The sequence below is a fragment of the Lycium ferocissimum genome, chromosome 4 (assembly GCF_029784015.1).
Source record: "Lycium ferocissimum isolate CSIRO_LF1 chromosome 4, AGI_CSIRO_Lferr_CH_V1, whole genome shotgun sequence".
Taxonomy (NCBI): domain Eukaryota; kingdom Viridiplantae; phylum Streptophyta; class Magnoliopsida; order Solanales; family Solanaceae; genus Lycium; species Lycium ferocissimum.
Window position 1 is genome coordinate 30,207,535 of NC_081345.1, and position 72,089 is coordinate 30,279,623.

General features: G+C 32.7%; 7 protein-coding genes and 1 non-coding gene across 8 annotated transcripts; 6 read left to right on the forward strand and 2 right to left on the reverse strand.

The window, feature by feature from the left end:
• Positions 1-5,668: 5,668 nt before the first annotated feature.
• LOC132054564 (F-box/LRR-repeat protein At3g26922-like) lies at positions 5,669-8,347 on the reverse strand. Its single transcript, XM_059446546.1, has 4 exons — positions 8,232-8,347; positions 6,915-8,085; positions 6,642-6,833; positions 5,669-6,084 (listed from the first exon to the last, which is right to left on the reverse strand). The coding sequence occupies exons 2-4, from the start codon at positions 8,064-8,066 to the stop codon at positions 5,875-5,877; spliced, it is 1,554 nt and encodes a 517-aa protein (XP_059302529.1). The 5' UTR covers positions 8,067-8,085; positions 8,232-8,347; the 3' UTR covers positions 5,669-5,874.
• Positions 8,348-16,513: 8,166 nt separating this feature from the next.
• On the forward strand, positions 16,514-16,586 carry TRNAK-CUU (transfer RNA lysine (anticodon CUU)). The gene has a single exon. It is a non-coding gene; the product is annotated as a tRNA-Lys (tRNA).
• Positions 16,587-19,345: 2,759 nt separating this feature from the next.
• On the forward strand, positions 19,346-20,271 carry LOC132054565 (uncharacterized). Its single transcript, XM_059446547.1, has one exon. It carries the CDS (start codon positions 19,481-19,483, stop codon positions 20,033-20,035), a length of 555 nt encoding a protein of 184 aa, XP_059302530.1. The 5' UTR covers positions 19,346-19,480; the 3' UTR covers positions 20,036-20,271.
• An 8,728-nt stretch (positions 20,272-28,999) lies between these two features.
• LOC132054566 (uncharacterized) lies at positions 29,000-29,970 on the forward strand. The gene has a single exon (XM_059446548.1). The coding sequence runs from the start codon at positions 29,147-29,149 to the stop codon at positions 29,696-29,698; it is 552 nt and encodes a 183-aa protein (XP_059302531.1). The 5' UTR covers positions 29,000-29,146; the 3' UTR covers positions 29,699-29,970.
• Positions 29,971-36,561: 6,591 nt separating this feature from the next.
• On the forward strand, positions 36,562-37,522 carry LOC132054567 (uncharacterized). Its single transcript, XM_059446550.1, has one exon. It carries the CDS (start codon positions 36,695-36,697, stop codon positions 37,259-37,261), a length of 567 nt encoding a protein of 188 aa, XP_059302533.1. The 5' UTR covers positions 36,562-36,694; the 3' UTR covers positions 37,262-37,522.
• A 6,062-nt stretch (positions 37,523-43,584) lies between these two features.
• Positions 43,585-44,527, forward strand: LOC132054568 (uncharacterized). The gene has a single exon (XM_059446551.1). It carries the CDS (start codon positions 43,662-43,664, stop codon positions 44,238-44,240), a length of 579 nt encoding a protein of 192 aa, XP_059302534.1. The 5' UTR covers positions 43,585-43,661; the 3' UTR covers positions 44,241-44,527.
• Positions 44,528-57,034: 12,507 nt separating this feature from the next.
• Positions 57,035-57,857, forward strand: LOC132054569 (uncharacterized). The gene has a single exon (XM_059446552.1). The coding sequence runs from the start codon at positions 57,134-57,136 to the stop codon at positions 57,683-57,685; it is 552 nt and encodes a 183-aa protein (XP_059302535.1). The 5' UTR covers positions 57,035-57,133; the 3' UTR covers positions 57,686-57,857.
• An 8,720-nt stretch (positions 57,858-66,577) lies between these two features.
• Positions 66,578-67,413, reverse strand: LOC132054570 (uncharacterized). Its single transcript, XM_059446553.1, has one exon. It carries the CDS (start codon positions 67,271-67,273, stop codon positions 66,722-66,724), a length of 552 nt encoding a protein of 183 aa, XP_059302536.1. The 5' UTR covers positions 67,274-67,413; the 3' UTR covers positions 66,578-66,721.
• Between the last annotated feature and the right edge of the window lie 4,676 nt (positions 67,414-72,089).

Genomic DNA, 72,089 nt, shown 5'->3' on the forward strand with positions numbered 1-72,089 from the left:
CTTAAGAAATTCAAATTGTATGTCCAAACAAAACTTTAATTTCAAATCATCATGATTTCAAATCACTGATTTCATATCATGATTTCAAATCATGTCCAAACAGCTCCTTAAAATCGTCATGTGGCTTATTATGATTTGTCCATATATTACTTAATATAAAAAATAAAGCCACCCACTTTTAATATCCAAACCCGCTAACCCATTTTTTTTTTTTAAGATTTGAACATCACTATGGATCGAAAAAATGTATAAGTTATAGTATTTATTTGTTTTTGTTTTTTTATTATTGTGGCCGTATTAGTTTGTGTACAACTCAGGCAACTTTATAGTGTATCTGCTATCTCCCAACAGCATAAATACCAAATAGTTTTGACCATCAAGGCTCATACATATTTAGAAAAAATAACCTAAAACTTTTACGTCCGCAAATTTTAGTGATGAATCATGAGGTATTATGAATATCTTAACATTTTTAGACTCGCGGTATTAATTTCAGTCTTCTGTCTAATAAAATAATTCTTTTGTTAAGTTAATGTTTCAATAATTACCAAGAAACACATTTCATACACAATATTGAAACTTGACAAATAAAAATGATTACAAACTTAAAACTTAGAATTTAGTATTGTATGAACTTTAGGTCATAGTCCAGAATTTTGTATGAACTTTAAACACTGTACATAAATTTAACATCTTTATGATGAATTAGCGAAATTTGAATATACATGTGAAGAAAACAATTTCCTCTAAAATTTAGAGGTTAAATTACCACATAATAAATCCCACTCCAAATGGGATTAATGTGTGCGAATGACAATTTGAGTAAATAAGAGATGTATTAACGGCAATGTATTGTGGACCCATAAAAAATTGTTCACACAAGCAAGTTTAACTCATGACATTTAAAATTATCATTCTTATCAACAATGAAGATCTATATATCTATATACTACATCAACTATGTTCTATATCTATATCTATATCTATATTATAATAGACTTTCCTAGATGGCGTGGAAAGATGGAATTCTTTTTAAGAAGTTGACGTAATTCTTGAACAACCTTGTCCCACTTGGCAACAAGGCTACTTTATTAAAGTATCAAATTTTAAAAAGAAATTAATAATTGCAATTCTAACAAATTTTATGATCAATATATACCATATGAAGAATCATGTAATATAATTTTAAAAATATTCATATAATATTATTCTTATATGAAGTTCAAAATATTTATAATTTAACAAAAAATTCCATATAAGAAATAAAATTGCTTATAAAGAAATTAGAACATTTTCAATTCATGTTATCATATAAGGAATACTAGGATATTATCAGCACAACAACAACAACAACAACAACAACAACATAATAATAATAATAATAATAATAATAATAATAATAATAATAATAATTTATAAGGAAGGTAATTGTGGTTGAAGGTTAAACCAAGAAGGTAATATATTAATAAGACCCAAAAAATTATAAGACTATTAATAGATATACCTAGACTATTACAATTAATTAACAAGTTAGAGAAAGCCGTGAAAATAAAATTTTTAAAACCACATAGAAGAAAGAAAACTTATGACTATATATACTTTGGGATAAGTTTAAATATAAATAAAATAAATGAATGGAATGGTGGAAGATATTAATTAGGACTAATTTATAAAATTCGAAATGCTAAATAAGATCTTAAATAAAATAACTATAATATATATATAAGAAAATAACTCTTCATGCTCAACAAAAAAAGGAATCTAGGTTTGGGATATTAAAGAAAAATTGATGGACCATATGATTTCCCTCACTAAATGCTACATTTCATAATGGTTTTATTAGATGTAAAAAGGATGTGTAGTATGATTTACAAATTTTCAAATTTAATATTGATAATGACTTGATTGTTCAGTGGAGTCTTCTAGATTTATGGTAATGATTTTTCTAAATTTAACATACAAAGTAAAAATGGAAATAATGGAAAAGTTCTTTCCTAAGTGTCTTACTTTGAATTAAATACTAAATGAAAAAAAAATATCGTAGTTGGGAAAATAATATAGAAAGATGAGAGGATTGAGATAATGCATGGTAAGGAAAATTTATTTGCTTATTGCATGTAATCAAGAATACATAGTATTTCCATTAAGAACAAAAGATGAGGTATTTGAGATTTTTAACAAAAAACATGTAGTTGAATATCATAAGGTAAGAAAAAGAATAATGTTTGGAGAAAGATTTTATTTTTGATTTTAATGGAAAAGAAGGCATTGAAAAACACATATGATTTTCTAATTAAATGCTACATTAAATAATTAGAAATGGTTATTAGATGTAAGGAAAAAAAAAGATGTAGTTATGATTTACTTTAATAGTTTATATATATACCTTAAAATATGTATATTATATATAGGCGAAAGAAATAAAATTATGTTGGGATTTTTTTTTTTTGTTAGATAAAGAAAATTGCCGACACATATTATTTCTCACTATAGATGTTACATCCTCAATAATTAGGTCATTAGATATATTTGAAAAAAAAAAGGATGTGGTTATGATTAACTTTTCAAATTTAAAATGAGATTTGGTGGTTTTAGGCTTAACCTCCTACGTAAGATTCCAAGAATACCCAAAGAAATTATGATTTTCAAGCTCTTAGAGTTGAAAAAGATCCCGAAAGCCGTCACCGCTTCTTTCATGATTATTTTTTCTTCGTCTTCCCTTTGACGATGAAAAGGATCTACCATTATATATGGATTTTTGATTCAATCGGGGTGTAAATTATTTAAATTATTTTTAGGAAGAAATTTTCACTATGTTTTATAGTGCCACAAATGTTGGTAGCCAAAGGGAAAGGATGAAAGATATGATTATTTTGTGTAGTCGGATGATTAATCTTTTTTAGTTTTGTTTTTGAATGAATGATAATGTGGCATTATATTGTGAAGACCGCGTTTGAACGGATGATCTAATTTGAATTATTTCTCTACCATTTTGTTGAACATAAAGTTTGTATGTTCTTAATCTTTTTATCAATATCTCTAGCATGAGAATTTATATCATGATTTCTAATGGCTTATTTGTAAATCTTTTATGTAAATGCGGAGTCACATTGCTTACTTGGATGACATGTTATCATATTAGAAAAAAAAGAAACATAGAAACTTTATTATAAGTATTTAGTTTTCTTAGTTTCTTTTTGGGAATTTTAGAACATCTCATAATACTCAAGCAAGTTATAGAAGGCATTAATTTGTTTTTGTAGTGTTTGAAACTTTGATGGAGGAGTAGGAATTGGCGATGGCAATGCTTAATTTTTGTCGTAATTTCAAGCTATTATTTGATATTTTGGTCGATTTCATGTGTTTTTTAATGTTATTGTTTAATGATGGTGGTAATTTATCTATTAATCCAATTTTGAGAGAAATAAGGCTGGATTAAGTAATGTATAATACAATAACAATAGACAAAAATAGTAGAAAATAACTTTTTTTTTTCTAAAATTATCTTCTTATAGTGTAAATATATTTGGATAAGAATTTATTTGAATATGAGATGAAAATCATTTGAATTATCATTAGAAAATTTATATTATGGATAAAGTCAACGAATCGAAATCATAACAGATAAAGTTAAAAATAAGAAATATTGAACAACAAAATAATTTCAAGCTTTGGCAATGTAATGATACCAAGTAATAAATATAATACCTATAACGATAAACAAGGAATACAAACGTAAAAGACTTTAATGTAGAAATATAGAAGAATATGACTTAACAATATATAAAAAGATTAAGCATAAAATTAAATAGTTAATACTCACGGCGCATCACGCGGGTGCGTATACTAATATATATATATAAAAGGAGGGTAATCTAGCTTAATATTAAGCCAAGTGGCGTAATATGAACAAGCCACTTGGCAACAAATTCTACTTGCATTAAATTTTAAAAGAGATTATTAATTACACTCCAAATATTACCATATGAAGAATCAAGTCATATAATTTAAAAAATATTCATATAATATTATTCCTTATATGGACTTTAGAATATTTACAATTAAAAAATTACCATATAAGAAATAATATTATATGACAAAGAATATGCAGACAATACTTTTCCGTTTGAGGTAACTAGAACATTTTCAACTCATGTTATCATATAAGGAATACTAGGATATTATCGGCACATAATAATAATAATAATAATAATAATAATAATAATAATAATAATTTAGATGAAATATTAACAAGGGGTTAGATCCCGCCTCGAACAAAGGCATAGATATGCTAATCTTAACAATTGATCTTGGAGACGATGAAAGTAGTCAATGATTTAGGACCATTGATTAGCTAATGAGCAAACATGCATACATCTTTTCTCAATATTGTTAGCACTAATGAGGTCTCCAAAATATTTTCAAAAGTTTGAAATAGTGAAGTATCATTTTTAGGTAATAATTTCATCACGGTTCTTTTCTATATAGGCCCAAATCACAATATAGATCTCCCTTATGTATAGATGAGTTATATTATTGTTCTGTTTCTTCGGGATTTAATGCAAGAGTTTGATCACAAGGCTTGAAGGTTGTTGTTATAGTGTCAACTTGATTAGCTACTTACAAAATGGACTAGAGGTTTTTTTTTATCTAGACTATCATTGAGTAATGCACAAATGTTTTTATAGTTCTCATAGATTAATATTATACATGTTTTTCGTACTGTCTATAGTTTGGTGTAAAACAATTTTCTATTTCTATTTTATAGATATAAGTGCTTGAAACTGAACCATTTGAAATCTCGAATATTGAATTTACTTATTATTTTAAATTGTGTGGATTCAAAATCTCATGATGATGTTGGCATTAGGCAAATTAGAAAATTAAACTGTGGGCATCACTAAGATTTTAAGATGAATTCAAACTTTTTGAACTTTCAACTTCTTTCATGTTACGTTATTACGATGTTGTGTTAGTATAATTTCTTAATATGTTAACACTATTCAAGACGATCAGAATTTAAAGTCTAGATTGTTACAATTATCTCTCTAAATAAGAGATTTTTTGCTTTTGATATGATCTCGCGCACGGTACGTATACTAATTGAAAATAAAATACAGGTCTAGACTCTAGAGAGGGTCGGAACTCGTATACTTGCTGCATATAATATGTAAATACTAACTAATTTATAACAAATTTAAAACAACTTCTCCATTTTATACTTTGATACGCATGTTACAATATAACAGTCTCTCTACCTCTCAAGACAGGGTAAGGTCAGCGTACACTCTACACTCCCCAAACCCCACTTTGTGGGATTTCACTGGGTCTGTTGTTGTTGTGGCAGTAGTATCGCTTTTCTGGAGCTGCTCCCTGTCATGGGACACTTGCTAAGGCTTAAGGGTAGTTCGACTTAAGCAGATGATTCAGTACAGCTATTCATCTCGATTTTCAATTAGCTGAAATTTTTGCACTTCTTTTCCGTCATTTAATATGTAGTCTACCACACTTAGTGTCAGTCTGCAGATGAAGATGTATTCTCCTTGCACTTTGTCTGTCCAACTTTGATATGCAAGTTTTTAACTTGCAGTTGATGTATATATGCGAAGTTATACTAGGAAAAATGAGGTATGCATGATCTGACACCCAATCCAGAATGTCATGTAAACAAAATGAGAGTGTTCTAGGATAATTTGCTTTAAGGTTTGAAACTTCAAAACCAGAAAAAGAAAAACAGTCATTGCAAACGAATGTCCCACAAGAGATCGCAGCTCCTAGTACACCATCGAAACAAGTCATCAATAAATTTATTCAAAACATTAAATTAGCTAGACGCCATGGAAGAAACCATGGAACTTATTCAAAAGGTCATTTCTAGAAGTGAAGAGCAGAGCTGCATTCTGGTGGATCTTCGATTATGTCCAAAGTATCTGTATTAGTGAGAAAATAGTTTCTCAACTTCTCTAGCTCCGTACGTGTAAAGTTTTGCAATTTAACTTTTTTTAACTCATGCCTCCAACATTTCCAAGGTAGAGATGCACAACAAGGTTTTTCGTCTTCGTTAGCTACATCTCTGTATGTAAACTACAAAACCAGGAAAACCACAACAGTAACACATGTAATAAATATCTTCATAAGCAATCAATCATAAGAACAATATAGAAATGGTTAAACCTCTTTGGTATCAGCTTATAAATAGTGTAACCTCTTTGGTATCCGCTTATAAATAGTGTCAATATGTCATGTATCAGCATGTAGAAGCTTTGTCCCTGCTTCCCATGTATTATGAATTAATACCTTGTGCTAATACAGTTTCTTGAGTTACAGAGCACATAGAAGTTTGTATAAAAATTGTATAGATAAAAACTTTTAATAGCTCACAAGAATCTTGTCACCTCACCAATCCTTATAAAAGGCTCAAAATGACTAGTCTCTAGTTATTTCACATAACTAACTTCTAGGTTTTGGGAGTCTAATCTTCTCATTATAGGACTGTTAGGTAAACAAAAGATTTTAAACCAATCATGAAGGCCTTGTCACTAAAATAATGAGTCAAAAGGAAACTAATTGCAACAAAACCTTAGATATAGAATAAGGGTGCAAGAAATCTTAGCCACTGCTTTGAAAGATAGACATATTACCTTGATCAGGCTATTTAACCTTCGACCCTGGTCAACAGATAGGGTGTCCAATTGAGGAGAAATCCAAAGCAAACTATCAACTACGTCCTTAACTGAATAATTCATCCGGTCCATAATTTTTATGTGCACACACTTAGTGCCATAAAGTGGAGGAAGCAAGTTTTCTCTCATGTCTTTTGGTATAACTATCATCTGCACAAACAAAAATAAGAACAATGAGAAATCCAGAAGTGCTTCTTCAGGCAGGACAAGTAGACAATTTGCTGCACGTACCTCGTCATAGTCGCAGCTTAGTGTAATAGCCCTGGAATTATTAAAGTTACCAAGAGACTCTGTGAGCTTAGAGTACCAATGAGTGTCAAGGGCTTCAGGATCTGGGATCAATTTGATCTTAGCTTCCAGCAATTGCGAAGCTTTCAGTTTGAATATAGGCAAGGTATCAAAATAGCCCAAGAGTCTCTTTTTCCCATGATGAACATCAAAGGAGAATCTCAATAAGCTAGGAGCATCATCCAAATCAACCGCAACCAAATTATAGCATGCATATACTTTCAGAAGCTTAAGCCGGTAGCTTGAAATCTTCACAATCTTCAAGGACAAACAATGATCTAAGTAAAGGACTTCAAGGCTCAGTAGATTTGGGAGAAGTTCCTCTAACCATTGGTCACTGACAGCCACAGCGGTGAGCTTCAAATGCTTTATGGATTTGCAAGCAGTTATCTCAATTACATGTAGGTCCAGACCAAAGGAGCTAATGTAAAGATCTTTAACATTAGGTGCTACAATATCAACGTTCTTGAATTTAGGAGGACAAAATTGCAACTTTACCTTCCTCAGTTTAGATAAAGTTCCTGCAACTTGTAAACTGATTAGTCCATGAAATCTTTTGAAAGACAAAACTTCTAAATCCCTACAAATCGCGCATAGAGCTTGAAGTAATTGTTCGTCCAAAAATGAGTCATCAAGGTGTAACTCTCGCAGAGAATAAAACTTTACACCATTAGAGGGTAGTTCGAGCTTAAATCCGCGTAAACTAAGCACATTTAGAGATTTGGCAGCAAAGATTGCTTCAGGAAACTTGTTGTAAGTGTATACGCCAACATCTAAAAACAACTCTTTGATATTACAGGTTACCAGTACTTTAATCCAATCGTCCACAGCCTTGGACCGATAATTTGGTAAATTTACCCTGAACCTTTTGATAAAGATCTTTTGGTTTAGCCGATTTGCAAGAATTTGATCCACAATGTTTTTTGACTTATGTAAATAATTATCACCAAAATCTAAGCAGGAGAGGGAAGTCCAAGCACTATTCCAAACCTTAGACAATGTACTAGTTTTAGCAGCCTCTTTAATATAAAGGAAAGACAGAATGTGATCCAAAATTGGCTCTGGCAGCTTGGAAATTTGATCTGTCCCTTCCATCACAAGGAAATGAAGGTGCCTGCCACAGATGATTCACAAGTTGTTAATGGATTTCGGAATTGAAAAGGCCAAACTCCATAAGAAAAACAAATATAAACAGAGACCAAAGTGGGGATTGATTTATAGTAGTATTCTCTTATTGTATGTGAAAATTAAAGCAATTACCTGGTTTGTGGATAGCGCGCCGATGTGCCTACATCGTATAGAAAAATGTAGTAGTATAAGTTGAGTGGGTGGTTTATGGGATTTTCAGTTTGCCAATTCAGTTACACTGATGCACTTCTTAGGGTTAATTATAGTACAATCACCCAACTATATCCACTATAATAGTGAAGTGATAGAATTAATTTTTTTCATCACAAAACGCTACCTATTAATTAATATTACTTATTAAAATAATTAAGTTTTTCCTGCTATAACAGTTGAGTCACTGAACTATTTTTTGTTTTAAAGTAACTGAGTTATGATTTTATCTGTCCTTATAACGGCAAGATAGTACTAGTAAAATTATTTAACTTTACCAATTATAGTGATAAAACTTACACATTAAAATGACTTGACTGTAATAGCAGATTAAACTTTACGTTGTCATGCCTCTCCAGTCTAAGTGCTTTGCAATCTCATTGGAGTATTTGATTGCAAACGTTGCCCTTGGAGTTTAGTACGTGCCCTACTTGTGCACACCCAAAGTTGGAGGCTGTTCGCTTGTGAGGCCATGAAGTTTAAGCGTGTTTATGTATTATGTCATTCTTTAATTCATGCCAATTTTCCTTCCATAAAAACAAATAATTCTAGTGGATGATATTGCTCACATTCTTCAAAAAGTATTATCAGATGTGTGTCGGATAAAATTACTCATTTTTTAAGGATTCGACATGAATGCAACGACATTTTTGAAGGATCCGAAAAACATATCTAAGGAGGTTGAGACAGTCCCTGGTCTGGTTCGCATTCTTTAACAATGACTACACAATGAATTGTCATCGACAGACATGAGCGCAATTTGCAGAAGTGGCAGCATTACACATATAAGGAACATCTACCTTTGGCTCATATCAATTGATGCTGCAGATATAGTAACTACTTATATGCACAAATGAGAAAGTATCTCTAGACTTCAAATCCAGTAGACTGGAGCCTATGGATTAAAACATTTGAATTACTTAACATAAAGAAAAAGAATGTAAAAGCTGTCTTTAAGAAGAGCTTTAAGGTGGCATTTTTTGTTGAAGTGAGATTTTGAAAAAAAAGTGTTTGTTTGAACAGATTTTACAAAAAATCGTAGTGTGCAAACACAGTTTATGAATGGAGACCCTCAACTCACATTTTTCAATCTTCATACTGAAATCCTTCACGCGTATGGTTTTACCACACATGTATTCTCATTAATCAGGTCAGGATGTTTCTTTTTTTTTAAATGGTGGGTCCAAGCCAACTTGCTCGCAACTTGAATACTACCTTCCCGGGAGCGGATGTAGAATTCCAGAACTGGGTTCCAGTACTTCCGTCGTGAAGCATCAATTCATTAAAATTGAACCACATGGTCAGATTGAACTCATAATTCTAAAAATACAACGACTTCAACGCAAAAAACCTTAAATGTTGAACCCATAGAGTTTAAATGCGGGATGCATTTCTATATCTTACCACTAGTACATGTACTGAGTGATCTGCTCCTAGAACATCATCAAAACCAGTCATCCAGGAAATGTCCAAGACATAGAATTAGGTGATCAGCGATCTTCAATTATCTCCTCCTCCAATATATCTGTATTTGTGAGAAAGTAGTCTCTTAACTCCTTCAGCTCCATACATGTAAAGTTTTGCAATTTGACTTTCTTTAATTGATGCCTCCAACATTTCCAAGGTAGTGATGCTCTTCATCATCAGCTGCATCTCTGAATGTAAACTACAAAACCAGAGAAAAACAAGTCGGAATCAATTTCGTACAACAGGGCCAGAGGTAATAAATGTCTTCATGAACAATCAATCATGCAACCAATACATAATTGGTTAATTTTGCATATGTTGGTTGGCTAACCTTTAGGTTTTGGATAATCTTCTCATAATTGGACTGTTAGGTGAGCAAAAGATTTTAAACCAGTTATGAAGATTCTGTCACTAAAATAAAGAATCAAAAGGCATGTAAAGGGAAACTAATTGCAAGAAAGCCTAGTTACCAGCAATCATTTCATACATACTACAAAGACAATGGCTTTGAAAGATAAAAATATTACCTTGATCAGGATAACTTTTAAATCTCTAGTCTGGCCAATAGATAGAGTGCCCAGTTGAGGAGACATCCATAGCAAACTATGAACAACATCCACAGCTGAAAAAATGTACCGATTATCCACTTTTACATTCAAACACTTAGTACCATAAAGTGGCTGAAACAAGTTTTCTCTAATGTCTTCTGGTATAACTATCACCTGCATAAACAAAAAGAAGAATTGACAAATCCAGAACTGCTTCTCAGGCAGGGGAAGTAGATAAACTGTTGCAGCGTACCTCGTAACGGGTGAAGCTTAGTGCAATAACACTGGAATAATTAAAGTAACCAAGAAATTTTGCGAGCTTAGAGTACCAACAAGTGGCATCTATATGCTTATCGGTACACACAGTGCACCATGAGTACAGACTAACATTTGGGGTCAATTTGAACTTAGCTTCCGACAGAAGTGAAGCTTTCAGTTTAAATGTGGACATAACATCACAGGCTAATCCCCTTCCTCCTCCTCCTTCATATAAATGAATATCAGATGAGAATGTTAATAAGTTAGGAGTATCCAGATCAACAGCAATCAGATTACGGCATGCGAGTACTCCCAGAAGCTTAAGCCGGTAGCTTGAAATCTTCATGAACCTCAACGATGAACAAGAAACTAAGTAACAGATTTCAAGGTTGGGTAGATTGGAAAAAATGTTCTCTAACCATTGGTCATTGACAGCCTCAGCAGTGAGCTTCAAATGCTTTTTGGATTTGCAAGCAGTTATGTTAAATTGTTAATTACATGTAGGTCATGACAAGAGGAGCTAATGTAAAGGTCTTCAAGATTAGGTGCTACAATATCAACCATCTCCAATTTAGGAAGGCAATATTTCAACTTTACCGCCCTTAGTTTCGGTAAAGTTCCAGCAACTTGGAATGTGACTAGCCCATGAGAATACTCCAAATACAAAACCTCTAAGTCAATGCAGCTTGCGCACAGAGCTTCAATACACTTATCGTCCAAAAATGAATCCTCAAGGTATAACTCTCGCAAAGATGAAAACTTTATGCCATCAGCAGAGGGTAGTTCGAGCTTGAATCTGCGTAAACTAAGCCCCTTTAAAGATTTGGCAGCAAAGATTGCTTCAGGAAACTTTTCGTCAGTGTCTACATCAAGACCTAAAAACAACTCTTCGATATTCCAGGCTACCAGTTATCCACACACTCTAACCAATGTTGTGGTGATGTTAACATGAACCGTCGAATAGGGATCTTCTGCTTTAGCCGAGTTGCTAGAATTTCATCCACAATGTTTTTTGACTTATGTAAATAATTATTACCAAAATCTAAGCAGGAGAGGGAAATCCAAGCACTGTTCCAAACCTTCGACAATGTACTAGTTTTCCCAGCTTCTTTAACAACAAGGAATGACAGAATGTGATCCAAAATTGGCCCTGGCAGATTGGATATTGGATCTGTCCCTTCCATCGCTGACAAAATATTTTCTATAACCTTTAACAAAGGGAGATGCCTACCACAGAATATGATTTAACTTAGAATATTCTGTCGTTCATTAGAATATGTTACTGAATGAAAGCATTATGTCAATACTAATACCAAATGATAATTTCAGAAAAGAATATAACAATTTATAATTCATTTTTCTACACTACCCTGACACTCTCCTTCTGTCGCGTTTATTATCTGCACTTATACCAGAATTCCAAATTTGTTTAAATTTTTAGTAACAAAATTAGGGCCGGTTAACCAAGTATAAATTGCTTCTGACTGCATAATATCATCACCCCATATATTTGCGGACCTTAACTTCACAACTAGCAAGATTATTAAATGTTCTGTTGCAGATATTCGCACTTGTCTAACGAAAGATTTTGCTAATTTCCTCTACCCGAAGTCTTTTTTTGGGCCTTGCAATATATGACGTAGTATATGATTTAACTACACACTGATCATTAAGACACAATATGCATATATAAAAGTAGAGATATTGAGTAGGGTTTATAAGTACATACCGTAGCTATGAGAACTATGATAGTATGATGCAATCAGCACGTACAAGAATGTATGCTAGGGTTGTGACAAACAAGGAAGGTGTTGGCCTCTATTAAATAGAGTGTGTCTAAGGTATATATCTATTGGATCTTGTTAAATTTTTTATTTAATTTGAGTGTAAAAATATAAATTACTTTTTTGGTGAAGATCATTTACATCCCCATTTTTGCTTTAAAAATCAAACTCACCCTCAAATTTCAACAATAAACATTCTCCCTCTCCTATGTCAATTGACTTATTTAAATGCCCATATCAACCATACATTATTTAGCCTTTTTTTACTTCTTTAAAATAATAATTTTTTTTTGTAATTTTTGTAATAGACTCTCACCTATAACAAATAAATATTATTTGCGGGACAAGAAAAAAGGAATAGTGAGAAATACTAAATATGTAATAAGTTAATGTCATTTTATAATAAAATAAATGAGCAGAATAAGAAAATAAATTTCATTAATAGTTAATACTCTAATATTCTTGTAGACAAGTGAAAATAAAATAAAATAAGCTGACAACTTTACAAACATCTTTCAATGCAAGTAATATAATAGAGGTAGATTTTATAAAAAATCCTAAAAAGTTATCTATTTATATTGTACATGAATCTTAAATTACATTTAGAAAGTATTCTATTAATAACAATTGTAACTCGTTGATCTATTATGGTCGATAGAGAGAATAAAAGAGAAGTAGAACTTGAATATAAATAGATGTGCATTTTTATATACATACATACACACTAAATGCACATAATATTAAAATGACAATCACAAAAAATAGCATTAGATTTTGTAACAAATTCATAAATGAATTATTTTACTTATAATACTAATGAACTTAAATAAAACTTTATAATAAGATATAAAATTATTTAAATTATATGTAGATGTTAGGAAAATATTACTGGGTATAAAGGATCTTGTTTATGCCACAATTCATTACAAACAAAATATAGGAGTGATTTACCCAAAAAAAATAAAAATATATACGAGTGATTTACAAGAATGATCTTGAAGGCCGCCGGTCTTGAACTTCTAACCTCGCTGGCTCCATGGGCAAAATTTCAAGTTTAATATATTTTGACTTTTTATCTTGAAGGTTTATCCATGGGGCAAGCCGGGGATCAAGTTCAAGACCACCGATTTCTAAGATTATTTGTTGTAATTTCCTGAAATGTATATTTTCTGTATATGCGGAATGTGCGTTATGGCCTGGGCGTCTGATAATGGGCCTGTGTAGTTTGAATGTGCTTCGTTGTTATACTTATTAAGACATTAGACATGTCTAATTTGCTAGCAAACTACATAACTGAAAGAAAAAAAGAAAAGAAAAAAAAAAAAAGAACAAAGAAAGTAGGAAAGGGAGCGATTTGATTTGTGGAATGTAAGAGTTCAATAATTGATCACTATTCTGTAAACTCACCTAGGGCTATTCACGGTTTTGATTAAAACCAAAATCAAACCGAATAAAAAAATCGACATTTGGTTTGGTTTGGTTTGGTTTTAAATTTTAAAAATTGATAATATTTAGTTTGGTTATGGTTTTATTAAAAAATAACCGAATAAATAACCGAACCAAACCGATAAATTATATTCATAAATTTTATAATTATTTATATGTATAATAGTAGTTTTTCATAAATATTTTATACCTTTTAATCATTGATTTGATTTTGGTCTACTTATTTCACATGATTGTTTAAGACCCATGATTTCTAGATGAAAGAATGTTACTTAATGTAATGGAGGAGTTGTTGCTTTAACCATTTACGCAATCGTAACTTGAAAGATGACACTATCACTAATAGTGAAAATGTTTGTATGATATAGGTTTTACCTTAAAGTATAAATAAAAGTTATCGTTTGAACCAAAAAAAAAAAAAAAAAAAAACATGTCTTTTTCAACTTTTTACGTGTTTTATTGATAGTCTCGTAAAATTTCTTAGTATAAATCGAAAAATCGAATCAAATCGAACCAAAACCGACAATAACCAAACGGGTAGTTATTATTTTATTTGGTTTGGTTATGGTTTTAGGCGTTTTAAACGGTAAATTGGTTTGGTTATGATTTTAATCAATAACCGACTCAAACCGAACCATGAACACCCTAATTACTCACCCCCCACACTCTAGCCCACCCCCCAAAAAAACCCAGGTTTCTTTCCTTGTTGTCGCTTTCGCTTTTGGAGTTACTCTGTCTTTTAGATTTTCAAAAGTTTTACAATTTGTTACTGAAAACCTAGTTATCTTTACACCTTTATTTACGTGCAGAAATAATCATAAATAAGACTGCCATTATGTATAAGCGCACTTCTTTCTCTACTCTCATCTTCCCTTCCAAGTAGAAGTCTATTGAGCGATATTGCGATAAAATGCTCAGATAATTTAATTCGGATACAAATATAGATATATTGTGCTCGGTACAATAAAACATATTCGCGCTACAAATAACAAGGTTAACATTGAGGTTTATGTATATTTATGCCTTAAGCAAATCAATTTGTGTTTACCCTTAATATTAACAGAGCTTTAACGTGAAATGAGTGAAATCTGCATATTCAAAATTCTTTGAAAAAAAAAAGTCTAAATTTATCTATCAACTTTTGACTATAGTTTAAAATTACCTTCATATAGGAGCTTCATTAGGGGTCAAGGGAAAAAAACTTTTACAAAGAAGTTGAAATGAAAAATGACTACAATGTGTTTTTTGACAAAAAATGTTGTACAGTCAAACGTTTCTATAAGGATGTAGTTTGTTCGAATTTTTCTAGCTACTATAGTGAAATGCTGTTATAAAGAATACATAATATAACATAACATGAAAGCCGATTAAACAAGCAAAGCTATATCATAAGATCACCATTGTGCGCTACTAACTATTTTCACTAAGCTTTGTAGTCTAATGCAATCTCCATTAGGACTATGAGCCCATTTAAATTAGTTGATTAAAGATAGTTGATAAAACTTATACAATTTTATTTAGGTAAAAGTGCTGAATTTGATATAATTTACATAATTTTGTACACTATTGAAATACAATTCACTGCAAAAATGGGTGATAATATGAATTTTAATTAGAAAATATATCATGCGATAAAAACTGGGGCGTCTATATGTACAATTATTATAGTATTAAAGCTATTTGATTGGCAAGATCACTAGGAGAAGTTCCCGACATTAAAAGAGTATTTGATAGGCAAGATAACTACAAGGAGTTCTCTCAAATTGATCAAAACATAAAAACTTTGGAAATAAAGAGAAGATGTGTATCAATATGATGCGCAACACCAACAATGAATCCCAACTTGAAGTGTTAAAATTGTATTCCCATTCCTTTTGGTAATTAGACCTACCAAAGTCTAGATTATTACATCCGCATACAAGAAACACAATTTGACTGGGTAAGAAGAAAGAAGCCTATGTTGATCATTTGTGGAGAAAGAACAACTTTATACTATAATAAAATACTGGCAAACAGCTTGGCATGAAATAAATAGATGAACGACACTAAGTTTTGACAAATTAAAAAGGCAGTGGACTTTCCCCACCTCAAGGCAGCCTTCAAAAGGATCACCGTTCTAAAAGAGCCATTGTGGAAGACAAAGTCAATAATGCACATGCTTTGGCCTGGAATAGACTTCCCATTTTCTGATGAAAAACCATGCTAATTGGGTTGAAGTTATGTTCATTGGCGGTGTAAAATCTTTTACACAATTAGATTACTTACAATTCGAGTTACAAGGTACTCCTCTTTTAATTTTGTGTGACATAGTTTGGCTGAACATAAATTTAAGAAAGAAGTAAAGACTTTTGAAATTTATGATCTTAAACATGTCATAACGTTTATAAGTCTATAAAGCTTTTAAAAGAAAGGTGACATTCTTTTCGAAAGAGTAATTATAATGGGAAGTTTAAAGTTACGTTAAATTATTTCCAAATAAAGAAATGTAACATTTTTCTCGAAACAAACTAATAAGAAAAGAGGAAATAGTTCTTGCTAGTAAATCTCTATAACAAGCGTTAATTGATAGTAAAAATTATAAGGTTGAATGACTAAGAACGAATGAGCAAACACTAAAGCACAAAGCATTAGCTAAATTTGTGCATCAACTTTTACTGCATTCCCAGACAACATATGGTAAGATAGGAAAACCTTGTGACAAGCCCGTCTAGCTCAGTTGGTAGAGCGCAAGGCTCTTAACCTTGTGGTCGTGGGTTCGAGCCCCACGGTGGGCGTTTTATTTTAAGCTTTTTTTGTCATATTTTCCTTTTTTTTTTTCTTTTCTCTTGTAATAGATTGTTCTTTGCATTTTAAAAATATGATTTTTATAGTTCTTTCATTTCATCCAACTCACTGGAATTCGGATTTTAGTGTTGTTCTTTTGCTCATGCTCGTGCAAGTTTGCATGAACTCTTTTATGGTCTGCCAGGAAAAAGAAGAGGAAAATAGTGGGTGGCTAAAGGTACAGATCTACAAAAGTAGGGCTCAATCATAGAGGAAGGAGTCTATATTTTATAGTAGTATGTAATAAGTTATGCAAAATACAGAAAAAGAAACAAACATTTCTTTTAAAACAAAAACTGCATGTTCAGTATGATTAGAGGATATTATGTGTTCCCTAATCCATTATGGTTATTAAAAATAGTGTAAGAAGATTATACAGGATGAGGGTCAGCTGTTTAATTTATGTTCAGATGTGTTCAAAATAAAAGGCCTGATCATGAAGCTTTTAGATTAATTAACATCTAGACATACTGAATTGCACAGCACTGTTGGATAAGTGAACTCCCTTTAAGTAAAAGGGCCCCCATAAGCGATATTAAAAAAATTCAGCTCTACTTATTTTATTAGATCAATCTTTGCCTAACAGATGTTATGTGTCCCTGCTAGCTAAGAAACTTTGAGATTCAAATATCTTATATGAGAGTTGAACAATAACTTTAATTTCAAACAAATAATAAAAAATCTTACACTTGTTTTTTCCCCATATTTTGCCAAGCTTAATTAATAGCATGGTACATGGTCATGTTTTGAGTTGTTTTTAATGGCTTTATATATATTTTTTTCTCTTCCTTTATTTGCAGGTATATATAGAAAGAGGACTGTATGAGTGCCTGAATATTCAAAACTTTGCTGAACTTTTGGGAGCCAAGTGAATCAAAGAGAGTCCGATAGTCTAGTATATATGTCTCTTTCGTTAGTAAATTAATTCAGAAAAGAAGAAGAAGATATTAAAGAGAAATCTGATTTGTGGATTTTAGAGTAAAGTAATTGGCCACTTCTCTGTAACCCCCTTTCCCCAGGCCAAAAAAAAAGCTCAATTTTTTTTTTCTTTTTTTTTTTTTTGTGTTGGAGTATCACTTTTGCTTTTGGTGTTACTTAGTAGACGTTTGGCCATAGAAATCAAAAACTTTTTCACTTTTTTTTGGAGTTTTGGAGTTGGAGTTGGAGTTGGAGTTGTGTTTGGCCATAGTTTTTGCAAATAGTATTTTGTTGTTGAAATGCATTTTTTCAACAAGGTTTTGGTTATGAAAAAAGTAAAAAACAAGGTTTTGGTTGAATTTTCATGGCCAGACACTAATTTTTGAAAAAAGTGAAAAAAAATCCGGAAAAAAGTGAATCGTTCTTATGGCCAAACAGGTCCTAATTTCTCTTTTAGGTTTATTTATAAGTCTTAAAATTCATTTTGCAATTTCTCAAGAGGCGAATTCAAGATCTAAATTAGATAACTTCAACCATTATATTCACACCAATAAACCCAATGCACTTTTGACACTATGAGGTATAAATTTTAAGTCTATAGAAATGTTAGCGATTATTTACACATATGTTTATGTTCCGTGCCAAAATGATGAATTTGGTTAAACTTGGTGAATATACATAAGATCCTGCTCAACTCATCCTCCCCTCTAAGCAAAAGTGTCTATGCCTATATTTAATTAAATGAATTACACCAAGCTAATGCATAACAATATGTAGACTAATCAATCGATGTAAATGATTTTAAATCAATGTAAGTGTAGACTAATCAATCGATGCGAGCAGATGTTTTCGGTATACTAAAACATATTACTAGGGCTTGCTGTGAAAAGGACCACTTTATTTTTAAGGTGGTTAGTAAGCTGGGGCAGGTCCTGCCATGAAGGAGATGTTCAATTGGTCAGTAACTTCAACAGAGAGCTAGCCACCCTTTTATTTGCACCTTTCCTCTACCTTCAGCAGCCTTTTAAAGTAATTGTACCTTTTAAAAAAAAAACTTTTATGGAGTATAAAATTAATGCAATTATAGCTTTAATCATTGTTCTAAAAGAAGTTTGAGGAAGGCAAAGTCAATAATGCACGTATTACTATTCCGTGGCAAGAAATAGACCACGCACAAAAACGTACTACTCCTATTTTTTTTTTTTTTCCTTCCAAACAGTTCGTTCCTTGGCTACTGCAGGTTCTAAGGAAAACAACTAGATCGATCGAGTCCTACTTCATCGTCAGAAGTACGTAGTATTTTAAGTTGGCTTTATATTCCTCTGTGTTTAAGGATGGATTCATATCTGCAAATGTACGGTATAATTTCTGCGGGAATTCCCTTCGTAAATAATTTATGCTTAATATTATCGTTGATCAGGCAATATTTCCTTTGCCGGATAATTTAGCGTTGGAAAAGGTAATGTGAATGTTGGAAAAACACTGCTTCCCAGTTTAGCTTAATGTGAGTTCCAAATACCAATAGGCCTCAAATATCCGATCCACGTGAAAGGAGAGGAAAAACTATGTCAAATTTTATAATGAGTGACAATGACTTAAGGGACTCTACTAAAGATGGTTGTACAGAACCACCACTTCCTCTTTTAATAATTGGACCATTACAATATTGAATCAATTAGAAATATACGTGGTCCGCGCCAAGCGTGTCAACTTTAAAACTTAAGCATATAGAATACTTCACTGCATCCTCTTCCTCTATATGAAAGGCCCCTATATATAGCACTCAGTTCATTGCTTCCACATAAACTCACATCCCTACCAACTCTACTCAAAAGAGCTCTCTCTCTCCTTCATAAGAGAGTCAACAAAAACTCACAATCCAAAAGAAAAAACTGCACGTGATTATAGAGAGACAGTATTTAGAAAAATGGATCAAAATTTGCCAACTATTACAAAAAAGTTCTGGAAGACAGTCCGCGTGGCTTACTTCATGTTGAGAAAAGGGCTATCAAAGAGAAAACTAATGTTTGATCTCAACTTATTTCTGAAACGTGGCAAAATTGCAAGCAAAGCCGCCATTCAAAATCTCATGTTCCACGGCCATTATACCCAAGGCCACCAATCATCTTCCAAAGAGTACTATGAGTTCAGCTGCAGTAACAGCCCTGCTTTCCACCTTCCCTTCAACCTCAACAAACGCAATAAGCATACTCACCATGCATCTGTCATTGAAGACGACGACGTTATAATGATGAACAGTGCCGTTTTGAAAGCATTGGAAATGCTTCAGAGTGAAACAGCATCACCTGCTTTGCCTGGAATTGGGAGAACTCCAACAGTGAGGCAATTAAGGGTAACTGACTCGCCTTTTCCTCTAAGAGATGCTGACGGTGACATTAGCCACGTAGACGAGAAAGCTGATGAATTCATTTCAAGATTCTACAGAGATTTGAGAAGATCAGAGGCTTCTGCTATTGCTTGATACTTATGTTTTAAGCTTTAGTTGGCTATTTTTCTTTTCCGAATATATTCATGCATGTTGTAGTGCAATAATATAGAAAGAGCTTATATATGCATAATTGGGAGCTGTGAATCCTGCAAATTAGTTTGTGGTTTCCATTCTGTCTTCGGGAGTTTTTTCCCCCATAATTTTCTTTGTATTCGGGAAATTTTTGCAAGAAATAGAAAGAGAAAAGTTTTGCATCCACAAATTCCTACGAGTTGGTCATCTCTCTTAATTTGATTGTCGACTATTTGTTACTTTCTCAATTTTTCTCGAGAATAAGAAAAGCAAAAAGTTGAAGTTTACAAGTTCAAACTAAACATGGACTAGATGGGCTCAAAGGAAGGAATGATTTTTAACTTTCTAAAATGAAGGACTCATGTAACAACTTGCTAACGTGAAGGCACTTAAAAGTTAAACTATTTGTTGAAGTTTACAAGTTGATGCCCTGATTAACTAATCAAGGCACTTATGGAACAGAACGGACCTCTGTGAATCCACCAATTTTCCTAAATCAAAAACGGTCTTATGTTCATAAGTGGAAACATGTAATACTCTGTGGTATTTAATCTGTAGCTCTCTTTTATACTTTGTTTGCAATTACTCTCTCCGTCCCATAATACGTGTCACGCCCAAAAATTTTTGTCTCATAATAAGTGTTACCTTAGGAAATTAAGGCATAAATTGACTAATTCTTTCCAATTCTCTTTCTTAGACAATAAAGTAACATCTAAATGATGATTGGAAAAGCCACATAGTAACTTGGTATTGTTGGATTCCCAATGTCAAAAGGTTTACTTCTTGTGCATGCTCTAATAAAAAAGTATAATTAATTTATTTTATTATATAGGGGTAATTTGGTAACTTCACATTGCATTATTGGTTTCTTAATATGTGTGTTTTTGACTAAGATGACACTTATTATGGTACGGAGGAAGTATTTACTATAGTGGGTAGTGAAGCAACTACTCTGCTTTTTTGGTTGGCCATCTACCTTGAGCCCCACCTTTGGAAGAAACATCCTATTTTATTGATGCACTTGATTGCTTTTTAATTTGAGAGAAATTGCGGTGCTTACTAAAGTAAAGCATACCTTAGAGTGATACCTGATTTTGAAATCAAAACTACATGGTGACAAGAGCTTTTAAAGAAAATGCACCATCGGCCTACTTAAATTTCTAAGTTGGGTCATCTGAAATGAGGATAGTTAAAAATTATACAAGGAGATAATAATCTTAGTTCAAATGTCAGCATATTCCGTATTTGTTGTAGTGTGACAAATGTCGAACACAACTTGAGCAATATAACATGAGATTCTAAATTGAAAAAATCAAGAATTTGACTAAATATATAGACTCTCATATGATAATGGAATTGACCTGTGACCTAACTGAATCGCAAATTAAAGCTAGATTATAAGATAGTGATTGTCCAAAGCCATATAAGAGATAACATCTCATTTCGCCACCAATATGGTACACTAAACACTAACTTGGACAAAACCAAAATAAGAAATCTGGTATGAACGTAGCTTGAAATAATTTTTACAACATTTGGTTAAAATGCATAAATTAATGTTATCGAAACATCGATTACGGATATAGTGAGAAGTGATCATCAATTTAAGAAAAATTGTGTTTTCTGGCAGACAAGGTCTTTTGACAGCTCTAAGAATAGATGATGACTCTTTCTTTTCTATCATACGAGCAAAGCACTGATAAACCATACGACATTAATTAGTGAACAGGTCTTTTTTTGATTTGCTAATTCGATTTTTTCACTAAGTTCGTAATTTCATTTCTCTGTTACTCCAAGTTCCAGGCAACAACTGAAAATTTCAAGTTGAAAGGCTTATTGTTGAAAGAAAATCAGCGAGTCCACCTCACCAGTCACCCCCACCCCGAGCCCATCAAATCCCCACCTCTATAGTGTTATATTTTCAAGATGCATTTAAATGCTTTTGAAATAATTTTTTTTTTTGCTTACTTATCAAACATTAGAAAATAAGCATGAAAACAACTTATTTTTTCAAGAAAAATTTCCTTCGTACCCAAAAAAAAAAAAAAAAAAAAAAAAAAAAAAACACCTTAGTAGGCATCTGGATATGCGGTTTGAAACCATGAGATAAAACCAGCGTTTGGACATGCATTTCTCATGGTTTCAAACCCCAAATCATCCAAAAAGGCACGATTTGGGGTTTCAAACCATGGTTTCAAAAAATTTAATTATAAAATTTGACCCATAAGTTTATATTTTGTAAAAAGAGACTCATAAGTTTATATTTTGTAAAAAGAGAGCCATAAGTTGGTAGATATTTTTAACAATTACTCCCACCAACCATCTACCAACCTCATTAACTTCCATCAACCTTTATTTATGTCTACCAACCTTTATTTATGTCTACCAACCTCTTTAATATTCATGTTAAATTTTCATTTTTATTGAACTAATATTTGATGAATTGATGTTGTATTTTTTGGAAAGGCTTTCTAGTAGTGTATTAATTTTGTTATGAACTATGACTTGCTCATTTGGTAAGATTGTATAAGAATTGAGAATGTTTTGATACTTTTCACAACTTGTAAGGTTTTTATGTCTATAAGAGAAGATACATCTTAAGATATCCAAATTGCATGTCAAACATGGTTTGAAACCATGATTTCAAACCATGTCCAAACGGCTCCTTAGTGTTGGTTTTTTTTCCTCATGTATGTGCAAGTTTTACGTACTCTTTAATTATGATCTGCAAGGAAAAAGAAGAGAGAGATTAAAGAACGCAAAGGAAAAAAAGAGGGTGGAGGGGCTAGAGCCTAAAGGGTCCATCTCTCTAAAAGTGGTTCTCAATCATAGAGCTAGGAAGGAGTTTTTAGGCCAAACAGAGAAAAAGCAACAAACAATTCAAAAAAAGTGATGCATATTCAGTATGAGTAGTGGATAGAATTATGTGTCTCCTAGTCCATTCTATGGTTCTAACAATATTTGCGTAAGAAGATGAGGATGAACATGCCAGATGAGTTCAAATTAATTGAAAGGACTCAAGCTTTTAGATTAATTAACATACTCACATTAGCAGATTGTGTACAGCACTGTACTGTTGGATAAGTGAAGTCCCCTCATGTCTTTAACTAAAAGAGTACTACTATAAATGATACTCCTATTATTGCATCTTCATTTTATTGGATAAAGCTTTGCTTAACAACTTTTGTATAGCTCTGCGATACTAAGAAATTGTGAAATTCAAATATCTATTATCTCAAAGTTGAAGAATAATTTTAATTTCAATAAAGTAAAAAAGAAGTAGAACAAACGTGTACTTCTTGTTTTCTTTCAGATTGTGCCAAATTTAATTCAGAAATAGTTGCATATATGGTACATGGTCAGGTTTCGAGTGGGTTTTAATGGCTTTATATTGATTTTCTGTTCCTTTATTTGCAGGAATAGAAAGCGGACCGAACGTGCCTGAATATTCAAAACTTTAGGGGACTTTTGGAACCAAGTGAATCAAATAGACTCCTATAGTCTAGTAGTAATTTTTTTCCTTTCTATAGTTTAGGTACTATATATTTTTCTTTCCATAACAAATTGCAGTGCAAAAAAATAAAAAAAGGAAAAAGATATTTGATTTGTGGAATCTAAGAGTGTAAATATATAAATGGTCACCTCTCTGTTGCAAATATAAAGAAAAACAAAAAATCATTTTTCTTTCTTGTTGAAGAGCAGCTTTCGCTTTTGGCGTTACGTTTTCTTTTAGCTTTCGATGGAGCAATTGCTATTCCAAACCTAATTCTCAAAAAAGGTTTTTTCGCACGCCACTTTTTTTATTCAGCCGGGGTGGGGGGGTGGGGGGGGGTGTCAGTAGTAAGTATGGGCAACTCTTGGCCAGAAGGGGATGAACAATGTGTAACGGCCAGCCTAGTAGTAATATATTTCACTTCTTATTAGGTCCACTTGGCTTTAGAACGCATGTCTAAGAGGTAAAGCTTATGTTATCAACGTGTCATTTGCTTAGATGTTACAAGTAACTCCAGCAGAAAGCTAGTGTCCATTTCCTTACACCCTCTACTTACCTTGAGCATTCTTCTAAAGTTATTATAGCTTAGACATGGTTTTAAATGAACTTTTGAAGACAAAGTCAATAATGCACGTATTGTGGTAATCAATAGACCACGCATAAAAGCTAAGGTCACTGGTCTTAGGAAATTAACAAATCGAAGCATACTTCTTCATTACGAGGCAGTTTAAAATGCTAGCTTTCCTTTTGCGCTTAGGGATGGACAAATAAAATAGGGAAAAGGGTCAAATTTGCCCTCTAAGTATGGTTTATAGTTTAAACTTGCCCACTGTCAAAGTTTAGGATCAAATTTGCCCTCACCGTTAAAATACTTGAAAATTTGCCCTTATCACTAACGGAATGGACACGTGGAGCAATGACATGGCAAGTGACCAGTTAAATGAAAACACATGGCATATAACTCATTCATGCATGTTGGAGTGCAATAATATAGAAAGAGCTTATATATGCAGAATTGGGAGCTGTGAATACTGCAAATTAGTTTGTGGTTTCCATTCTGTCTTTGGTAGTTTTTTTTTCCATAATTTTCTTTGTATTCGGGAAATTTTTGCAAGAAATAGAAGGAAAAAAGTTTTATACTACTAATTCAAGGCTGGAGTCCTGTAATTTTGGATCCACAAATTCCTGGGAGTTGGTCTTCTCTCTTAATTTGATTGTCGACTATTTGTTACCTTCTCTATTTTTCTCGAGAATAAGAAAAGCAAAAAGTTGAGGTTTACAAGTTAAAACTAAACATGGACTAGATGGGCTCAAAGGAAGGAATGATTTTTAACTTGCTAAAATGAAGGACTTATGTAACAACTTGCTAAAATGAAGGCACTTAAAAGTTAAACTATTTGTTGAAGTTTACAAGTTGATGCCCTGATTAACTAATCAAGGCACTTATGGAACAGAACGGACCTCTGTGATTCCACCAATTTTCCTAAATCAAAAACTGTCTTATGTTCATAAGTGGAAACACGTAATACTCCGTGGTATTTAGTAGGTGTTTGGAAATGCGATTTCATCTCATGAGATGAAATCCCAAATCATCCAAAAAGGCATGATTTGGGATTTGAAATCATGATTTCAAAAAATATAAATGTAAAATTTGACCCATATATTTATATTTTGTAAAAAAAGACCATAAGTTGGTAGATATATTTACTAATCATGTACCAACCATAAATTGGTAGATATATTGTTCGTACCATGTGGGATGATTATATTAAAGAGTAGTTACATTACTATTCATGTTAAATTTTCCTTTTTATTGAATTAAAGTTTGATCAATTGATGTTGTATTTTTTAGAAAGGCCTTCTAGTAGCGTATTAATTTTATTATGAATTCTGATTTACTCATTTGGTAAGATTGTATAAGAATTGGGAATATTTTGATGGTTTTCACAACTTGTGGGGTTTTTATGTATATAAAAAAAATTGCAACTCAAGAAATCCAAATTGCTTGTCCAAACATGATTTCATCTCATGAGATGAAATCATGTCCAAACCGCTCCTTAATATGTAGCTTTCTCTTTTATACTTTGTTTGCAATTATTTACTATAGTGGGTTTTAAAGCAACTACTCTGCCTTTTAGGTTGGCCATCTACCTTGAACCCCACCCCCCTCCCCCCAAAAAAAAACATCCTATTTTATTGATGCACTTGATTGCTTTTTAATTTGAGAGAAAAGCATACCTTAGAGTGATACCTGATTTTGAAATCAAAACTACATGGTGACAAGAACCCCTAAAGAAAATGCACCATCGGCCTAATTAAATTTCTAAGTTGGCTCATCTGAAACGAGGTTAGTTCAAAATTATATAAGGCGATAATAATATTAGTTCAAATGTAGGCGTATTCCATATTTGTTGTAGTGTGACAAATGTCGGACACAACGTGGGCAATATAACATGAGATTTTAAATTGAACAAATCAAGAATTTGACGGAGTATATAAACTCTCATATATTAATGGAATTGACCTATGACCTAACTCAATCCCAATTTAAAGCTAGATTATAAGATAATAATTGTCCAAAGCTATATAAGGAGATAACATCTCATTTCTCCACCAATATGGTACACTAAACACTAACTTGGACAAAACCAAAATAATCAATCTGATATGAACTTAGCTTGAAACAATTTTTACAACATTTAGTTAAAATGCATAAATTAATGTTAACGAAACATCGATTACGGATATAGAGAGAAATGATCATCAATTTAAGAAAGATTGTGGTAAGAATAGATGTTGACTCTTTCTTTTCTCATACAAGCAAAGCACAGATAAACCATACTATTAATTAGTGAACAGGTCTTTTTTTTGATTTGCTAATTCGATTTTTTCACTAAGTTCGTAATTTCATTTCTCTGTTACTCCAAGTTCCAGGCAACAACTGAAAATTTCAAGTTGAAAGGCTTATTGTTGAAAGAAGATCAGAGAGTCCACCTCACCCCCACCCCGATCCCGTCAAATCCCTACCTCCATAGTGTTATATTTTCAAGATGCATTTAAATGCTTTTGAAATAATATTCTTTTTGCTTACTTACCAAACATTAGAAAATAAGCATGAAAACAACTTAATTTTTCAAGAAAAATTTCATTCGTACCAAAAAAAAAAAAAAAAACTTAGTGTTAGTTTTCTTTCCTCATGTATGTGCAAGTTTTACGTACTCTTTAGTTATGATCTGCAAGGAAAAAGAAGAGGGTGGAGGGGCTAGAGGGTACATCTCTCTACAAATGGCTCTCAATCATAGAGCTAGGAAGGAGTTTTTAAACCAAACAGAGAAAAAGCAACAAACAATTCAAAAAGAATAATGCATATTCAGTATCAGTAGTGGATATAATTTTGTGTCTCCTAATCCATTCTATGGTTCAACAATAGTTGTGTAAGAAGATGAGGATGAACATGCCAGATGAGTTCAAATTAATTGAAAGGACTCAAGCTTTTAGATTAATTAACATACTCACTTTAGCAGATTGTGTACAGCACTGTACTGTTGGATAAGTGAAGTCCCCTCAAGTCTTTAACTAAAAGGGTACTACTATAAATGATACTCCTATTATCGCATCTTCATTTTATTGGATAAAGCTTTGCTTAACAACTTTTGTGTATCTCTGCGATACAAAGAAATTGTGAAATTCAAATATCTATTATCTCAAAGTCGAAGAATAATTTTAATTTCAAAAAAAGTGAAAAAGAAGTAGAATAAACGTGTACTTCTTGTTTTCTTTCAGATTGTGCCAAGTTTAATTCAGAAATAGTTGCATGGTACATGGTCAGGTTTCGAGTGGGTTTTAATGGCTTAACATTGATTTTCTGTTCCTTTGTTTGCTGGAATAGAAAGCGGACCGGACGTGCCTGAATATTCAAAACTTTAGGGGACTTTTGGAACCAAGTGAATCAAATAGACTCCTATAGTCTAGTAGTAATTTTTTTCCTTTCTATAGTTTAGGTGCTATATATGTTTCTTTCCATAACAGATTGCAGTGCAAAAAATAAAAAAAGGAAAGAGATATTTGATTTGTGGAATCTAGGAGTGTAATATATAAATGGTCACCTCTCTGTTGCAATTAAAGAAAAAAAAAGATCATTTCTCTTTCTTGTTGAAGAGTAGCTTTCGCTTTTGGCGTTACCTTTTCTTTTCTTTTAGCTTTCGATGGAGTAATTGTTATTGCAAACCTAATTCTCAAAAAAGGTTTTTTGGCAGGCCACTTTTTTTTTCAAGGGGGGTCAGTAGTAAGTATGGGCAACTCTTTGAGTCTTGACCAGAAGGGGATGAACAATGTGTAACAGCCAGCCCAGTAGTAATATATTTCACTTCTTATTAGGTCCACATAGCTTTAGAACGCATGTCTAAGAGGTAAAGCTTATGTTATCAACGTGTCATTTGGTTAGATGTTACAAGTAACTCCAACAGAAAGCTAGTGTCCATTTCCTTACACCCTCTACTTACCTTCTGCAGCTTTCTAAAGTTATTATAGCTTAGACATGGTTTTAAAAGAACTTTTGAAGACAGAGTCAATAATGCACGTATTGTGGTAATCAATGGACCGCGCATAAAAGCTAAGGTCAGTCAGTGGTTTTAGGAAATTAACAAATCGAAACTTACTTCTTCGTTACGAGGCAGTTTAAAATGCTGGCTTTCCTCTTGCGCTTAGAGATGATCAAATAAAATATGTACTGCGCCAGCTGGGAAGATTTTTTTCCTTTTAGTTTATTTCTTTTTAATACTTCCTCTTTTCTTTTGTACTTGTCCAGCATATTAAAAGTAAAATTTTCTTTCACAAAGTACTACGTATATTTTTGCAAATCAAGAGCAATTTTTTTCTTCCAATTTTACCCTTCTCATTAAGTAACAATTTCTCTAACTAATTGGAGTAAAAGAAGTCGAAGCTCCACTTTCAAACCAAACTAGTTAATAAGCGCAAATTAGTAAAATTTCTTAATTAATATTTTCACAAAAAGCGTGCAAAATGTAATCTGGACAAATAAATTAAAAAAAGAATGGAAGGAGTATGCTTTTGGTTGCTAAATGTGTCGTTTAGAAGATATTTAGGCATTGGAAACGTACTAAAGGAGTTAAGAAAATGTTGGAAAAGCACTGCTTCATAGTTTAGCTTAATGTGAGTTCCAAACACCAAATTATCAATAGGCCTCATCAAATTTGCAATCCACGTGAAGGGAGAGGAAAAAATTTCAATTATTTGATGAGTGACAATGACTTAAAAGACTCTCCTAAAGCTGGAATTAGAAAATCAACACCTCCTTCTTTAATGATTAAACCAATAGAATATTGAATCAACTCGTACTATACGTGGTCTGTGCCCAAACGTGTCAATTTTAAAACTTAAAACATAGAGAATCCTTCGCTGCATCCTCTTCCTCTATATGAAGGCCCCCTATATATACCACTCGTTGCATCTCATAAAAACACAATTCTCTACCAACTCTCCTCCAAAGCTCTCTTTTATCAATTCTCAACTACAAAAACTCACAATCAAAAAATATCTGCACGTGAATATACAAAGAAATGGATCAAAATTTGCCAATCATAGCAAAAAAGTTCTGGAAAATAGTCCGAGTGGCTTACTTCATGTTGAGAAAAGGGCTATCAAAAAGAAAACTAATGTTTGATCTCAACATATTTATGAAACGTGGCAAAATTGCTAGCAAAGCCGCCATTCAAAATCTCATGTTCCAGGGCCATTATACCCAAGGCCACCAATCATCTTCCAAAGAGTACTATGAGTTCAGCTGCAGTAACAGCCCTGCTTTCCACCTCCCTTTCAACTTCAACAAACGCAATAAGCATACTCACCATGCACCTGCCATTGAACACGACGACGTTGTAATGATGAACTCTGCCGTATTGAAGGCATTGGAAATGCTTCAGAGCGAAACAGCGTCACCTGCTTTGCCTGGATTCGGGAGAACTCCAACAGTGAGGCAATTAAGGGTAATTGACTCGCCTTTTCCTCTAAGAGATGCTGACTGTGACATTAGCCACGTAGATGAGAAAGCTGATGAATTCATTTCTCGCTTCTACAGAGATTTAAGAAGAGAAGCCTCTGCTTTTGCTTAATGTTTTTTTAAGCTTCAGTTGGCAATTTTCCTTTAAGAATCCATGCATGTTCTAGCGCATTAGTAATATAGAAAGAGCTTATTGCAGATTGGGAACTGTGAATACTGCAAATTAATATGTGGTTTCCACTCTGTCTTCGGGAGTTTTTTTTCTTTGTATTCGGGAAATTTTTGCAAGAAATAGATGGAAAAAAGTTTTATACTACTTGTTCAAGGCTGGAGTCCTTTAATTTTGCATCCACAAATTCCGTGGAGTTTGGTCTTCTCTCTTAATTTGATTGTCGACTATTTGTTACCTTCTCTATTTTTCTCGAAAATAAGAAAAGCAAAAAAGTTGAAGTTTACAAGTTAAAAGTAAACATGGACTATATGGGCTCAAACCTCAAAGGAAGGAATGATTTTTAACTTGTTAAAATGAACGCACTTATGGAACAACTAGCTAAAATGAAGGTAAACTATTTGTCAAAGTTTACATGTTGATGCCCTGATTAACTAATGAAGGTACTTATGGAACAGAACGGACCTCTGTGATTCCACATTTCCACCAATTTTCCTAAAGCAAAATTGTCTTATTTTCATTAGTGGAAACATGTTATGCTCCGTAGTATTAGAGCCCGTTTGAATTAGCCGGAAAAAAGTGGCTTTTAAACATAAGTGCTTAAAATACTTTTTAAGTGCTTAAAGTACTTTTGAAGTCTTTGAAAGTTATTTTATAAATAAGCAGTTACATGTTTGGATAAAAGTGCTTAAAGGGTTTTTAGAAGTAAGGGCAATATTGAAATTAATAGAAAATATAAGAGATAAAAGGGTAAAGTTGTTGGTCAAACCAAAATGGCTTTTACGCAAAAAAAAAAAAAAAAAAAAAATTGGAGTTGAGCAACTTCTTGGTTTTGACTTATTTTGATTTTTTAACTTAATTTAAGTTATTTTTTATTTTTACCAAACACTCAAATAAGTTAAAAATGGCTTATAAGCCAATCTAGATGGCTCTTAATTTGTAGCTCTCTTTTTACATGTTATGCTCCGTAGCATTAATCTGTAGCTCTTTTTTTTTTTTTTTTTTTTTTTTTTTGTACTTTACAAATATTTGCTTACAAGTATTTAGTATAGTGGGTTGTAAAGCAACTCCACTACCTTGAACACCCCCCCCCCCCCCCCCTCCTCTTTTGGCAGAAACATCCTATTTTATGGGTAAATATCTCAAAAGGCCATTGAATTTTGAGAAATTGTGTAGTAAAGTTATTAAATTTTGCTACATATCAATAAAATCACTCAACTTTAGCCTATTATCTCATAAAATCACTCAATTACATATGTCATAAAAAAAAAATCTGCCATGGCAATATCAATTAATTATTTTATACCATGTAGATGTGGGCCCCTCAATAAAATAAAATAAATCTATATCTTTATCCACACCCACTGTTTCGAAGTTAAAATTAGAGTTTTCGTCAGAAATCTTTTTTTGTTCTTTTTCGTCGACATCATTAGAGTTTTAATGATTAAGCATTTAGTAGTACTAAAGCATATATTTAATATACTAAGTATTCTTTCGATCTTTCTCATTTCAGAATTTGGGTGTATCTTTTTCTCGAAAATTCAAAGGCTTTAGAGTCGCGTTTTGAGAACTATTTGAAAGTTGTTAACGAGATCGGCATTGAGGATATATTAGTTGTTAGGGCTCTGACTCTACAATTTTGCGTGGTTAATGTTATATGTGTATTTGTTAACTGATTTGTAGTGGTAACAATTAACTGTGGTTTAGGGCGTATCTTGGTAATATTTATGATTGCAAGGGGACTAGTAGTACTATGTGTATCTCCGTGTGGCTTTTTTGCATGTTTTGAGATGGTTTTGTGTAAAGAATTAAGGAACTTGTTCATTTTTGAGGTACCAAGATATGTGTAAATTACCATAATTATTTTGATTTACTATCTAAGTTATATTGGCTAAGTAATTATTTTGATCCAACCAAATTTTAAGGAAACAGTGAGAAGAAGGTATAGATAAGGGAAAAAGGTATAGATTAGGGAAAAATGGGTTTTGGATGAAGGGTTGGTGAATGGGTGTGGGTTTAAAGATATGGATTTATTTTATTTTATTGTGTGACCCACGTCTACATGGTATAAAATAATTAATTAATATTGTTATGTCGATTTTTTGCATATTTTAGTAACTTTGTAATGACATATGTAGTTGAGAACCTTACCTCCTTCTGATTTTATAAGATAATAGGCCAAAGTTCACTTTGGTGGATTTTATTGATATGTAGTAAAGTTCAATGACTTTCCTACATAATTTCTCAAAGTTCAATGACCTTTTGAGATATTTACCCCCTATTTTATCGATGCACTTGATTGCTTTTAATTTGAGATAAAATGCATTGCTTACTAAAGTATTTGAAATCAAAACAACATCATGACAAGTTGAGTGATTTTATTGAATGCCATCTAACTCTTAAGGCTTACCCCTATTTTATCGATGCACTTGATTGCTTTTAATTTGAGAGAAAATTGTATTTGAAATCAAAACAACATCATGACAACTGACGAATGCCATCTAACTCATAAGGCTCGTTTGGTACGAGGGATAAGAGATAAATAAAGTCGAGATTAAATTTGAGATGAGTTTATTCCACATTTGGTTGGGATAAAATTACGGTATAACAAATTCCGGGATTGTAGTATTATTTTATCTCTATGGGAGGGTGGGATAACTAATCCCGGAATAAATAATCCTAGGATAACTTATTTCCCAACCAAACGACCCCTTAAACAAAATGCACCCTCGGCCTTATTCAATTTCCAAGTTAGCTCATCTAACTGAGGATGGTTCAAAATTATATAAGGAGATGACAACGTAACTCATTTCCTTTATGACCAATGTCAGACACGACGTGGACACTATAACATGAGCTCCCAGCATTGAATAAATCAAGAATATGAATGAGTAAGTCTCGTACTGTGGCAATGAAATTGACATGTGACCTAACTCAGTCTCAAATTAAAGGAGTCTAAGATCATAAGATGAGGATTGTCCAAAGCCACATGATGAGACGTCTCATTTCTCTACCAATGTGGGACACTAAACACTAACTTGGACAAAACCAAAATCAGAATTTTGACATGAACTTAGCTTGAAATAATTTATACAACATTTAGTTAAAATGCATCAATTAACAGATGAGGGGGGTGGAGGGGCTAGAGCCTAAAGGATACCACAGCCCTCCAAAAGTGGCGCTCAATCATAGAGCTAGGAAGGAGGTTATAATAATGTAAGCAATTAAACAAAAGAGAGAAAAAGCAGCAAATTATAATTAAAAAAGTACTGCATATTCAGTTTGAGTAGTGGATATAATTATGTGTCTCCTAATCCATTCTGTGGTTCAACAATAATTGTTTAAGAAGATGAGCATGAATATGCCAGATGTTATATATATATATATATATTCAGACGATCAGTTCAAATTGAAAGGTCTCAAGCTTTTAAATTTCTTAATTTACTCACATTAGGAGATTGTATACGGCAGTGTATTGTTGGATAAGTGAAGTCCCTTTTAGTCTTTAACTAAGAGGGTACTACTATAAATGATACTATTTCATCTTCATTTTATTGGATAAAGCTTTGCTTAACAATTTTTGGGTACCTCTCCCAGACAATGAAATTGTGAAATTCAAATATATGTTATCTGAAGAAGAATAATTTTAATTTCAAAAAGTATAAAAGTAGAAAAACAAACGTGTACTTCTTGTTTTCTTTCAGATTGTGCCAAGTTTAATTCAAAAATAGTTGCATGGTACGTGGGTGGGTTAATTTGGAGAGGTTTTTAATGGCTTTCTATTTATTTTTTGTTTCCTTTTTTTGGTGGAATAGAAAGCGGATCGGTCGTGCCTGAATGTTCAAAACTTTAGGGGAATCTTGGGAGCCAAGTGAATCAAATAGACTGCTATAGTCTAGTATTTTTTTTTTCTTTCTATAGTTTATTATATATGTCTCTTTCCATGGCAAATTGTAGTGCAAAATAAAAAAGAAAAAGGAAAGAGATTTGATTTATGGAGTCTAAGAGTATATTATATAGTTGGCCACCTCTCTGTTACAAAAATAAAAAATCATTTTCTTTCTTGTTGAAGAGAAGCTTTCGCTTTTGGCGTTACTTTTTCTTTTAGCTTTCGATGGAGTAATTATTATTGCAAACCTAACTTTCAAAACAAAAATTATTTTTTGCAGGCCACTTTTTTTTTTTTTTGGTAATCGCAAGTCTAGGCGAGAAAGGGGATGAACAGTGTGTTACCGCCCTAGTATTTCACTTCTAATTAGGTCGGCATAACTTTAAAACGCATGCCTTGGTGGTAAAGCTTATTACTTCTTTAATATGTTTATTTTTAGTCATATTTTATCAACGTGTTAGTTGCTTAGATGTTACACGTAAACTCCAACAGAAAGCTAGTCTCCATTTCCTTACACCCTCTACTTACCTTCAGCAGCATTCTAAAGCTATTATAACTAATTAGAAATGGTTTTAAAAGAACTTTCGAAAACAAAGTCAGTAATGCACGTATGGTGGTAATAAATGGACCACGCATCAAAGCTAAGAGGTTGTACTATTGTTTTCTTTTCTTCGAAACAGCTCTGACTGAGGTCACTGGTTTTAGGATACGGAAAAGGGTCAAATATACCCCTCGTTATAGTTTGAGTCCAAATATACCTTTTTCGTTAAACTTTGGGTCCAAATATACCCCTCTGTTATACTTTGGGTTCAAATATACCTTCTTCCGTTAAAATTATCTAAAGTGGACATGAGATCTGACATAACGCTGACAATTGGTGAAGTGGACACCACATGACATTCCACCTCACCACTCTAACCCATTTCCCCCTCTCTTTCCCTTCTACTTCCATCACTAGCATCTCTTCCCCCTTCACAACCTTTGCCACCATTAACACCACTACACTACCATCTCCACCTTTCCTAAATTTTCTCATTAATCTCTCTAATTCATGTATCTAATTAAATTAATTAATTATTAAACCCTTATTCATTTCCCCAACTTTCCAAACTCAGGCGTTTCAATCAGAAAATTAGAAATATTTTCCTGGATAGCGCACATACCATAAGTGCAAAGGTCACTATACAATAGCTAATTAATGATCAAATGAATACAGAACATTTTGTCCTCGAAAAAATAGTTAAATATGTAAAGGGCACATTTCATCGGACACTGGCTTTCTCTTTTTGTTATCAATAAAGTAATTCTGGCTCTATTTTCTACTTTTTTAAGTTCTTAATCCCATGCGGTTCTATATTAATAGTATTAAACATAAAGTATAAGTAAGACATATCCTCGCTTATATAGAATTAAAAAAACTACATATGTATATTTAGACTGGATAAAAAATTGTTTTCATGAGTACAGATTAAAATTTTCAAAGGAACAAACCACTTTGATTAGCTGTAGCACTTCAAATTGAACTGTACCATCAATATTCTATTTGCTTTCATTATTTTGCTTCAATCACTGAGTTTAAAATAATCAATTAATCTAAACAACATTATAGTGGTGCTAATGGTGGCAAAAGTTGTGAAGGGGGAGGAGATGGTAGTGATGGAAGAAAAAAGGGAAGAGAGGGGTAAATGGGTTAGAGTGGTGAGGTGCATGCATGTGCAGATCTACCTCACCGAGTTATCAACGCCATGTCAAATCTCATCTCCACCTTGAATAATTTTAACGGAAGAGGGTATATTTGAACCCAAAGTATAACATGACCGGTATATTTGGATCAAAAGTATAACGAGGGGTATATTTAACCCTATTCTAATAGTATTGGGGTATATTTGACCCTTTTTCCGTTTAGGATATTAAAAAATCAAAACATACTTCATCGTTATAACAAGCGCAGTTTAAATGTTGGTTTTCCTCGTGTTTAGGGATGGACAAATTAAATATCTACTGCACCGTCAGAGAACATACTTTTCCTTTTCGTATATTAAAAATTAATTATTCTTTCGCTCCCTATTTTTGCAAATCAAAAAATAATTTCTTTTTTCAGTTTTACCCTTATCATCAAGTAACAATTTTCTCTAACTTATTGGATTATTGGCAGTCAAATTTTTATTTCCAAGAAATAGTGAATAAATGAAAATTAGTAAAATAATCTCTTAATTAATATTTTTTCTTAAGAAGGGTGCAAAATGTAATATGGACAAGTAAATTAAAAAGGAACAGAAGGAGTATGTGTTTGGTTGCTAAATAAAAAACATTTCTAGAATATGGGTGCACCACTAAAAAAAAAGGAGGAAAAACAATGTATGAAGTAGGCATTGATCCCTATTTCTCTACGTAAATAACTCAACATTCAAGCGTTTCCTAATTCAACCTTCTTGGAGCATCCGTGCCATTAGATAATATTACATCAATTTCAAAAAAATACATGCATATATGTAATTTTGCAGAAAAATCATGAATTCACATGAAACATAATTTGGCCTATAGATCCGCCCTGTGAAAAGGGCAGTAAAGGAGTAAAGTAAATGTTGGGAAAACGTTGTTTCATAGTTTAGCTTAATGAGAGTTCCAACTTTCAAATACCAAATCATCAATAGGCCTCGTTAAATTTGCAATCCACGTGAAAAGAGGGGAAGAAATTGGAAAAGTTCTTTGTTGGGTGACAGTGACTTAGAGGACTCTCCTAAAGCTGGATCAAGAAAATCACCACTTTCTCCTTCAATAATTGAAACAATAGAATATTGAATCAACTCGTAATATACGTGGTCCGTGCCCAAACGTGTTACGTGTCAAGATTAAATTAAAACTTAAACATATACTCTAGAATACTTCACTGCATCGTCTTCCTCTCTATGAAGTCCCCTATATATAGCACTCAATTCATTGCTTCCACATAAAACCACAATTCTCTACCAACTCTCCTCAAAAGCTCTCACCTTCTTAAGTGAACCAACAAACACGTTAATATATATAGAGAGTACTTAGACAGAAAAATGGATCAAAATTTGCCAACTATAGCCAAAAAGTTCTGGAAAATAGTCCGAGTGGCTTTCTTCATGCTGAGAAAAGGGTTATCAAAGAGAAAACTAATGTTTGATCTCAACTTATTTATGAAACGTGGCAAAATTGCTGGCAAAGCCGCCTTTCAAAATCTCATGTTCCACGGCCATTATACTCAAGGCCATAATAATACACTGGGCCACCAATATTGTCCTTCATCTTCCAAAGAGTACTATGAGTTTAGCTGTAGTAACAGCCCAGCTTTCCACCTCAACAAACGTAATAAGCATACTCAACATGCTCGTGTCATTGAGGACGACGACATTTTAATGATGAACTCTGCTGTTTTGAAGGCATTGGAAATGCTTCAGAGTGAAACATCTTCACCTGCATTGCCTGGATTTGGGAGAACTCCAACAGTGAGGCAATTAAGGGTCACTGACTCTCCTTTTCCTCTAAGAGATGTTGAGGGTGACATTAGTCACGTAGATGAGAAAGCTGATGAATTCATTTCAAGGTTCTACAGAGATTTGAGAAGAGAGGCCTATGCTTTTGCTTAATGTTTTTTAAGCTTTAGTTGGCAATTTTCCTTTTCAGAATATATTCATGCATGGTCTAGTTTGCCTGTGCAATAATATTGAAGGAGCTTATATATTGCAGATTGAGAGCTGTGAATACTGCAAATTAATTTGTGGCTCCATTCTGTCTCCGGGATTTTTTTTCCTCATAATTTTCTTGTTATGATCTTATGACAATTATGAATGTAATGATACCCCCCGTTTATTTCTTGCTACGGTATAATAGTTTCAAGGTTGATGTCCTGAAAATTTGCATCCAAAAGTTCCTTCTCTCTTAATTTTATTGTCGAGTACTTGTTACTTTTCTTTTTCTCTCGAAAATAAGAAGAGCAAGTTTACAAGCTAAAAGCTAACATGGAATAGGGAAGCAAGTTAAAAATCACTCATTTGTCCCTAAGAGACTGTTGTATTTTAATTATGAGTAGATTTGCCTAGTATATTATTAAGCATAAACAGAGTATGGTTCTCTTTTACTTGTCGAGTGAAATCATTTATTAAGTATATAATTTATTAAGTTGCTTATATTTATTATGCTTCAAAAATTTAAAATTGACTACTAGTACTTTGGTAAGTTTGAGAAAAAGTTATTTAATGATAAGGATATAATTGGAATAAATAAATAAATATGTATCTTTTAATTTGCTAACTAAAAGAGGAAATTTATTTCTAGTATATTTGGACTAGGAAAAAAATAAATCAAAGGGAATACATACTTACTTTCATTTTCAAGTAAAACGAAAAAAAGTAATTAACCTGGAAATTCGTTTACATAGTATCATACGCGTCTACCAATATTGAAGACTCAAGCTACACTCCAAACTCTACTTGTCGCCAGGACTATTGTACTATGTCAAAGAGAAATTAATATCCCAATGAACTAATAGAAGCGGACGAATATGATTTCACCAGTTTTCCTAAAAAGTAAAACTGTCTTATTTTCATAAGTGGAAACATGTTATGGTATTTAATCTGTGCCTTTTTCAAAATTTACTGGGCACATATTTATTTACGATTATTTATTATAGTGGGTTGTAAAGCAACTCCTCTGCTTTTTAGGTTGGCCATTTACCTGGAACCCCCCTTTGGCGAAAACATCCTATTTAATTGATGCACTTGATTGCTTTTAACTTGAGAGAAACTGCGGTGCTTAAAGCAAAGCATACCTTAAGAGTGCTACCTGATTTTAAAGAACGTAAAGGGAAAAAAGGGGCGGAGGGGCTAGAGCCTAATGGATCGTTTGGTAGGAAGACAAGTAATGTAGATATTAGTAATACAGGTATTAATAATGCAGGGATTGTAATACTGAGATTATTTTTTATTAAGTGTTTGGTTCATTGTATTTAAAATTAGATATACAATGTATAATCTAAGCTTGTGTTTGGTTTAAAACTCTACAAAATCTTCTTTAAAATTATAACCTTGAGCATTTGTGAGATTTTCTATTTCATGTAATTGGGAAAAGGGTTTGAGGGGTAATTTAGTCATTTTATGGGTCTTGTCCAGGTATAGTTAAACCTGGTATAAGTAATCCCTTGATTTCCTCGGATTAGATAGCAAAGCATACCTTAAGAGTGCTACCTGATTTTAAAGAACGTAAAGGGAAAAAGGGGGTGGAGGGGCTAGAGCCTAATGGATCGTTTGGTAGGAAGACAAGTAATGTAGATATTAGTAATACAGGTATTAGTAATGCGGGATTGTAATACTGAGATTATTTTTTATTAAGTGTTTGGTTCATTGTATTTAAAATTAGATATACAATGTATAATCTAAGCTTGTGTTTGGTTTAAAACTGTACAAAATCTTCTTTAAAATTATAACCTTGAACATTTGTGAGATTTTCTATTTCAAGTAATTGGGAAAAGGGTTTGAGGGGTAGTTTAGTCATTTTATGGGTCTTGTCTAGGTATAGTTAAACCTGGTATAAGTAATCCCTTGATTTCCTCGGATTAGATAAGCCCCCCTATGATGTATAAGTAATCCATATATTAGGTATGATTAAATTGAATTGAGTAACCAAACATTATATTGGATGGACTAAATTTTAATACATGAACTTTTTTAATTAGTACAACCTACCAAACCATCCCTAAAAGGTAAAACTCTCAAAAAGTGGCACTCAATCATAGAGCTAGCTAGGAGTTTATAATGTAAATTAATTAAACATAATCGAATTTCTTTAACAAATTACTAAACAGGCATCTTTTTTTACACTCTTTGACACATATGTATTTATTTGTTTTCTTTTTTTTTTTTTAAAACGTGTCAATTATTTTTAAAATAAAAATAAAAAACTGAATTTTCATTAAAAAAAAATGAGTTTTAAAACTGGTCTTTTTTTTTAATTTGAAAATTTGATTTTTTTAAACCCATTAAAAAAAAAAAACCTAAAAATCCATTTTCTTTTAAAAAAGGATTTTAAAACCCTTTTAAAAAAAAAATTGAAAATTTGTTTTTTTTTTAAAACGTTTTTGAAAAAGAAAAAAAAAGAAAAATGATTTTTTTTTTAAATTGAAAAAATGGATTTGTTAAAAATATGAAAACTTGATTATTTTTTTAAAATGTCTTTAAAAATCTTGATTTTCATGATTTCATTTTCTTACTTTTATTTTTCAAATAAAATCGGAAAAGTGTTTTTCTTGCCAAAATGTGAAAAAACTGAATTTTTATAAAATTTTGAAAAAAATTAATTATTTTCTTAACATGTGGAAAAAGTTTTTTAAAACTAAATGTGGAAGACTAGATTTATTTTCAAATTTTTAAGAAAATGCAGATTTTTAAGAAAAAAAATTAAGTTTTAAAGTTTTTACATAAACACTCTTCACCATTGGGGTAATTATTGTTTTAAATAAGTTTAGGGGGGTAATAGGGGCGGGGGAAAGGTAAGGTGTGTGTTGGATAACGGGGGGGTAAGGCCTTATCCCTTAATTAAACATAATCGAGAAAAAAACAACAGGCATCTTTTTTTCTTTAAAAAAAAAAAACTGCATATTCAGTATGAGTACTGGATATTATTATGTCTCCTAATCCATTCTGCGGTTCAACAATAACTGTGTAAGATTATTGGGATGCGTGCCAGATGTTATTTATATTCAGATGAGTTCAAATTGAAAGGTCTAAAGCTTTAAGATTACTTAAGCTTTAAGATTACTTAACATACTCCCATTGGGAGATTGTATACGGCAGTGTATTGTTGGATAAAGATTTAATTTTTTTGACTTTAAATTAGAATCACATAACATGTATTAAAATTAATAGCTAAGATTTAATTGACTAATAAAACCCTAATTATGATTTACATATAATAACTTATTCATAAATATGTTAAAATATTTTCTCTCTCTTCCTATTTTAATTTTTCTACACAGTAAAATATTTTTGCTCTTTCACCCCGATTATTACTCCCACTTATTTTTGTTTTCCTACGCAGAAATAGACCCCATTGTTCAATTGATAATCGTATATTTCTGAAAGAGGGTATACAAATTCCTTAAGTTTTTTTTTTTTTATCCACATAGCAGGTTGAAAATCCCTCTTTCAAAATCTGAAAGATATCTGCAACCACGATTTTCGGGTGTTGCACAAAAAAAAATAAAAAAAAAATTACATCAAAAATTGTTTTGGCGCAAAGAGGAAGAAAAGAATGAGTAAACTAATAAGGAGCAAAAATATTTTACTGTGTAGGAAAATTAAAATAGGAAGAGAGAATTTTAATATATTTATGGACAAGTTATTAATTATGTAAATCATGGTTAGGACCTTATTTTAGTCAATTAAATCTTAGCCACTAATTCTAATCCGTGCCATGTGTCCCTAATCTAAGGTAGAACTTAGGGAAAATGGAGAGGAGCCCAATCCAAGGTGGGATATCCGCAGGGGCGGAGCTACACTTGTCCGAGGGGTGTCGCTTCGCCGAAAAATTACATTGTATAGATAGGTGAAATTTTGGTTTTATAGGTATGTATACTAGTATTGACACCTCTTAACACAAGTTGAAGGCTTAGCGCTACGGTTAAGGGGTTGCAAAAAGTCCCTAAGGTCACCTGTTCAAACTTGCGTTGCAACATATCTATATTTTTTGACACCCCTTAATATGATTCTTGGCTCCGCCACTAGATATCCCGGTACTTACTTTGGGATTAATTTTATGGGATAGATTTATATCTTCTACCAAACAAATTATAAAATGAAGCCTATACTTAAATATGGGATATCCCAACAAATCCACTTAACCTTGGGATTATTTTATAGCACATTTTAGATGGGATAAATTTATCCTAGAATTATAATCCTGGAATTATAATACCGAAATAATTTTGTCCGCATACCAAACGACCACTAAGTCTTTAACTAAAAGGCTACTATAAATGATAGTACTATTTCTTCTTAACAACTTTTGTGTATCTCTGCTATACAAAGAAATTGTGAAATTCAAATATATAATCAAAGTTGGAGAATAATTTTAGTTTCAGAAAGTGTAAAAGAAGTAGAACAAACGTGTATTTACTTGTTTTCTTTCAGATTGTGCCAAGTTTAATTTAGAAATTGTTGCATGGTACATGGTCAGGTTTTGAGTGGATTTTATTGGCTTTATATTGATTTTCTGTTCCTTTATTTGCAGGAATAGAAAGCGGACCGGACTTGCCTGAATATTCGAAACTTTAGGGGACTTTTGGGAGCCAAGTGATACAAATAGACTCCTACACTCTAGTAATTTTTTTCCTTTCTATGTTTAGTACTATATATGTCTCTTTCCATAGCAAATTGCAATGCAAAAAAATTTAAAAAAAGGAAAAAGAGATTTGATTTGTGCAATCTAAGAGTTTAATATAGAATTGGCCACTTCTCTGTAACAAAAATAAAGAAAAACAGAAACTCTTTTTCTTTCTCGGTGAAGTGTAGCTTTCGCTTTTGGCGTTACTTTTTCTTTTAGGTTTATATAAGTGTCTTACAATAATTGTTATTGCAAGCTTAATTCTCAAAACAAAAAGTACTTTGCAGCCCACTTTATTTTTCAAAGGGTATCATCAGGCAAGTCTTGGCCGGAAAGAGATGAACAGTGTGTTAACAGCCAGTCCACTAGTAATATATTTCACTTCTAATTAGGTCCACATAGCTTTAAAACCCATCGCTAGGAGGTAAAGTTTATTGGTACTTCTTTAATATATTTATTTTTTCTCATACTTTATCAACGTGTCATTTACTTAGATGTTACAAGTAATTCCAACAGAACGCTAGTGCCCATTTCCTTACACCCTGTACGTACCTTCAGCAGCCTTCTAAAGTTATTATAGCTTCGACATTGTTTTGAAAGAACCTTTGAAGATAAAGTTAATAATGCACCGGAAGGGTGGCTCAGTTGGTTGAGCAGGGGCTTTCATAGTGGAGGTCTCAGGTTCAAAACCCCTGCTACGACGGGGGATTTGCTTACGGGTCGGGCTCGTCGCATGCACCGGGCTTGCTTAGTGCGGGTTCCTCTCCTATGTGATTTGCGAGCTATTGCACGGGGAGTGGGTTCTGTCTTGCGCGCACCGGAAGGGTAGCGGCTGCGGGTTCCCATGTCATCAAAAAAAAAAAAAAAAAAAGTTAATAATGCACGTATTGTGGTAATAAAAGGACCAGGCATAAAAGCTAACATCGGAGGTACTATTGTTTTCTTCGAAACAGCTCTGAGGTCTCTGGTTTTAGGAAATTAACAAATCGAAACTCGAAACATACTTCGCTGTTAAAACTTACAAGCAGTTTAAAAGGTGGCTTTCCTCTGCTGCACCATTTGGGAACCTGTTTTTTCCTATTCGTGTATTTCTTTTTAATACTTCCTCTTTTCTTTTGTACTTGGACAACTAAATTATAGAGGAATGGAAGGATTGGTGTATGTTTTTGGTTGCTAAACATTTCGTTTAGCAGGTATTTCGGCATTGGAAACGTGCTAAAGGAGTAAAGTGAATGTTGGGAATACATTGCTTCATAGTAGTTTTGCTTAATGTGAGTTCCAATTGAGTACCAAATTATCAGTAGGCCTCATCAAATTTGCAATTAATCCACGTGAAAGGAGAGGAAAAAATGTCAAATTCATTTGATGAGTGACAATGACTTAAAAGATTCTCCTAAAGCTGGATCTAAAAAATCAACACACCTCCTCAAATAATTGAAACAATAGAATATTCAATCAACTCGTAATGTACGTGGTCTGTGCCAAACTTGTCAATGTTAAAACTTAAACATAGAGAATACTTCACTGCTTCCTGAAGCCCCCCTATATATACCACTCAATTAATTACTTCCACATAAACCACAATTCTCTACCAACTATCCTCAAAAGCTCTCACCTTCTTAAGTGAACAAAAAAACACGTGAATATATACGATAGTACTTAGACAGAAAAATGGATCAAAATTTGCCAGTCATAGCAAAAAGTTTCTGGAAAATAGTCCGAGTGGCTTTCTTCATGCTGAGAAAAGGGTTATCAAAGAGAAAACTAATGTTTGATCTCAACTTATTTCTGAAACGTGGCAAAATTGCTAGCAAAGCCGCCTTTCAAAATCTCATGTTCCACGGCCATAATACCCAAGGCCATAATAATACACTGGGCCACCAATATTGTCCTTCATCTTCCAAAGAGTACTATAAGTTTAGCTGTAGTAACAGTCCTACTTTCCACCTTCCCTTCAATCTCAACAAACGCAATAAGCATAATCACCATGCACCTGACATTGAACGCGACGATGTTTTAATGATGAACTCTGCCTTTTTGAAGGCATTGGAAATACTTCAGAGTGAAACGGCGTCACCTGCATTGCCTGGATTCAGTAGGACTCCAACAGTGAGGCAATTAAGGGTCACTGACTCTCCTTTTCCTCTAAGAGATGTTGAGGGTGACATTAGTCACGTAGATGAGAAAGCTGATGAATTCATTTCTCGCTTCTACAGAGATTTGAGAAGAGAGGCCTCTGCTTTTTCTTAATTTTTTTTAAGCTTTAGTTGCCAATTTTCCTTTTCAGAATATATTCATGCATGGTCTAGTTGGCCTGTGCAATAACATTGAAATAGTCAAAGAGCTTATTGCAGACTGAGAGCTGTGAATACTGCAAATTAATTTGTCGCTCCATTCTGTCTCCGGGATTTTTTTTTCCTCATAATTTTCTTGTCATGAAATTATGAAAATTATTATGTGATCTGATGATACCCTTCGTTTGTTTCTTGTTACAGTATAATAATTTCAAGGCTGATGTCCTGAAATTTTGCACCCAATAGTTCCTTCTCTCTTAATTTGATTGGCGGTACTTGTTACATTTTTCTTCTCTCGAAAATAAGAAGAGCAAGTTTACAACCTAAAAGCTAACATGGAATAGGTAAGCAAGTTAAAAATCAGTCCTTTGACCCGAAGAGACTGTTGTTTTAATTAGGAGTAGATTCGTAAAGTATATTATTAAGCATAAACAGAGTATGGTTCTCCTTTACTTGTCGAGTAAAATCATTTATTAGTGTTTAATTTATTTAGTTGCTTATATTAACTATGCTTCGAAAATCTAAATTTAACTATTACTAGTACTCTAATAAGTTTGAGAAATAGATATTTAATGATAAGAATATAACTGCAATAAATATATAAATATCTTTTAATTTGCTAACATGGACATGTAAAAGAGGAAATATTTTTCTAGTATATTGGACTAGGAAAAAAATCAAAGGGAGTACATACTTGGAGTTGGTAAAGAAAAATTGCTAATTAAAGTTATACTATTAATTTTTCTAGTAAAACGAAAAAAATTAACTTGGAAATTCATTTACACTGTATCATACACGTCTAGCAATATTGGGAAAAAGATTCAGTCAAGTACAATTGAGTCAAGTAATGTTCAATGGTCTTGTAGATCTATGTCATGTGTACCATAAAACAATTAATGGTTGAGATTCATTGCAACTCATATGCTTAACAAAAGAAGTAAAAATTGCAAAATATACTAATGGAATTTATTAATTGTAACCCACATTTCTTACCATTTAAAAAAGATTTACTTTCTTACATTTTCAGGAAATTACAGCAATATTGTTCATTACACTGGTGGGCTCATGACACTCCAAAACCTACTTGTCGCCAGGACTATTGTGCTATGTCAAAGAGAAATTAATGCCCCAGTAAACTAATGATGCCACTAATAGAACAAAACGGACAATATTGTGATTCCAACAATTATCCTATAGCAAAACTGTCTTATGTTCATAAGTGGAAACATGTTATGTAGTGTTTTAGCTGTGCCTTTCTCTTTTTAAGCTAGTGTTTGACCATAGATTTTAGATCAAATTTTGAAAATTTAACTTCAAATATCTATTTGGCCATATATTTTGAAAATCTTTCTGAAAAAAAAAATTCAAGTACCAGAAACTGGTCTTGATCAGTTTTTGGGTTTTTGGACTTTCACTCACAAAACTTCAAGTCTTTTTTAAGTAAACAGCATATCCAAACACAATTTCAAGTTCCAAAAATCACAACTTCAAAACTCAAATTTTCAAGTTTCAAGTTTTAACTTCAAAATCTATGGTCAAAATAAATTTACAGGGTAATATTTATTTACGATTATTTATAGTGGGTTGTAAAGAAACTCCTCTGCTTTTTAGAGCTTGGCCATTTACCTGGAAAACCCCTTTGGCGAAAACAACCTATTTTATTGATGCACTTGATTGCTTTTAATTTGAAAGAAATTGGATGCTTGCTTGTAAAGCATACCTTAGAGTGGACTTGATTTTATAGAACGTAAAGGAAAAAAGGGGTGGAGGAGCTAGAGCCTAAAGGGTATAGCTCTCGAAAAGTGGCGCTCAATCATAGAGCTAGGAAGGAGTTTGTAATGGAAGGTAATTACACAAAAATTAGAAAAAGCAACAGACATCCTTTAAAAAGTAAAAAACTGCATATTCAGTATGAGTAGTGGATATTATTATGTGTCTCCTAATCCACTCTGTGGTTCAACAATAATTGTGTAAGCAGATGAGGATGAATATGCCAGATGTCATATATATATTCAGATGAGTTCAAATTAATTGAAAGGAGTAAAGGACTAAAGCTTTTAGATTACTTAAACATACTCCCATTAGGAGATTGTATACGGCAGTGTACTGCTGGATAAGTGAAGTCCCCTTAAGTCTTTAACTAAAAGGGTACTACTATAAATGATACTCCTATTATCCCATCTTCATTTTATTGGATAAAGATTTGCTTAACTGTATCTCTGCTATACAAAAGAAATTGTGGAATTCAAACATCTATAGTTGAAGAATAATTTTAATTTCAAAAAAGTATAAAAGAAGTAGAACAAACGTATACTTCAAGTGGGTTTTAATGGCTTTATATTGATTTTCTGTTCCTTTATTTGCAGGAATAGAAAGCGGACTAGACGTGTCTGAATATTCAAAACTTTAAGGGACTATTAATTTGGGAGCCAAAGTGAATCAAATAGATTCTTATAGTCCTATAGTCTAGTAAATCTGTTTTTTTATCTATAGTTTTGTATATATGTCTCTTTCCACAGCAAATTGCAGCCAAAAATAAAAAAGGAAAGAGAGATCTATTGTGGAAATTACAGGAAAGAGAGATTTGATTTGTGGAATCTAAGAGTTTAATACATATATAATTGGCCACTTCTCTGTAACAAAAAATAAAGAATAACAAAAACTCATTTTCTTTCTTGGTGAAGAGTAGCTTTCGCTTTGGCGTTACATTTTCTTTTAGTAGGTTTATAAAAGTCTTACTATAATTGTTATTGCAAGCTTAATTCTCAAAACAAAGAGTACTTTGCAGCCCACTATAGTAATATATTTCACTTCTAATTACGTCCGCATAACTTTAATACCCATTGCTAGGAGGTAGAGGTTATTAGTACTTCGTATTTAATATATTTATTTTTTCTCATACTTTATCAACGTGTCATTTGCTTAGATGGTACAAGTAATTCTAATAGAACACTAGTGCCTGTTTCTCTACCCCCTTTACTTACCTTCAGCAGCCTTCAAAAGTTAATTATTATAGCTTCGACATGGTTTTGAAAGAACTTTCGAAGAGAAAGTTAATAATGCACGTATTGTGGTAATAAATGGACCACGCATAAAAGCTAAGATCAGAGGTCTATTGTTTTCTTCGAAACAGCTCTGAGGTCACTGGGTTTAAGAAATTAACAAATCGAAATTCGAACATACTTCGTTGTTACATACTTCCTCTGTTTTTTTGTACTTGTCCAGTATCTATATATTATTAAAAAGAGGATAGTTTGTCCTATGATGTTGACAAGTGGCAGCGTAGGATTAAGACACGTGGTAATTTTAGGACAAAAAATAGTTAATTAGTTAATAATTGGTTGTAGTAGTTATTGTTTTTAAATTTGAATTTAAAAATAATTAAATATTTCTATTTTAAGGAACATATACATCTAAATATTTTTCCTTGAAACATAAAAAATATGCATGTGAATTACTCGAGAAAGCTATTAAACACAATTTATTAAAAAGTACAAATCTGTTTTTAATTTCTGTTTTTGAGTAATGGTCTAGAAACATAAATTTTTTTCCTTGAAACATTGAAGATGAATTTGAATTGCACGAATCAAGTATAAATATTCAACACAATTTATTAAAAAGATTAAAAATATAAGGTTAACATTTATTTATTTATTCTTAAAAATTGGGAAATTTACAGAAATAGGACAATCTGTTTGTTTTTAATTTTTACAGTTATTTTAAAAAAAAAAAAAAATTCAAAGTTTGACAGTTACTTTATATTTTTTTTATAATAAAGAAACAGTTACTTCAATTTTAACTGAGAAAGAAACCTGCGCAGTAAAAATTATGAAACCTACGATCTTGCAACTCCTACCCTACCAACCCACATTAAAATCCACGAAACACACTTACAATTCACATTTTTTTTTATCAGATCGGCATAAAGTATTTGCTTTGTTTATGTTCTTCTGCGGTCGTATCCTGTGGATATCTTTGATTCTCCAAAATCAGTTCTCATGCATGAAAGGGGCCTAAAATAGAGCGGGGCATAACTATGTTGTTGTCGATCAGTCTAGGTATGTGATTGTGTTGTTCATTGGGATCACTTTTTAAAATTTACTTTTGAATTGCGAAATTTTAGGTTGGTGGCATTGTTTGCTGGTGGAGATGTTGTCGCTCTGTTGTTGTTCTCTGCCATCGGAAGGTTCACTCATGGTTTCTCTATTTTTGACCGGCTGATCCTTTCATCACTGGAAGGGGAATTGTTATGATATTCTTCTGTTTCAAATTTTGTGTAATCTTGAACATAAAAGTTGAATTTCTTAAGATGATTGTGGGTTTGTTAGGTTGGTTTTTGAGTGTATAATTCACTTAAAGTTATAATAGAATGATGGCCTCTGACATAGTAAGGTTGAATTCATAGTGGAGGAAGGATGTGAGTAATTGGCATACCATGGTATGAGTACAAACTTTGTGAACTATAATCAGAAAAGGTTCGATATAAGCATGTTGTTTCGTCAAAAAAATTTAGCTATCCCGAAAGTGGACAAGAAAGACGGAACCGAAGGTTAAAAATTATATAACCACCACTTTTTTAATCTTTGTACATTTATTACTATAGTCCCTTGCTGCGAAAGTCCTTTAATTCCATATTAAAATCATTGTAGGCGACGGAGGACCACTGCCACCAACGGCGAAAGCAGCAGATGAACTTGGCTTCTGGTCAGGTTTGTTTTTTTCCCTTCAATCCTTCATTCTACCAAATTCTTCTCTTATTACTCCTATTATGTTATATTTTTTCCGCTTATTGATTTCTTAAATTAATTTGTTTATCTATATCCACTGTTTAAAAGTATAAATTTATTATCATATGTTATTTTCATTATCAACAATTTTCTGTTTACTCTGTTGTTTTGGGTATTTTTCTTTGTGTTTGGATACACAGTGTTCGAAAGTGTAATTTTATAGTTTGGTTAGCTCCTGACCTCTGCTTTGCGCTTCTTCAAATTATATGTAGTATATAATGTGTAGTTTATGTGCACCACAGGTATTTGATATTGTTTTTTCTAATCATGTATTTGTTGTTATACCCTATTTTAACCGGAGTCAAAATAGTTTACAACATCCCGATAATTCCGGGGTTAATTAAAGTTATGGAGTCGCCACCTAATTATTTACGGTGAATTAGGGCACCTAAAGTTAATTTTATTTTAAAGTCTACGAAACCAAATGATTCTAGGTACGGATTCAACTAATCTAGAGGGAAGGTATTAGGCATCCTCTAAATTCCATTAATAATGGTTAACCGATCGGATTCAAATTTAATTAGGCTAAGTGTAAATATAGTATGATAGGAAAGAAGATGGCTTTGCAAATATTGTTGAAGTTATAGATAGACATGTAAGAGTGCTATTTAAAATAGGACTTGTAGAAAAATAATAATTTGCATAAAAGAATTTTAGCTATAAACAAACTGAAGAAAACGCGGGACTGTACAACATTGTATAAATATGTTTGAGGAAAATAAATTATACCAACTACCCATTTAGAAAGAATCACTATAAGATTAATATTAGTAAATTTAAGGTTTTACGGTATTAAAAAGTGATGGTATCGCCAAAAATCCGAGGGGACTTTAATGTTTAAAATAATACAAATCTTCATTATTTTAAAGTATTTCTAAATCAACATGACCTATTTGGAGGGTATGGTTAAATCCAATTTATATGAAAACTTGAAGAAAGACACGTTTTAGACAAAAATATTAGAATGCATTTAGACTTGAGGGAAGTTTCATACTTTCAAGCTTACGGCCCCTTTGTCGTACGAAAACAGTGTGTATTTGATAAACCTGGGCTAACAGAAATGGTGCTTTTAACATAGATCATTTTAGAATTAACCATTCCTATCCAAGTTAGACATAGATTTAAAAATCCCTTATTTGATATTGTGTTCCACGCGATAGAATATGTAAATAACTTGTAGACTATGAGTGATGATCCTATGTGACAAACAACTTAATTAATAATTAGATATTCTCTAGTTGTCCAGGTCAAAGATCTTAACTCCAAAAGGCTTCAAACTTCAAACCAACCACGTAAATATAAAAAAAAAAAAAGGCAAGTATCCATGGTGGCAACTAAAGGGTTAGTGAGTATAATATCATAGATATGCAACTAAAGGAAGAACATAGCCAAATGTCTATCGTTTCCTTTCTCAGATCTTCAATTTTGTTCGGATGAGTTTCGAGGAAAAGTAAGAGATATAGAGGAGGATTTGGAGGTACATCTCGAGCCTTTGTAGGATGATATTGAGTCTTAAAGTAAGACTCATTGACTCCGGTGTATCATGCAAAAGAAGAGAAAAAGAAAAGTAGGATTAGCGCAATGGCATGATTCCATAATATGCAAGTTTTTATGATTGACAACCAACACAACAACAATTTCATTGTTCCTTAAACGAACATAACCAAACAACAACACACTCGCAATGTAAGGATGCAAAAATTGGATGGGCAGAAACACGAGATACGTTACAGATTTGACTCTTTGTTTTCACTACCACATTTTATGGGACGGTTCAGAAATAAAGGAACTGATGATCTTTCTCCTTATTCATGTTAGATCCATCTGGCAGTTATGCGGAATGGGGTATAAACAGGAAGCAAACAGGCAGTATTCCAGCTAATAACCATTAACAATTTTGGGCATGAAACAGTCATCATTCGATCACATAAACAAGGCTGTGACATTTTCCTTTAGGCATACTAGTGCAACCAGTTACCTATGCTAATCATAAGTAAGGCAGAAATACTCTTTTCCAGCTTAAATCATCCACTTAACGACATATGTTTACAACACATTATGCCCCTAACGGGACAACTTCAACTAACAGAGGATCCATTTTAAGAAAGAAAAGAAAACAATTAGTTGCATACTTGGTTCACCCCTATAAAGTCTTTCCTACACATGATTACTAGTTAACTAATTTAAAGATCCATACATACAAACCAAAATAATCCCGAGAAGCGCAAATATACATGCTCACGGATAATCCTAGCAATTAGACTTAAACAGATCCAATTGACTAGTCCTAAGCATAAACAATGTGCTTGACATCTATTGACCAATCGAAACCAAACAAATACATAAATACATGCTAAACTAATTAGACTAAACGAGAATGATAATCGTATAACTTCATACTTGGAATTTAATCTAACTCATTAATAAATATACGAACAGATGCTAGAACAAGATCAAACAGCAATGGCAAGCATACACAAATGCGTTAGTATCTAAACCAATCTAAACAATAACAGCAAGTACGGATTTGAGCGGAATGGTAACAACGAGACATCAAAACATGAATATTCTAGGCTAGCATGATTTTAACAAAACGATAAATCAAAATAGCATCAGATTTTACCTGTTGGTGGTGCAGTGAAGTGGGACGTCAAAGCCTCGAATCTACTCTCGTATTGACAGATTCGACACTCGAGTCAAAATTAAAGTGCTTCTGTCGTAATTGAAATGCTTTTGCCGAACAGCGACGAAAGTTAATGAATCGTCAAGAATTTAATCTTTCATCACAATTCTCGTATTTCAACAAAAATGTTTTTCTCTTTTTTTTAAAAAAATTCAAAACCAGAAAAAGAAAACTCAAGACTGTGTTTTTTGGTATTTTTTAGAGAATTCTCCCCCAAAAAAAAAAAAAAAAAAAAAAAGAACCCCCCCAAATAGGTCACAAAAATGAATATTTATATTGGAAATTCCTAGGGTTTCGTTCGAATTTCAGATCCTTGACCCAAACAAAGTTCAAGGGCCATTTGCATTCAAATTCGAATCCCTAAAGCTGATTTGTTTCAGAAATTTCAGAGAGTATTTTGTCCATTTGTTGACCCGAACGTTGAAGACAAGAGAGGAAAGTATTTACATGAAAATGGGGTAACAAAATTCGTAATAGTGAAAGGGGGTTTGGGTTTTCACTGAGAATGGAGGAGAGAGGAAGAGAAGGGAAAAGGTTAGAAGTGAAGAAATGTGAAAGTTGGGTCGGGTCGGGTAGGAATAGTAGGCTGGATGGGTGGATTTGGCTGTGGGCTGATCTGTTTTGGGCTGGTCGGGTCGATTTGGTTGAATGGATAATGGGCTTGATCGTTTGGGCCATTAATTTGGCTGAAATTGTGGTCATTCCTCCTTCATTTTAATTATTCATGGGCTTTTAATTTAATAACTAGTACAAATATATTATGTACAGATAAATAGTAATTAGTGTGTATAAAGTAAAAAAAATTAATTTACCGAGTACAAATCCTAACATGAAACGATGACGAACCATTTAAAATTTGTGATAAAGTAATGAAAGTAATGATGTTAATAGTAATAAAAAATAGTAGTGAAAACAAAGTATTTAGCTCGTTAATAAATTTAAAAACCCGAGAAAATAAATTGGAATAAAGGAGGGACAAAATTGGGCGTCAATATTTGTAATGTGCGCCTTTCTTTAGTGGATAGTTATTTATGTGCAGACACGGCCACTAATCCTCCCCCATATGCTCCACAGGTAATTTCTTCAAGTGTATTCCCTATTGTTGAATTTCATAGACAATTATTTTGATGAGAAGAGTATGGATTGTAACTTACCATCTGGAAGGGAACTTTAATTTAGTGTTACTGCAAAACCGAATCACTCTAAAGAACATATCTAACAAAAAGAATGAGAATGGAGTAAACGGAAGAAATGCATTGAAGAAATGAAAGTGGAATATACATTTTCTTTTTTGATTGGTAAAGGTATTGTACCAAGGTGTAGCTAACTTCTCTAACTATACCAGGAAAAGCCTCATTACAGATTTCCTAATGAACTCAAAAAGTCAATCATGGCTTTTGTGTCATTAGCTATTGCCATATTACACCAAAAAAGGGTGAAGCAATGCATCTGTACTTTGTTACTAATTCTAGGTTCCTTTTTGTTAAACCAAGTTTTAGAGTTTATTTCCTTCCAAATACACCACCAGATAGCAGCAGGCATTGAGTTCCATATTTTCAGCGTCCTTTCTAGCGCTTTCATATGCTAGCATCGTAGAAGTTTATTATCTTCCGCATTGTCTAGATGAACCCATGATTTTTAGAATGCGATGCTAGATTTGTGTGGTCAATGAGCAATGTAGGAAGATATGAACTTGAACATGTTCTCATGGACAGTTTGCAGAGTTCCGTCCTCAACTGTAAACTTGAGACTAAAAAGCCTGCTAACTTGGGCTACTAATTTTAAGTCTTATATTACCATTGATAAGAGATGTTCTGCGTCTCAAGCCGGTGCGTTTTTCTAAAGTATTAGGCCTTTATTATCTCTATTTGCTAACTTATATTAGTTGTTATTATTTGCTTTATTCTTATGACTACATTCTGCAAATTAGATCTAAAGAAAATAGTGTGAAGTTCAAGAAAAAAACTTCGATGTGTTGTGCTTCTTGAGTTGTTTCAAAATATTCATTGGATTCTAATTTTCATCACGTATGATCATATATTATTGTCGATTTTTTCAATAGTTGTTCTTTTTGTTTCTTTTGTTAGATCTTTTAGCAATTATAAATATTATGCACTACTCTGGCTTCGAAAGCAAGGCAATGAACAATATCTCTTTTCAAAGGTTCCTTCATTTTTGAAGTACGTCCACAATAATCGCTAGGTTTAGTGGCTTATATCAATTTGGGATCTTACTATGTTTTTGGTATTCCTCTAGGATATAGTCTTGGTTATGTGGCTAACTTGGGAGTCGTGGTAAATAAACTCTTATTCTGAAAGCTACATATATATATTAAGTATATCAAAGTTTAATCTCAGTCTGCATTTGGAAGCATCTTTTATGGGAAACTACTGGTGGTGAATAGGAAACACTTTGTACTTTTAAATCTCACAACTTTTTTGAACCTAAAAGAATTACGACAAAAATTTGATTTATCCCAATTTTGGATTTTATCTTGCAGGGTCAATGGGGCTTACTTTGCGTACGCTCGTTTCTCTCATTTGTACAAAGAGCGTACACTCGCATACCGTATGATTATGTAATGAGGCCTATAATTAACTGACAACTTTCATAAATATTTTTTGTGATTGAGAAATTCCTTACTTTTAGTTAGAATTTTTTTGTAGAACTCCTATGACATGCTATGTAGGATAGCAAGATGATTGCAGTTCTCTATTTAAGTTGTTGTTGGCAATTAGTTATACAAAAAAAAAAAAAAAATTGTGAGTGGCGTTGATTTTACCCTGCATATTAAACAACTTTGTTGGGTCGAATGAGGATGGGAGAATGGTTATGAACTTGTGGATTTACTGAATGTATGTCACTGTTATTGTGTTGCAACTTGGTAAGTAAATGTCTAATTTCTAGGAAGAGTTTGTGCACTTACTACGACGTCAAAGCACTGGGTTCTCTAGGGGAAGCTCGAAATACAGGGGAGTCACGCTGCACAAATGTGGACGATGGGAAACTCGGATGGGACAGTTTCTCAGAAAGAAGTGACTAACCACTTATCTTGGGAATATCATAATATATCATTGACATAGCTGTTAAACAGCTTTCTTGGTATATTATGATGTCATTACACAGATTTATAAGAGTAGATACCAGTATCATTCTCACATTTAAGGTATACTCTTTGTCAAATTTGGTGAACCATTTTGAATTATTGGCGAGTCGTAAATGTAGATTACAACCAGAGTTGTGAGGAATTTGAAGACATATAAAGAAACTATATCTCCTATTAATTAACATCAACATGGAGGACAACAAACTAGGCTTAAATGTGGAGAAGTTGTCCATGACGCAAGGCTCGCCACATATTTGAACTCAACAGATCTTTACTCTTTGACATAAGTTATAGTGTAAAATTAATATTTGATACTTGTGTACACAAGAATAGAGAAAATAAAAATTGATTATTTCACGACGTATCATTCAATGTATTTACTTCTTATAAGAACAGACCTTTATTTTATTCATGAAAATTAGCTAAGCATCATTTGTAATAAGACTGATTCAGAAAAATGAGAATATAAAATCTGTAATATGTCACACATAGTTTATAAACATTTGTTCTATTATCTCTCTCCGCTCATTTTCTCTTTGAAACGATCTGCGCATCGCGCGGTTACGTATACTAGTATATATTAAAAATAATTTTTTCTTTCACTGTCTATTGCAGAGAATCACTTAACTTTTTTTTTTTTTTTTTTTTTTTTATAATTTTACCCTTATCATAAGTAACAAATTTTCTAACTTATCGGAGTATTAGCAATTAAATTTATATTTCCAAAACATAGTTAATAAGCACAAATTAGAAAAATAATATTTTAATTAATATTTTTTTAAAAGGGGTGCAAAATGTAATATGGACAAGTAAATTAAAAAAGGGGTATGCTTTCTGTAGCTAAATGTTTTGTTTAATAGAAATTTTGGCGTTGGAAAAGGTACTATGGAGGAGTAAGTGAATGTTGGGAAAACACTGCTTCATAGTTTAGACTAGGGGTGTACAAAGTAAATCGACAAACCGCATCAAACTGATAAATCGAATCAAATCGAGAAAAAAACCCGATTAGTGGTTTGGTTTGACTTGGTTTGGTGTTGGGAAAAAAAAACCCGACCATAATTGGTTAAGTTTGGTTTTAGCTAAAAAAAATCAAACCGAACCAAACCAACCCGACATTACATGTATTCAATTTTTAAAATATTTTATACATAAAAATATTTATTTGTAATGTAATTTATAAATATTTCTTAATTTTTTTTTGTAGTTTTTCATCTATTATCATATTATTCAAGCTTGAACTTAGGATTTTGAATGTGAATAAGTTTTATATCCTATAGATGTTAGTAACTCATATAAAGTCCAAACCAAAATCAACTCAATACTAATACTAACAAAAGAATTTCAATTTACCCATAGAAATGACAATAATGTTGGATATCTATTCTTTAGTTTTGCATAATTGGTTTAGAGAGTGAAAATACATAACTTAAGTTTTTTTTTTTCTTGTCATGTAATTAATACTTATTAGCCGTACTTATTTTAGCATGACTTAGTATTTTTAGATTATGGTCATTTTCTTTATGGCGTATTAATTAGTAATAATTATTTTAACTGATCTTATTATCTTTTGTTGAATATTTTAATACGATATCATCACTCTTCTCACATTTTGTGTTATTTTCTTATGAAAAACCTTAATTACATAGTTGTATCTTACTAGAACTAAAGAAATATTTGAAGTAAAAGTTATATATTTTGTATCAAGACTATTCCGAAAAAAATTCGAATAACCCGAGAAAACCCAAGGTTGAAAAATCCGAATTTTATTGATTTGGTTTGATGTATAAATTTAAAAACTCGACGCAATTGATTTGGTTTGGTATTTTAAAAATTAGAACCAATCAGGTCCATGTACACCCTAGTTTAAACTATAGCTTAATGTGAGTTCCAGATACCGAATTATCGCTAGGCCTCATCAAATTTGCAATCCACGTGGAGAGGAGAAAATGTCAAATTTATTTGATGAGTGACAATGACTTAAAGACTCTCCTAAAGCTGGATCTCAAAAAGCAAAACATCCTCCTTTAATAATTGAACCAATAGAATATTGAATCAACTCGTAATATACGTGGTCCGTCCGTAAATGTGTCTATTTTAAAACTTAAACATAGAGAATACTACACTGCATCCTCTTCCTCTGTATGAAGGCCACCTATATATACCACTCTAATTGCATCTCATAAAACCACAATTCTCTACCAACTCTCCTCAAAAGCTCTCTCCTTCTTAAGTGAATAAACAAAAACTTTCATATCGATAGTACTAAGACAAAAATGGATCAAAATTTGCCAATCATAGCAAAGAAGTTCTGGAAAATAGTCCGAGTGGCTTACTTCATGTTGAGAAAAGGGTTATCAAAGAGAAAACAAATGTTTGATCTCAACTTATTTATGAAACGTGGCAAGATTGCTGGCAAAGCCGCCTTTCAAAATCTCATGTTCCAGGGCCATAATACCCAAGGCCACCAATCATCTTCCAAAGAGTACTATGAGTTCAGCTGCAGTAACAGCCCTGCTTTCCACCTCCCTTTCAACCTCAACAAACGCAATAAGCAGACTCACCATGCACCTGCCATTGAACACGACGATGTTTTAATGATGAACTCTGCCGTTTTGAAGGCATTGGAAATACTTCAGAGTGAAACGGCGTCACCTGCATTGCCTGGATTCGGTAGAACTCCAACAGTGAGGCAATTAAGGGTCACTGACTCTCCTTTTCCTCTAAGAGATGCTGACTGTGACATTAGCCACGTAGACGAGAAAGCTGATGAATTCATTTCACGGTTCTACAGAGATTTGAGAAGAGAGGCCTCTGCTTTTTCTTAGTTATTCGGAGTTTTTAGAAGAATACATAAAAAGAAAATAATGTTAGTATATAAATGTGATGATGCTCCCCTTAGCTAATTTGTTTCATCCTATAATACATTCAAGGCTGAAGTCTTGAAATTTTGCATTCACAAATTCTTTTTCTCTTAATTTGATTGTCGACGACTTGTACCATTTTCTTTTCTAGAAAATAAAAAAATAAAAAAAAGCAAAAAGTAAAATTAGGACCACACGTTAAAGTAAACATGGACTAGGTTAGCAAGTTAAAAATCATTCCTTCCTTTGGGCCCAAGAGAGTATGTAATCTTAATAAAAATAGATTCGCTGCTTATTAAGTACTACTAACCGAGTACAAACTAACCTGGAGTTTTTTGTTCATGAAAACGATAATCTGCTAAATCATGCAATAACAAATTAAAAGAGTCACAAATTTCATATACAAGTCAGGTAAGAAATTGTTCATCCCAAAAAACTTCATGTACTAAAGTATTCTTCTAAAACTAGCTAGAAGGCGATTACACCTATTTTTGCTCTTCCTAATAAAAGAAAAAAAACCACATCCAGAATGTTCCTCAGGTGACTGATATCTTTAACGTGGATTTGAAGAAGAAAAATTGCTACGTAACTAAAGTTAATTTTCATGTCAAACGGAAAAATTAATTAACCTGGAAGTTCATTTACAGAGCATCACACGCGTCTATCAATGTTGTTCGTTAGTTTGGTCAAGACAATCCAAGCCCTAATTGTTGCCAGGTGCTTTTGCTATTACAAAGAGAAATTAATGCCCCGATTAACTAATGAACGCACTAATGGAACAAAATGGACCAATGTGATTCCACCAATTTTCCTAAAGCAAAACTGTCTTATGTTCATAAGTGGAAACATGTTATACTATTTAATAAGTGGCTTTCTCTTTTTACTTTATTAGTATTTGTTTATAATTATTTATTATAGTGGGTTGTAAAGCAACTCCTCTACTTTTTTAGTTTGGCCACCTACCTGGATCCTCCTTTGGCAGAAACATCCACACACAACACATACCCTGTTTTATTGATGCACTTGATTGTTATTTAAATTGAGAGAAAGTATGGTGCTTACTAAAGTAGAGTACAACTTAGGGCTGAACCCGATTGTGAAATCAAAACTATATGGCGACAAATGGCTCACCAACTCTTAAGAAAATGAGCCTTCGGCTTAACTCAATTTCAAAAGTTAGTTATAATTCAAGATTATGTAACGAGATAATAATCAATTTCTTTAATTATCGATGTAGGACACAACATGCACAATATAACATTAGTTTCCAACATTGGGTAAACCAACAATATTATGAATAAGTATAACTCTTATATTACACTTAGTAAAATAAATTATGATCTAGCTAATTCAACTTCAACAGTTAGCTGATGAGATGAGCATTAATTATCCAAAATCATATAATTAAGGAGACAACCTCGTCTCATCTCATCCACCAATACGGGACATTTATCACTAACTCGGACAAAACCAAAGTGGCCTAAAGAACGTAAAGAAAATTAAAAAAGGGAGTGGGGGACTAGAACCTAAAGGGTACAGCAAAAGTGGTGTTCAATTATAGATGAAGGAGTTTGTAATGTAAGTTAAACAAAACATAGGAAAAACAACAAAGAATTAAGAAGATTAATGCATATTCAGTATGAGTAGCGGATATAATTATGTGTCTCCTAATCCATTCTGTGGTTCAACAATAATTGTGCAAGAAGATGAGGATGAATATGCCAGATGTCATATATATTTATATATATTTAAATGAGTTCAAATTGAAAGGTTTCAAGCTTTTAGATTGATTAACATATTAACATTAGGAGATTGTATATATATGGCAGTGTACTGTTGGATAAGTGAAATCCCTTTAAGTTTTTAACTAAAAGGGTCCATAACAATTTTTGTGTCGCTCTGCTAGACGAAGAATTTGTGAAATTCAAATATCTTATCCGAAAGTTGAAGGATAATATTCATTTCGAACAATTACAAAATTAAAGAAGTAGGTAAAAACTTGCAATTCTTATTTTCTTTGAGATTCTACCAAGTTAATTCAGAAATTTTAATGCCTATGTATTGCTTTCCTCTTCCTTTATAGAGGAACAGAAGTGGACTGGATGAGCGCCTGAATATTCAAAATAGTTTGCTATTTTCTGGTATATATTTCTTTTACCCTAGCAAATTGCATGCACGAAAATTTGAAAAGGAAAGAGAGATTTGATTTGTAGAATCTACTTAAGAGTATACTAATTGGGCATGATTTCACTTTAGAAAAACAAACAAGTCATTGTTCCTTCTTGTTCGAGAGTAGCTTTCTCGCTTTTGGAGTTGCTTTCCCTTTTAGGTTTATAAAAGTCTTGCACTAATTATTTTTGCAAGCCTAATTCTCAAGACAAAAAGTACTTTATTGCAGCCTGCAGGACACTTTATTTTTCATAGGGGGTCAGTAAGTATAGGCAAGCCTTGGCCGGAAATTAAGAGATGAACTGTAGCGTAACAATTTGTACACTAAAGATATTTTTTACCTTAAAATTTCGGTGCGTATATTTTTAAAATGTGTCATTAGAAGTTAAAAATTTCTTCCTTATAGCTTTAATTTGAAACGCGTCACTAGAGGGTAAAACTTGCTTCTTTCTATATTCATTTTTTCTCCTATTTTTTCAATGTGAGATTTTCTTTGGCCCCGTTTGGACATGTTTTCAAAAGTGTTTGATAGGCAATTTTCTCTTATAGACATAAAAATCCCACACAAATTGGAAAATTATTAAAACATGAATTCTTGTAGTATAGTTCACACTCATAACAAAAATTAGTACACTACAAACATGCTTTCTAAAAATACAACATCAATTTTTTAGTTCAATAAAAAAAAATTTCACATGAATAGTAATGTAACTACTCTTTAATATAATCCTCCCACATAAATTGTTGTGGAAAGTTAATGAGATTGATAAATAATTGATGGGGTAATTGTTAAAAATATCTACCAACTTACGGGTCTTTTTTTACAAAATATAAACTTAAGGGTTAGATTTTATATTTAAAAAGTTGAACCATAGTTTCAAACCCCAAATTATGCCTTTTTTGAATTTGAGGTTTGAAGCGCAATTGACTAAGGTCACAAAACTGTGGTTTGAAAACGCATGGCCAAACGCCTACTTAGAATGTTACAAGTAAACCATATGTTATTTAAAGCTGCTTCTTTAAAACTTATCAACAATCTCAAACTAATAATAATAATAATAACCAATTTTTTTGAGAAATTATATTACACTATAGAAGAAAACAAAAAGAAGAAAAATGAGGCAAAAGAGTGAAGGAGAAATTGTATTACAGAGGGTCGGTAAGGTAAACAAGATTTCGCTGCTTACTTTCTCACCGGGAAATCAACATTAAATTTTTGTACTAATTCCCAGCTCAAAATTTTTATATTTAAATCGAGTTTTACAGAAAGGTCCTTAATGCAAAAGCTTCGGGACCCCCATGTAGTACTGTGGACCTGCCCCTGGGAGTACCCCTTTCTTTTGCACCTTCCCTACTTCAGCAGCATTAAGATATAAAGCTATTATAGCTTACTCGTGGTTTTTAATAGAACTTTGTGCAACATAAAGTCAATAATATAATGCGCGTACTGTGGCAAGAAATGGACCACGCATAACAGCCAAGAGGTACTTTGTTTTCTTAGAAACAGTTCTGAGGCCACTGATTTTAGGAAATTAACAACACCTAACATACTTCATCGTCAGAAGGCAGTTTAAGCTGGCTTTCCCCTTGCGTTAAGAGATGCACAAAATATGACTCCCTCCGTTTTATTTAATTGGGCAAAAGTGCAAATATACCCTTCAATTTTGTGATTTAAGACGTATTCGTCTGAAAAGAATGTATATATCCGCTATTATAAAATGGTGTAAATATATACTACTAAAATGCAAATATACTCCTGCCAAAATGTTACAAATATATCCTTTTCTCTGACGGAATTTAAAAAAAAAAAAAAATTTAGGTTATTTTTTAATTAAAAAAATGCCACGTGACTTTAAAAAAAAGTCTACCCATCTTTTTTTAGTAGACATACTTTTCTAAAGCTTTTTTTCTATGCGGATTGTCCTTCTTTTGTGATGGTCTTTAATTTTTGCCCCTCAAATTGGTGGTCTTTAATATTTGTCCTTCACTTAATACCCAGAGGTCTGTGTTTGAACCAAGTCTCAGTCAAAAAAAAAAAAAGAAAAAAAAAAGGAAATTGTAAGCCATAAGTTAGGATTCACAAGCTAGAAGTTGGGATTCGCAAGGCATAAGTTGGATTGCCTTAAGGCAAAATTTTAGCCAAAATTAGGCCTTAAGGCAGAGGTCTGCAAAATTCCAGCAAAATAAATTTTTTGCTTTTTTGCCTTAAGGCAGAGTTTGAACCCAACGTATGCCTTAACGGGTCCAACTTATGCCCTGCGAATCCTAACTTATGCCTTGCAATTTTTTATTTTTTTTAAATTTTTGACTGAGCGGGGGTTCGAAACTGGAACCAAGAGGGTTGTAGCGAAGGGCAAAAATTAAAGACCACTTATTTGAGGGACAAAAATTAAAGACCACCCGCAGTGAAGGGCAATCTTGCGCCCTTCTAAAGACACATAGTAATTTTTTTTTGGTGGGTTGGATCTGGTTCGTTTAAAAAATATCTCCGTAACTTTAAAAAAATAAGTCTACCCATCTTTTTAAACGAATCAGACCCGAACCAGCAGAAAAAAAAATTACTATGTGGCTTTAGAAAAGTATGTCTACTAAAAAAAATGGGTAGACCATTTTTTTTTTTTTTTTTAAAGTCACGTGGCATTTTTTTAATTAAAAAATAACCTAAATGATTTTTTTTTAAATCCCGTCAGCGAAAAGAGTATATTTGCACCATTTTGTAACAGCAGGGGTATATTTGTACCATTTTGTTACGGCAGGAATATATATACACCACTTTTGTAACGACGGATATATCTGGTCTAAATCGCAAGTTGTAATATATTTTACCTTTGCCCTATTTTATTCGACCCACACTGACTTGACACTCGTCTTAAGAAAGTATTTATCAGAGGTTTATTATACTAAATTAACCTTATTAATTATGTTTTGAAAATTTAAATTTGACTACTTGTACTATACATAATTATTTAATGATAAGAGTAGTGTTGGAAGAAAATAATAAATTTCTCTTGCTAATAGACAAAAACAAATACTAATAATCTATTTTTAGTATAAGGGGGCCAAATAAAAATATGCTCTCGTGTATCTGGGAGCATGTTTTTCGAGGAAATGAAGTTAATGAAACTGCTAACTTGGCTAGATTAATTTCAATGGCGTACGAGCGTGAAATTAATCATGTGCAAGTTACCCCCTCACAGGAGAACCTATCGTCCACCTAGCTTCAATATGACCTAGTTATTCTAATTACAGATCTAATATTACACTTGTTAATCAGCAAAATATGGGGGGAATGATAAAAATCCATTTTACAAATCATTGACAATTTGGACATGATTGATTATGCTTTTGAGTTTATTCCAATTTCATCCGGACATTCTTCTTAAACGCGGAACTTAATTAATGATTTTAAACAAGCATTCACGGAACTTAATTAATGATTGACTATATAGGCCCCAGTTTCTTGCAGCATTAAACATAATAATTACTCAAATGATCAAAGATACAATTTTTTTTTAGAATCCATATAGTTTGTATCTTTTTTGTTTCATTTTATTATGCATTTAGTTGATGTAAAATTATTTCCAGTTGATTGGGTTTCTGATTTAGAGCTTTGTCCAAGTTAGGTAAAAATTACCACGAGGAGGTTTTGACAAAATCAGGTCTTACCCTATAAGGTATTGACAGCTTTACTTTTGCATTAAGGACCTCACTTTCTCTCGAAATTTACTTAGTAGGCGTTTGGACATGCGATTTCATCTTATGAGATTGAATCATGAGATGAAATTAGCGTTTGGACATGCGATTTCATCTCTGATTTCATCTCATGAGATGAAATCTCAAATCATCCAAAAATGCATTATTTGGGATTTGAAATCATGATTTCAAAAAATATAAATATAAAATTTGACCCATACGTTTATATTTTATAAAAAAAAAAGACCCATAAGTTGGTAGATATATTTGTCAATCATGTTTACCAACCATTTGTGTTAAATATTAATTAATTTACCAATTATGTTTATCATGTGCGAGGATTATATTAAAGAGTAGTTACACTACTATTGATGTTAAATTTTCCTTTTTATTGAACTAAAGTTTGATTAATTGATGTTGTATTTTTTAGAAAGGCCTTTTAGTAGCGTATTAATTTTATTATGAGCTATCATTTACTCATTTGGTAAGATTGTATAAGAATTAGGAAAATTTTAATGATTTTCATAACTTGTGGGGTTTTTATGTTTATAAAAAAAAATTGCAACTTAAGAAATCCAAATTACATGTCCAAACATGATTTTATCTCAAACGGCTCCTTAGCATTCAACTATCAAGTACACCCAAAAAAATGTGCTTGGATGTTTCTGCCAGAGGAGGTTTCCAAGCAGATTACCAGCCCAAAAAGCAAACTATTTGCTTTTTATAAACCACTACAATAAATAACTGTAATTAAATAATAAAGTTAAAAGAGAAAGGTATAGACTAAATAACATATGTTTCCACTTATGAAAATAATAAGACGGTTTTGCTTTAGGAAAATTGGCAGAATTGTTAGTGCCAAAGTCAATTGCGGCATTTCTTGGGCTAAAATTGAAAAATAGCCACTTTTCGGTCTCAATAAATAAAAAACAGTCACAATCATAAACTTTTAGATTTTACTGGTAAAATTTCATGGAGATATCATAGGGTTTCATCTTTGAATTCTGAAATTACATAACAGTAATTATTTTTTAACTGACTCGAAAGCAATCCGTGGGCATTAGAGCATTTTTCTTGGGCAATTTGCACGAATACCCTTCGCTGGGGGTGAGCTTTAATTTTTATCCCTCAAATCAGTGGTCTTTAATTTTTGCCATTCGCTACAAGCCTCTTAGTTCCAGGTTCGAACCTCCGCTCAGTCAAAAATTAAAAAAAAATCGCAAGGCATAAGTTGGGATTCACAGGACATAAATTGGGTCCAACTTATGCCTGTTGGGCTTCAAACTCCGTCTTAAGGCAAAAAAAAAAAAAAAAAAAAAAACAAAACAAAAATTGCTGAAATTTTGCAAACCTCGGCCTTAAGGCCTAACTTGGGGCAAAAGTTAGGCCTTAAAGCAGATATTTGCCTTAAGACCTAATTTTGGGTAAATGTTTACCTTAAAATCCGCCTTAAGGCATAAGTTGGACCAACCGATGTCTTGCAAATCGGAACTTCGCCTCGCAAATCGGAACTTCGCCCCGCAAATCCCAACTTATGGCTTGCGAATTTTATTTTATTGGCTGAGCCTAGGTTCGAACCCAAGTCCTCTGGGGGTTAAGCGAAGGGTAAATATTGAAGACCACCAATTTGAGGGTCGAAAATTAAAGACCACCCAAAAGAAGGGCAATCCGCGCAAAAAAATACATTCTCTTTGACATGATGCAAGAGTTCTAGCTAGGGGTGTTCACGGTTTGGTTAAAAGCCGATCCAAACCGAAAATCGAACCAAACCGATTAAAGAAAGTGATATTTATTTGGGTTGGGTTTGATTTGGTTTTAAATTTTTAAAAACCGATAATATTTGGTTTGGTTTTTGGTTTTACGAAAAGTGAACCGAAGAAAAAACCGAACCAAACCGACTAATTTTATACATAATTTTTATTATTTATATATATATACAATGTATTAATTTTAGTTTTTATAGTTTTTCAGCAAAAAAATTATTTACTCTAATAATAGGCTATTGAATTTTACACCTTAAGCCCATTTCTATAAACAAATCCATGAATTCAAACTCTTTTGTTCAAAGAAACAACTTTGAAATTTACCTATATTTATTTTTTGTATTTCTTATAAAACTTTCACTTAATTAAAACTTATAAATCCTAAGATATTTCTTCCATAGTCCAAGAATATTATAGCTACCACAATAAAAGGGTAATAACGAATTATAAGTTGAAAAAATGATAGAAAATTCTCTCCTAATTGTAAGAAAAAAACATGAAAGAGGGAAATAACGTTGGTTTTCTAAAATCCGGAAAACCGACCCCAACCGACTACAACCAAACTGATGAATATGTATTATATTTGGTTTGGTTTTAAGTATTTTAAAAACCGACTAGAATGATTTGATTTTGGTTTAACCCAAAACCGACCTGGCTTGTGTTGGACCAACTTAAATACTGTAGAGTGTAGCTAGTTGCTATTGACGTGTCACGTGTGATACTGTCTAAATGATATTCCAAGTATTTTTCGTTTTACATGAAAACAAACTTTAATTTACAATTTTTCTTTCCCAATATAAAGAGGTCGCATGAAGTGAAAAAATAATCCAAACTCCAATTTCTAGGTTTGATAGGCAGTTATTCAGTTAATGTTGAATCTACTCCTATTAACATTACATTTTCTCTTGCGCTCGAAGGACGGAATAAATTTTAACTTAGCTTGCTAACCTCGTCCAATATAAGATGCTTTACTTCAACTTGTAATAATTTCCAATGTACCTTTTTGCATTTTATATTTCTCGAGATTCCACTTGTGGTATTACACCAGATGTATTATTATTATTGTTGTATTTCTTATTTTCAAGAAAAAAAAAAAAAAAAAAAAAAAGGGAGCGGGAGGGGGGGGGGGGGGATGGGATGGGCCGGCAAAGTACTCGGCAATCAAATTAAGCGACAGAGTTTTAAATTGCAAAAATTCAGGACTTCGGCAATCAGTCTTGAATATATTATTTTGAATATATTATTATAGCATATGAAACAGTTTAGAAGGAGGGATATCATTACATTTATGTTCTACCATCAGGTTTTTTTCGATCTTCTTCTAAAGATTTCCCGCAACAATAAGAAAAGTAAATAAAAAATACTCTCAAAAACATTAAGCAAAGGCAGAAGCCTCTCTTCTCAAATCTGTGTAGAACCTTGAAATGAATTCGTCAGCTTTCTCATCTACATGGCTAATGCCACCTTCAGCATCTCTTAGAGGAAAAGGAGAGTCAGTGACCCTTAATTGCCTCACTGTTGGAGTTCTCCCAAATCCAGGCAATGCAGGTGACGCCGTTTCACTCTGAAGCATTTCCAGTGCCTTCAACACGGCAGAATTCATCATTAAAACGTCGTCGTGTTCAATGGCAGGAGCATCGTGAGTATGCTTATTGCGTTTGTTGAGGTTGAAGGGGAGGTGGAAAGCTGGGCTGTTACTACAGCTGAATTCGTAGTACTCTTTGGAAGATGATTGGTGGCCTTGGGTATAATGGCCCTGGAACATGAGATTTTGAAAGGCGGCTTTGCTAGCAATTTTGCCACGTTTCATAAATAAGTTGAGATCAAACATTAATTTTCTCTTTGATAACCCTTTTCTCAGCATGAAATAAGCTACGCGGACCGTCTTCCAGAACTTTTTTGCTATAACTGGCAATTTTTGATCCATTTTTCTGTCTAACTCTCTCTATATATTCACGTGCAGTCTCTTCTCTTTTCTTTTTCTTTTTTTTTGGGATTCTGAGTGTTTATTGGTGAGAGATTGATGAAAGAGAGAGCTTTTGAGGAGAGTTGGTAGAGAATTGTGGTTTTATGAGATGCAATGAGTGGTATATATAGGGGGTCTTCATATAGAGGAAGAGGATGCGGTGAAGTATTGTATGTGCCCTTGATTTGGCTAAATTTTAAAAATCTTTATAAGTTGAAACATTTTTATAAAGTCAAAAAAATAAATTGCAAATTATCCCAATTTAATTTTTTTAATTTATTTTAAATTTGGCCGTACAACCAAACACTCAAAAAAGCAAATTTAATTTATAATGTAAGCCCAAACGGGCTCTATATGTTATAAGTTTTGAAGTTGCCACGTTAGGGCATGGACTGCGTATTTTACGAGTTTATTCAATAATCTATTGCTTCAATTATTAGAGGCAGAGGTGGTGATTTTCTGGATCCAGCTTTAGGAGAGTATTTTAGTCATTGTCACCCATCAAATAAATTTGACATTTTTCCCTCTCATTTCACATGGATTTATTGCAACTCTAAGGCCAATTCCAAATAAATACTACGTACTGTTAACTTCCAATTTCAAGAAAAAAATCAATGTAAACGTAGTTTCCAAATGTCTTATGCTAAATATCTTATTTTGTGTAGCAAGAGTTTATGGAATTAATTTTCATGATAAAATCAATAAAAATTAATTCACACGTAATGATAATGTATAGAAATTAATCATTTTTTGCACGGAATGTCCTTCAAAGGCACTGGTCTTTAATTTTTTTCCCCTCAAATTGTTGGTCTTTAATTTTTGCGAAATTTTTTTTTTTTTTTTTACCGAGTCGGGATTTGAACCGTAACCCTGATATAGGCGAAGAGCGACAAAAATTAAAGACCAACAATTTGAGGGACAAAAATTAAAGACCAGTGCCTTTGAAGGCAATCGTGCAAATGACCCGAAATTAATTAAGCTTTTTCATTTTTTGGTTCCATGACCTTTTGAAGTAATCAACAAAAGGAAGGCCCGTATAATCTATTTTAATTTGAAGAAAATAGGAACAGAATGCCAGCAATTGCATTTTTTGATTTCTGTGCTTCTGGTTGAATATAAGGGTCGTCTATCTTGCAAAACGTCTAGATATTTGTTAGTAATTGAAATTGTGTACTTAAGCCTTTGAAAAAGGTTAACTTAGCAAGGGAGGTTTCCCAACAGGCTGTCTCTTCTAAACAAAGGAAGGAATGAAAACGTCTGTGCAATTACCCTACCAAACCCTTCTTTTTGAGGAAATTATAAGCTTACTGTGGGCGGGTACCCAAAAAACAAAACAATCATGAGAAAGAAGTCAAGAACGTGCTCTTTTTGTTATTCTTAATTTTATATATTTCTTTACCATAATTTAACTGCCATCACACATCTTTAATTCATTTCATCCAATCATGACCCATCAATTAATATCCTGGCAAATTCACATTCACCGTAAGGCTCTTTTGCACCTCTTCGATGACTAGTCAATACTAATTTGTAATGTATGGGGTTTGGCATCTGGCTAGTCAGTTTTAGTGATCAATGAAGTGAGTGAAAATCAATCGTTATCAGGATTCTAATTCTAATAAAGTCACAATAGGCGTGTGATTTCCTGCCTTCTACCTAAATAATGATGCACAGCATAACATGACATCCAGTGGCAGGATGGATTTACAGTTTTGATTAGGAATTCACGCGAAACCAATAGTTTTGTCGCATACAATTTATGGTATAAAGAAATTTGATTAATATCTATTTGAGTGTAAATTCAGTTATCATTTTATTATTAACTTAAATCATTATATGAACTTATAACTATAAATCCTGAATTCGCCTCAATATATGTATTGTGAAGTAGTAATTGAGTACCTAATTAAAAAATTCGTAGTAATGCAAAAATTCAATTAGCTGTTTGCAACTGAAAGTAAAACAAATGACATTATAGTCAAAAAGGGGCTATTGAAACTCCATGTTTGGGTGCTAAAGCTGCGCATGTGTGTTCATTGATTATATTAAGTGGTAGTTTCCTTCTCTTGCTTTTGTATTGCTTGTGCTTTTTGAAGCTCACAATGCTTTCCAAAGTGACTAACAAACAGGGGATACTCATTTTTAGGCCATATTGGGTTGAAAAGGAAAAAGATTTGCAATCGCTTTTGGCCCAATAGATTAAATTTACCTAAATTAAACGTACTTTGCATTTGGACTGTACTTCAATAGTCCATACCCAGTTTAGATTGGCTATCAAAAAGAAGCCCACTATTCCACTATCTAAGTCCTAAGATTGCCTTATTGTAAATCACAATTGTTAATTTCACGTGTGGTACTATTTAAAAGCTGTTTTGGCACCATTCCAAAAATATTAAGTTTTATTAAAGCGTTTCCAAAAAGACAATTCAGTAGCTAAAGAATTGCAATTCAAGTTGCACTCGCATGCGTTCATTCCCTGAGGACGCTGATATTTTGTTAGGTTCTTCCTGCTCCCTTTAACAATATTTAAAAAAGCGTTTTAACTTCTAGACACTTATACAGTCTGATAATAACAAAGGATTTTACCATTATCATGTGTTAGCTAAATAAGACGACTACAAGTAACTCCGCATAATTAGTGAAATTATCTAACCTAAAAAAGATAAGACAGAACAAGATGCTGCATCGGGTTAAATTGCAAATATCATATAAAACAAATTACACAATCGATGAATATAAATGATTTATGAAAACAATCACTTTGCAACATAAAAGGCCCAATGGATCGGAAGTCTTATGTTACCGGGGAGCTACAAGTAATTGCACGGTTTGTTCTTCAAATGGATTGGTCTTTAATTTTTATCCTTCAAATGGGATGGTCTTTAATTTTTTCACTTCAAAATCGAACTTATGCCTATATATAGGACTTAAGTTCTTTAGTGCGTTGGAATAACTTGTAGATATTATGATACGTCGAATTTGAAGGACAAAACTTAAAGACCAGCTCATTGGAAGCACAAAAATTAAAGACCAGCACAAAATAGGGACAAAAAAATAGGGACAAAAGTGCAAATGAGGGAAGTGGACCGTGGCCCAAGGAGGCATGATGTTAAGGCCCATGTAAGAATCTTGATAGGTGAATTTTGAAATGAAAACTACGAATTGCCCTTCTTTTCAAAGGTCCTTAAATTTTGTCCCTCATATTTGTGGTTTTTAAATTTTGCTTTTTCATAAAACCCATGGAGTTCCGTTCGAACCCCCACTTGATCAAAATTTTTTAAAAATTTGCAAGGTAGAGTTTGAATTCGCATCGTCCCTCCGATGTACTTTCAAATATGTTTAACTAAAAGTCTCCCTGAGGGGGTAGACTTTGCCTTGAGGCATATGTTTTATTTTATTTTTACTTTTCAAGAGTTTGAATTTCACTATCGTCTGTGTAGACTTTTAGTCATGTTTGTTCAAATGTCTGTAGGTACTTGCATTTTTGGTTTCGGGGCATATATATATATATATATTTTTTTTTTTTACTTTTCAAGGTAAACTTTTAGTTATGCCTTAACTAAAAGTGTGCCCATAAGACATAATTAAAAGTATGCCCCATAAGGCGGAACTTTTCCTTAAGGCATAACTAGAAGTTTGCCTTATACGGCAAAATCTATGACTTAAGGAAAAGTTCTTGCCTTATGGGGCATACTTTTGGTTATGCCTTAACTAAAATTTTCCCCATAAGACATAAGTATGCTGGGGCCGGCATAACTTTAGTTATTTCTTAAAGTGTACGGATCCGCATACACTCATGTACCGCCCTTGCAAAATTATTTTTTTATTTTATGCCTGAGCGGGGGTTCGAACCCAGGACCTCAGGTATTCGCCCACCTTTCCAAGCAAAGGGCAAAACTTAAAAACCACAAATATGAGGGACAAAATTTAAAGACCACCCCAAAAGAAGGGCAATCAGCGCAAAAAAATGAACTGGGAGGTGCTATTGCTAACTTAGGCTTGTCTTTGAGTTTCTTGCCTCATCTTGGGCTTGATGGTGAGATGGGCAATCCAACTCAAAATGATGTCCAATAGAATCTGAGCTTTCACCATAGGATGCTTGAAGGCCCGAATCTACTTGTCTCTTTATTTTATTTTATTTTTGTTGACAAGGAAACCCGCAGCTGCTATTCTTTGGATATGCACAAGGTAAATTGCACCCCAGTGCAATAGCTCGCAAATCACACAGGAAAGGCAAACGCATTAGGCAAGCCCCTTACAAAATTAGAATGCGACGAGATGATCTAAAAAACCATTTGTAGCAAGTATATTAGCAATTTCAAAATAACTTGATTGAATGCAACAATTGCATTTTTATTTTTTTTTAGTTTTTGTTATGAAATAACATTAAAAGTACACGGCAATAAGAAATATCGCCAAAGAAGTTGGGGGAAAAGAGAGATATCTTTCAACTGATGTACAAATGAACTGAATTAACTTCCTATTTATAAAAGAAAAGAAGATGTTGCGAGGATTTTCAGAAGTTGCTGACAAGCTGCCTGCTTGAGCTACTTGCTTGAGCTACTCGCAAGTTGTTGGCTTGATTGCAAGCCCGAGGAAGCTGTGGCAAGGCTTTTCAGGAAGCTGCTTGCAACTTGCCTGCATGAGCTACTTACAAGTTGTCTGTTTGATTGCAAGTTTATCCAATTTTAAGCTTATACAGGAAATCGTGTATTTGAATGGACATTCATAATACGGTGTATTTATAACACTCCCCATTGGATGTTCATTAATAGAT

Excerpts from the sequence above, each read along its gene's own strand:
- LOC132054564 (XM_059446546.1), bottom strand. The coding sequence starts at position 8,066 with ATGGAAGGGACAGATCAAATTTCCAAGCTGCCAGAGCCAATTTTGGAT. Across the intron at positions 6,834-6,914 it reads TAAGCTGCGACTATGACGAG|ATGATAGTTATACCAAAAGA; the intron begins GTACGTGCAGCA and ends TTGTTTGTGCAG. Across the intron at positions 6,085-6,641 it reads GGTTAAATAGCCTGATCAAG|TTTACATACAGAGATGTAGC; the intron begins GTAATATGTCTA and ends CTGGTTTTGTAG.
- LOC132054565 (XM_059446547.1), top strand. The coding sequence starts at position 19,481 with ATGGATCAAAATTTGCCAACTATTACAAAAAAGTTCTGGAAGACAGTC.
- LOC132054566 (XM_059446548.1), top strand. The coding sequence starts at position 29,147 with ATGGATCAAAATTTGCCAATCATAGCAAAAAAGTTCTGGAAAATAGTC.
- LOC132054567 (XM_059446550.1), top strand. The coding sequence starts at position 36,695 with ATGGATCAAAATTTGCCAACTATAGCCAAAAAGTTCTGGAAAATAGTC.
- LOC132054568 (XM_059446551.1), top strand. The coding sequence starts at position 43,662 with ATGGATCAAAATTTGCCAGTCATAGCAAAAAGTTTCTGGAAAATAGTC.
- LOC132054569 (XM_059446552.1), top strand. The coding sequence starts at position 57,134 with ATGGATCAAAATTTGCCAATCATAGCAAAGAAGTTCTGGAAAATAGTC.
- LOC132054570 (XM_059446553.1), bottom strand. The coding sequence starts at position 67,273 with ATGGATCAAAAATTGCCAGTTATAGCAAAAAAGTTCTGGAAGACGGTC.